Raw genomic sequence first — 71473 nt, 5'->3', positions numbered from 1 at the left:
AAGAATTCAGAGAAGATTCAAATAATATTCATAGATAAGCTGATCATAAATCCATAATTCATCAGATCTCGGTAAACACACCGCCAAAATTATTACATCGAATAGATATCCAAGAACATCAAGGAGAACATGGTATTGAGAATCAAAGAGAGAGAAGAATCCATCTAGCTACTAGCTATGGACCGGTAGGTCTGAGGTAAACTACTCACGCTTCATTGGAAGGGCAATGGTGTTGATGTAGAAGCCCTCCCTGATCGAATCCCCCTCCGGCAGGACGCCGAAAAAGGCCCCTAGATGGGATCTCATGGGTACAGAAGGTTGCGGCAGTGGAAAAGTGTTTTCATGGCTTTTTCGGATGGTTTTGGGGTATAAGAGTATATATAGGTGAAAGAATTAGGTCGGTGGAGTCACGAGGGGCTCACAAGGGTGGGGGCGTGCCATACCCCCCTGGGCGTGCCCTCCATCCTTGTGGCCGCCTCATAGCTTCTATGACTTGCACTCCAAGTCCTTTGGATATCTTCTGGTCCAAGAAAAATCATCGCGAAAGTTTTATTCCGTTTGGACTCTGTTTGGTATTCCTTTTCTGTGATACTCTAAAACAAGGAAAAAACAGAAACTGGCACTGGGCTCTAGGTTAATAGGTTAGTCCCAAAAACCATATAAAATAGCATATTAATGCATATAAACATCCAAAATAGATAATATAATAGCATGGAACAATAAAAAATTATAGATACGTTGGAGATGTATCATGTCACGGTGTTGTCCTCAAGCTCTAGCCGAAGTGGCAAATGCTCATGATCCAATAGAAAGTTCTTGTTTGCACCCTTGGAGTTGATAAGAATCTGAATATGAGGGGCAACCCCACAAGATCTTTTCTGGTCAGCAGTTGTCCTCTTGATGATTTCAACAATGAGATCCATGACTTTGAACTTCTCATGTTGATCAATATAATGCAACATATTAATGGAGTGCCCTCGAATCATCCTCTCATCACCTGACTTGGGCATCAAAGTATGCCTCATGATAGTGTTGCGGATAGCAAGTCTTGCCAATAAGTGATAAATGGAGCCAGACTTGTGAGAGTCTTTGTACTTCTCACAGGTATCTTCATGTACATGTTAGCCATGGAATTGTGGTCCATCTTTGGCTTAGCATACACATCCATGTCATCTTCATGAGCTTCGGGGACACCAAGCAATGTGGCCCACTCAAGCACGCTAGACTGGTACTTCACTCCTTCGGTCATCTAGAGAATTCTTCCATTGGGATAGAAGTGAGTTATCGAGTAAAATTGCATGATCATCTCGTCGTTCCATGCTGTCACCTTCTTCCCAATGAATGCATCAACACCAACAATCATGAAATCCTCATGAACATGGTGGAAGTTGTCCTCATGCAGATCAATGTACTTCTAGTCCACCCACTTCATGTCACTGACTATGGACTCCTTATCAAGCAACACTATCTTATAGAAATCTTGTTGTTCTTTGGTGTGGAAGCGATAATCTATAGCAGTCCTCCTTCTGATGGAATAGGGGTCTTCCTCTCTCCATTTCCTTCGTCCTTTGTCCTTCCTCTCCTTCATGTTTTCAGCAACTGGATGAGCATCATTATGTTCAGGCAATCTGGGTTTGACCTTCATGAGCACTAGGGCATTGTCTTCTTCCTCTTCTCTTTCAGGCACTGGGGCCTTGTTCTTCTCAGCAGCAGAGATGTTTTTGATGGTCTTCGCTCTAGCCCTGGAAGTAGTAGCCTTAGGCTTAGACCTGGAGGGGGTTAAACCCTTCATAGCATCAGCCATGAGCTTTGGTTGCTTGGTAGGAGGTTGATTAGCAACTGGCTCTTCCCCTTCTTCTTCTTCATGCTCATCCATGTCATCTCTCCTCATGGAGGTAGGTTTGAAGGTCACCTGAACTGACTCCTTCCTCACCCTCTTTTTGCCTACTACTTTGGCCATAGATTTCCTAGCTGCTGGCCTATTACTTGCAGCAGTACCATACTCCTTGGCAAGCACAACTTTCTTAGGCTTCTTTGAGGTGGTTTCTTTTTCAACAAACTTCTCATCTTTTTCTTCTTCTTGGCCCTGGTTGCCTTTGGAAAATCTAGAGAACTCCTCTCTCCCTCATAGTAACTTTCTTTAAGACTAGAGCCTACACTTAGAACAACATCATGCTCCCCTGACTTGTTCTGACTATCATTGCCATTTGACACGATGGCACCTGTGAATTAGATTGGATAGACTGGAATGGATGAGCATCACAAAAACACAATATTTTTACAAAAAAATTGAGTAAAAATTGTAGTTTGGGGTTTTCACGGAAATGATTTTGGAAATTCCGAGTAGATAATTTCGGTAGCACCGCAGCGGTAATAGAGACTTGGCCACACAGACTCGGTCGGACCGAGGTGTGTTTCGGTCTCTCCGACAAGCTAGGGTTATACAAAAACCTTAGTCTCGAATTCACCCATCTGTACCACTCGGTGACACCGAGACGTACAATGTGTAATGGCTAGAGGCCAAATTGGTGAGTCCGATTCTCTCCACTTGGTCTGTCCAAGATAATTTCTGCGTAAGCCTAACCCTAAAATTTTCGCTCAAATCTATTTCTATGGAATTTTATGGAACAGAGATCCCAGTCCGTGGGAAATTTGCGGGCACAAGTACTCTAGTGCATAGAATCTAAAGTTTGAAGCACCAGGGGATCGAATCTCACCCTAACTCGGTGTAGATCCTCTACGGCGGGAACAACGACGAAGAATGTCGTTGACAGCGACGGAATCCGGCGGCGAGGGTGTGCTGGAGACGAGAAGATGATCCGGGGATCATGGGCGACGACAATGATGGGGTGCGGGAGACGTAATTGTTGAGAAATTTCAACGTATGGTTCGCACGATATATATATCCGTGAGCTGTCGATGAGACCGAGCAAAACAAATCGGTGGCACCGAGATGAGTAACTGCTATGAGCACATCAAATCAGTGATGCCGAGAATTTTAGATTGGTATCTCCAAGTTAGAAAAACAGATCAGTTCAAGTGTTTTGGGTGAGACCGGATGGTTGTGAATTAGTCTATCCGAAAATCACTTAGGAGGTTTTGGAGGTCAACCCTAGTGAGATCGGTGGCTCCGAGTGCTCCTCACCTAGAGGGTCCAAAATTGACTTGTTCAAGTTTTTGTGATATAGCAAGAAAGAATTTAGACAAGTCGAGATAGATAGCTAGAGAAGGTACTTCGGCATTATTGTACATTCATTTGGCCAAACAAACCAAATGAATCAAACTACAAATGGATGTCCTTGAATGAGAATATGCATACCAACATGCTCACACAATAAGATAGCAAATGAAATATGTGTCAAACATCACAACCAATTCTAGCAACTATCAAGCAATGGGCGATGATATAGTCATCTATATATGAGTATATTGACTGAGGAGCCAAGTGAGAACATTTGATCATAGGTCATACTTATCGTTTAAGCACAAGTGGGGTTACCACTTTTACATAAAGCATTAATGTGTTCACACCATTAGAGTTGCTTTAGCTCAAGTCTTAGAGAAAAGCTCCCCCTAGATGTGATATCCCCCCAAAGAGGGAAGAACTAACCTTGGGTTTTGTCGATGATGACTTCATGTAGATAGTGTAGATGTGGATGCTCAGTGTTGATGTAGTCCATCAAGAGTTGGGAGCAATCCTTGAGTTTTGCACTTTCAATACCTACATGGGTTAGTCCCACAAGGAACATATAAAGATATCCATAGCCATAGAGTGAAGTGCACATATGATGATATCCATGAATACATTGAATACCTTGTCCCTTGTCTTACCAACAAGAGGGTTTGTGACTCCATGAACTAGTGCAAGATGTTGAAGTTGGTTGCACAAGTTCTTGCCAAAATAAATATGAGTGAAATTTGTTGGTAGAGTCACCCTCAGGAACTCTCTAGTTCTTCTTCTTTGGGACCCACATCAATTTTATGGGAATCCTTGGAGTTGTAGTTGAACTTGATGAAGTCTAGGGAACCCACTTGACCATGGCTTGAGGTGTTTCTTCAAATGAGTCAATCTCTTCTTGAAGCTTGTCTTGGCCTTTTAGCTTGTGGTTTTGTGGTGGAAGATCATCTTGAGCTTGTGTTCCCTCAAAAGAAGTGGGGTCATACTTCTCCTATTGAGGAACAAACTTCTTCTTGGGATATTGATCTCCTTCCCATTCAACTTCATTGGCATTGAACTTTCGTTCAAAACCAATACCTTGATTCTTCCGGTGTCTTCCTTGCTTGCGTACAATATCCTCAAATTGCTTACTCCTAGCAATACTCTTGTAAACACCTTTCTCTATAATTCCTTTCAATAAATCACTACTGTAGGATGATGCTAACGCGACACTACAATCAGAGACCCTTCGACGAAACTGTGTGCGATGCAATAATCGCAAACGGTGATGTAAAAAACCATCAAAAATATGCAAAACATTTGCGATGATGGATGCATCAAACACAGTTCAGAATTTAGTTGCGTGTGCGATGAGGGGCATACGATTCAGTTCAATGAACTGTTTACGATGAGGCAGAAGAACAGAAATGGGCAGCCAGATGAAGGTGTGTGCGATATACGGCATACGTTCACTCGGATGAACTATTCATGATTAGGCGGAACAAAAGAAATGGTCAGTCAGATCATGGTGTGTGCAATAGAGGGCAAACAGTTCACTCGAATGAACTGTTTGCATTGAGCCAAGATAACAGAAACGGTTCAATTTAATAAGATGTTTGTGGTACGCGGTAAACAGGTCTGTAATCAGAAATGTGTGCAAAGACCTATAATAACACAGACGATTGCTGCTAATAAGACGTGTGTGTTGTGCATTGGGATTGCATATAGAAAAACAACATATATATAGGGGTGGGCTATTTATAGCCAGGAGGCAATCTGACCTGATTTGTCCGAAATGACCCTGGGTCACTAAGGAACCGACACGTGTCCAACTGTCGGATTTCAAACACACACGACAGCTTGACTTGGGCTACAAGTAAAGCTGACTCATCTAGCTCTGGATAAGATTTGCTCTCATTGTCTTCGCTCGAATACATAGGATTTTGGTTGAGCATCACTTCAGTCACTCTGACTTTGTTCACTTGGACCCCACTTAACAGTACGGTGGTTCCTATGACTCAAAGAAGAAAAGGAACTACGAAACAACTATGTCTTCACACTACATAGGCTTCACATGAATGTCTTCTCATGTCATACTCTTCACTGTGAATGTCTTCACAAACCACCACTGTCTTCACACATTTTTAGGGGTCATCTCTGGTAGGTAAACCGAATCAATCAGGGACTACTACCTATGTTATCCTGTAATTCTCACAAACACATTAGTCCCTCAACCAAGTTTGTCTTCAATACTCTAAAACCAACTAGGGTGGCACTAGATGCACTTATAGTTGGATTAACTTTGTCTACATCATGTCATCTTGCTCAAGGCATTACTCTGTTTTTTATGAACTTAATACTCTAGATGCATGCTGGATAGCGGTCAATGGGTGGAGTAATAGTACTAGATGCAGACAGGAGTCGATCTACTTGTCTCGGACATGATGCCTATATACATGATCATTGTCTTTAATATCATCATAACTATGCGCTTTTCTATCAATTGCCCAACAGTAATTTGTTTACCCACCGTATGATTTTTGTTTGAGAGAGAAGCCTCTAGTGAAAACTATGGCCCTCGGGTCTACTTATATCATATATAAAATCCAAAAATACCTTGCTGCAATTTATTACCATTATTTTATTTTATGTATCTATCACTATGAGATTTGATCCTTGCAAATAACCACCAAGGGGATTGACAACCCCCTTGATCGTGTTGGGTGCAAGTATTTACTCTTTTGCGTGTAGGTGCTATTAACGAGGTTTCGTGCGGTTCCCCTACTGGATTGATAACCTTGTTTCTTAACTGAGGGAAATACTTATCTCTATTGTACTGCATCATCCTCTCATCTTCGAGGAAATCCCAACCCAGCTCACAAGTAGCACTGGGTAAAACATTGTGTCCCTCTTTGTCCTGTTACCATTATGCCAAGATCACCAACTCGGGACCCCCTACTTGAGGTCCATCGGATTCAACTCCGACGCCACCCAACTATGTAGCATATTGATTTCATTGAGCTTCATAATATTGCCCTTCGGTTTGATATTCTGGTGGATGTACTTGACTAGCTGTAGCATTGATAAATAGCCAAGTGACACTGTTATATGTGTTGGAGGGGAATACATGGGAGCACCCACAAGAGAAAAATATTCATCAATGGTAAAACCCAGGGTACGTGCTTGGATATGGCTTCCAATATTTGATGGTGTCAGTCTAAATTGGGAGTGAATAGGAAGATCTTGGTTTCCGACCATGTTTGTGATAATATGTAGGTCAATAATGGAGGTGCAAGTAAAACTTTTGTTACTCAAGGAATGCCAATAAAAGGTACAATACTTTGTAAATCAAATGCAACATTAAGTTTCCTGGTGATTTGAGGAAGAATATGCATGGCAATATTAAATATAGTAATACGGGGTGAAGAGAGAGGTATGGGTATACCGACACACAAAGGAACGGTTCTATGTGGAGCAACTGCCTCAGACTTCTAAACATTGGGTACGGTGTGGTATTCAACATAATTAACTTTAGTGTTTTGAATCTCAACATTCATATCAGACATTTTTTTGTTCAAACTTAGGCATGGTACCCAGCTTAGATCTCTTGTGATTCACTTCGATATACAAGTCCTTGAGCTCAAATAGCTTAGCCAATAGTTTAGACACTTCTCCTTTTAATCTATCCACCGTGATCTGAACCTTGGTGCATGTGTCCGCCATCACATATCATATCGATATGCTTGTCTCTCGCACCAATCTGATCTGTGATGGCGGACACATGCACTAAGGTTCAGATCATGGTGGATAGATTAGAATGAGAAGTGTCTAAACTACTTGCTAAGCTATTTGAGCTCAAGGACTTGCATATCGAAGTGAATCACATGAGATCTAAGATGGTTTAAGTGTACATTACTTTATGAGATCTAAGGTTGGTTATTCATAAAGTAATGTACACTTATTCATAAAGTAATGTACACTTAAACCATTCATAAAGTTTCAAAGCGTATAAACGGATAAAGCCCAGTAAGCCTTTTTCTCTGCAGTCCCTAGCAAAGTGGCCCAGTTGACCGTACGCATAGCACTAAAATAAGCCATTTTAAAAAACATGATTGCCGCCCTCCGGAACCATTGCGGGAACCTCTCCCGAGGTATTATGATTCACCATCAAGGGCTCATTATTTCCCAATTCCACATTATTACTGGATTCCGGATTATTCACCAGACGTGAAAAAAGAGATGGCCGACGTTGATCGCCGGACGCGCTGCCGGCGGCAGATCTTGAGCGCGATCCACTAGTAACCAAAGTCCAGGAAGAACTTCTTCACGATAAAAAAGTTGTTCCTCCCGAATCCAGTTGGGTCCCCCAGCACCCCAAAGACTAAAAACCAATTCAAAGTCCTTTTCCACAACACGGCCTTGGTTGTAGATTTCAAAACCAACTGCCTTAGAGGCAACCGAGAACTTAAAAGATCTATCCTTTAGATGATGAATATGAAAACCTTGGGGATACCCACCAAAACATGATTGAAGAACAATGCTAATAGTGTGACAATCCAACCGAAAGCGAGCACGACGGAAAGAAACCACTAAAGTGAACTCCCATTGGAGAAAACCCGGAGAAAACACCACCGGATGACCAAACTTTTGCCTCATCGAACATTGAAACTCTTTACCTCAAGCAAAGTTGAGCGTGGGTGGATCCATGTGTTGGAAATATGCCCTAGAGGCAATAATAAAATGGTTATTATTATATTTCTTTCTTCATGATAATTGTCTATTGTTCATGCTATAATTGTGTTATCCGAAAATCGTAATACATGTGTGAACACATAGACCACGACACGTCCCTAGTGAGCCTCTAGTTGACTAGCTCGTTGATCAAAAGATAGTCATGGTTTCCTGACTATGGACATTGGATGTCGTTGATAACGGGATCACATCATTAGGAGAATGATGTGATGGACAAGACCCAATCCTAAGCATAGCTCAAAGATCATGTAGTTCGTTTGCTGTAGCTTTTCCGAATGTCAAGTATCATTTCCTTAGACCATGAGATTGTGCAACTCCCGGATACCGTAGGAGTGCTTTGGGTGTGCTAAACGTCACAATGTAACTGGGTGGCTATAAAGGTACACTACAGGTATCTCCGAAAGTGTCTGTTGGGTTGGCACGAATCGAGACTGGGATTTGTCACTCCGCATGACGGAGAGGTATCTCTGGGCCCACTCGGTAATGCATCATCATAATGAGCTCAATGTGACCAAGTGGTTGATCACGGGATAATGCATTACGGTACGAGTAAAGTGACTTGCCGGTAACGAGATTGAACGAGGTATTGGGATACCGACGATCGAGTCTCGAGCAAGTAACGTACTGATTGACAAAGGGAATTGTATACGGATTGATTAAATCATCGACATCGTGGTTCATCCGATGAGATCATCGTGGAGCATGTGGGAGCCAACATGGGTATCCAGATCCCGCTGCTGGTTATTGACTAGAGAGGCGTCTCGGTCATGTCTGCATGTCTCCCGAACCCGTAGGGTCTACACACTTAAGGTTCGGTGACGCTAGGGTTGTAGAGATATTAGTATGCAGTAACCCGAAAGTTGTTCGGAGTCCCGGTTGAGATCCCGGATGTCACGAGGAGTTCCGAAATGATCTGGAGGTAAAGATTTATATATAGGAAGTCCAGTTTCGGCCATCGGGAAGGTTTCGGGGGTCGCCGGTATTGTACCGGGACCACCGGAAGGGTCCCGGGGGTCCACCGGGTGGGGCCACCTATCCCGGAGGGCCCCATGGGCTGAAGTGGGAGGGTACCAGCCCCTGGTGGGCTGGTGCACCCCCCTTGGGCCTCCCCTGCGCCTAGGGTTGGGAAACCCTAGGGGTGGGGCGCCCCCCACTTGTCTTGGGGGGGAAGCCACCCCTTGGCCGCCGCCCCCTTGGAGATTGCATCTCCTAGGGCCGGCGCCCCCCAAGGCCCCTATATAAAGAGGGGGGAGGGAGGGCAACCGCACCCTTGCTCTTGGCGCCTCCCTCTCCCTCTGTAACACCTCTCCTCCCCGCTTGCGCTTGGCGAAGCCCTGCCGGGATCCTGCTGCATCCACCACCACGCCGTCGTGCTGCTCGATCTTCATCAACCTCTCCTTCCCCCTTGCTGGATTAAGAAGGAGGAGACGTCTTCCCAACCATACGTGTGTTGAACACAGAGGTGCTGTCCGTTCGGCACTTGGTCATCGGTGATTTGGATCACGACGAGTATGACTCCATCAACCCCGTTCTCTTGAACGCTTCCGCGCGCGATCTACAAGGGTATGTAGATGCACTCCTCTCTCCCTCGTTGCTAGATGACTCCATAGATTGATCTTGGTGATGCGTAGAAAACTTTAAAATTTTGCTACGTTGCCCAACAATGGTATCAGAGCTAGGTCTATGCGTAGTTTCTATGCACGAGTAGAACACAAAGCAGTTGTGGGCGTGGATATTGTCAATTTGCTTGCCGTTACTAGTCTTATCTTGATTCGGCGGCATCGTGGGATGAAGCAGCCCGGACCGACCTTACACGTACGCTTACGTGAGACTGGTTCCACCGATTGACATGCACTAGTTGCATAAGGTGGATGGCAGGTGTCTGTCTCTCCCACTTTAGTCAGATCGGATTCGATGAAAAGGGTCCTTATGAAGGGTAAATAGAAATTGGCATATCACGTTGTGGTTTTGGCGTAGGTAAGAAACGTTCTTGATAGAAACCTATAGCAGCCACGTAAAAACTTGCAACAACAATTAGAGGACGTCTAACTTGTTTCTGCAGCATGTGCCGTGTGATGTGATATGGCCAAAAGGATGTGATGAATGATATATGTGATGTATGAGATTGATCATGTTCTTGTAATAGGAATAACGACTTGCATGTCGATGAGTATGACAACCGGCAGGAGCCATAGGACTTGTCTTTATTTATTTATGACCTGCGTGTCAACATAAACGTCATGTAATTACTTTACTTTATTGCTAAAGCGTTAGCCATAGTAGTAGAAGTAATAGATGACGAGACAACTTCAAGAAGACACGATGATGGAGATCATGATGATGGAGATCATGGTGTCATGCCGGTGACAACGATGATCATGGAGCCCCGAAGATGGAGATCAAAAGGAGCAAATGATATTGGCCATATCATGTCACTATTTGATTGCATGTGATGTTTATCATGTTTTACATCTTATTTGCTTAGAACGACGGTAGCTTAAATAAGATGATCCCTCGTAATAATTTCAAGAAAGTGTTCCCCCTAACTGTGCACCGTTGCGAAGGTTCGTTGTTTCGAAGCACCACGTGATGATCGGGTGTGATAGATTCTAACGTTCGAATACAATGGGTGTAAGCCAGATTTACACACGCAATACACTTAGGTTGACTTGACGAGCCTAGCATGTACAGACATGGCCTTGGAACATGGAAGACCGAAAGGTTGAGCATGAGTCATATAGAAGATACGATCAACATGAAGATGTTCACCGATGTTGGCTAGTCCGTCTCACGTGATGATCGGACACGGCCTAGTTAACTCGGATCATGTTTCACTTGGATGACTGGAGGGATGTCTATCTGAGTGGGAGTTCATTGAATAATTTGATTAGATGAACTTAATTATCATGAACTTAGTCTAAAATCTTTACAATATGTCTTGTAGATCAAATGGCCCACGTTGTCCTCAATTTCAACGCGTTCCTAGAGAAAACCAAGCTGAAAGATGATGGCAGCAACTATACAAACTGGGTCCGGAACCTGAGGATCATCCTCATAGCTGCCAAGAAACATTATGTCCTAGAAGCACCGCTAGGTGACGCACCCATCCCAGAGAACCAAGACGTTATGAACGCTTGGCAGTCACGTGCTGATGATTACTCCCTCGTTCAGTGCGGCATGCTTTACAGCTTAGAACCGGGGCTCCAAAAGCGTTTTGAGAGACACGGAGCATATGAGATGTTCGAAGAGCTGAAAATGGTTTTCCAAGCTCATGCCCGGGTCGAGAGATATGAAGTCTCCGACAAGTTCTTCAGCTGTAAGATGGAGGAAAATAGTTCTGTCAGTGAGCACATACTCAAAATGTCTGGGTTGCATAACCGCTTGACTCAGCTGGGAGTTAATCTCCCGGATGACGCGGTCATTGACAGAATCCTTCAGTCGCTTCCACCGAGCTACAAGAGCTTTGTGATGAACTTCAATATGCAGGGGATGGAAAAGACCATTCCTGAGGTATATTCAATGCTGAAATCAGCAGAGGTGGAAATCAAAAAGGAACATCAAGTGTTGATGGTGAATAAAACCACTAAGTTCAAGAAAGGCAAGGGTAAGAAGAACTTCAAGAAGGACGGCAAGGGAGTTGCCGCGCCCGGTAAGCAAGCTGCCGGGAAGAAGCCAAAGAATGGACCCAAGCCCGAGACTGAGTGTTTTTATTGCAAGGGAAGTGGTCACTGGAAGCGGAACTGCCCCAAATACTTAGCGGACAAGAAGGCCGGCAACACTAAAGGTATATGTGATATACATGTAATTGATGTGTACCTTACCAGTACTCGTAGTAGCTCCTGGGTATTTGATACCGGTGCGGTTGCTCACATTTGTAACTCAAAGCAGGAGCTGCGGAATAAGCGGAGACTGGCGAAGGACGAGGTGACGATGCGCGTCGGGAATGGTTCCAAGGTCGATGTGATCGCCGTCGGCACGCTGCCTCTACATTTACCTACGGGATTAGTTTTAAACCTCAATAATTGTTATTTAGTGCCAGCTTTGAGCATGAACATTGTATCAGGATCTCGTTTAATTCGAGATGGCTACTCATTTAAATCCGAGAATAATGGTTGTTCTATTTATATGAGAGATATGTTTTATGGTCATGCTCCGCTGGTGAATGGTTTATTCTTAATGAATCTCGAGCGTAATGTTACACATATTCATAGTGTGAATACCAAAAGATGTAAGGTTGATAATGATAGTCCCACATACTTGTGGCACTGCCGCCTTGGTCACATAGGTGTCAAACGCATGAAGAAGCTCCATGCAGATGGACTTTTGGAGTCTCTTGATTACGAATCATTTGACACGTGCGAACCATGCCTCATGGGTAAAATGACCAAGACTCCATTCTCAGGAACAATGGAGCGAGCAACCAACTTATTGGAAATCATACATACTGATGTGTGCGGTCCAATGAGTGTTGAGGCTCGCGGTGGCTATCGTTATGTTCTCACCCTCACTGATGACTTGAGTAGATATGGGTATGTCTACTTAATGAAACACAAGTCTGAGACCTTTGAAAAGTTCAAGGAATTTCAGAGTGAGGTTGAGAATCAACGTGACAGGAAAATCAAGTTCTTGCGATCAGATCGTGGGGGAGAATACTTGAGTCACGAATTTGGCACACACTTAAGAAAATGTGGAATAGTTTCACAACTCACGCCGCCTGGAACACCTCAGCGTAATGGTGTGTCCGAACGTCGTAATCGCACTCTATTGGATATGGTGCGATCTATGATGTCTCTTACCGATTTACCGCTGTCATTTTGGGGCTATGCTTTAGAGACTGCCGCATTCACTTTAAATAGGGCTCCGTCGAAATCCGTTGAGACGACACCGTATGAATTATGGTTTGGGAAGAAACCCAAGCTGTCGTTTCTAAAAGTTTGGGGATGCGATTCTTATGTCAAGAAACTTCAACCTGAAAAGCTCGAACCCAAATCGGAAAAATGCGTCTTCATAGGATACCCTAAAGAAACTATTGGGTATACCTTCTACCTCAGATCCGAAGGCAAGATCTTTGTTGCCAAGAATGGGTCCTTTCTAGAGAAAGAGTTTCTCTTGAAAGAAATAAGTGGGAGGAAAGTAGAACTTGATGAAGTATTACCTCTTGAACCGGTAAGCAGCGCAGCTCAAGAAAATGTTCCTAAGGTGCCTGCACCAACTAGAGAGGAAGTTGATGATGATGATGATCATGAAACTTCAGATCAAGTTGCTACTGAACTTCGTAGGTCCACGAGGACACGTTCCGCACCAGAGTGGTACAACAACCCTGTCTTGGAAATCATGTTGTTAGACAACGGTGAACCTTCGAACTATGAAGAAGCGATGGCGGGCCCGGATTCCGACAAATGGCTGGAAGCCATGAAATCCAAGATAGGATCCATGTATGAAAACGAAGTATGGACTTTGACTGACTTGCCCGATGATCGGCGAGCCATAGAAAATAAATGGATCTTTAAGAAGAAGACAGACGCAGATGGTAATGTAACCATCTATAAAGCTCGGCTTGTCGCTAAGGGTTATCGACAAGTTCAAGGGGTTGACTACGATGAGACTTTTTCACCCGTAGCGAAGCTGAAGTCCGTCTGAATCATGTTAGCAATTGCCGCATTCTATGATTATGAGATATGGCAAATGGACGTCAAAACGGCATTCCTTAATGGTTTCCTTAAGGAAGAATTGTATATGATGCAGCCGGAAGGTTTTGTCGATCCTAAGAATGCTGACAAGGTGTGCAAGCTCCAACGCTCGATTTATGGGCTGGTGCAAGCATCTCGGAGTTGGAACATTCGTTTTGATGAGATGATCAAAGCGTTTGGGTTTACGCAGACTTATGGAGAAGCCTGCATTTACAAGAAAGTGAGTGGGAGCTCTGTAGCATTTCTCATATTGTATGTGGATGACATACTGTTGATGGGAAATGATATAGAATTCTTGGAAAGCATAAAGGCCTACTTGAACAAGTGTTTTTCAATGAAGGATCTTGGAGAAGCTGCTTACATATTAGGCATCAAGATCTATAGAGATAGATCGAGACGCCTCATTGGTCTTTCACAGAGTACGTACCTTGACAAGATATTGAAGAAGTTCAAAATGGATCAGTCAAAGAAGGGGTTCTTGCCTGTATTGCAAGGTACGAGATTGAGCACGGCTCAATGCCCGACCACGGCAGAAGATAGAGAAAAGATGAGTGTCGTCCCCTATGCCTCGGCCATAGGGTCTATCATGTATGCTATGTTGTGTACCAGACCTGATGTAAACCTTGCCGTAAGTTTGGTAGGAAGGTACCAAAGTAATCCCGGCATGGAACACTGGACAGCGGTCAAGAATATCCTGAAGTACCTGAAAAGGACTAAGGATATGTTTCTCGTTTATGGAGGTGACGAAGAGCTCGTCGTAAAGGGTTATGTCGATGCTAGCTTCGACACAGATCTGGATGACTCTAAGTCACAAACCGGATACGTGTATATTTTGAATGGTGGGGCAGTAAGCTGGTGCAGTTGCAAGCAGAGCGTTGTGGCGGGATCTACATGTGAAGCGGAGTACATGGCAGCCTCGGAGGCAGCACAAGAAGCAGTCTGGGTGAAGGAGTTCATTACCGACCTAGGAGTCATACCCAATGCGTCGGGCCCGATGACTCTCTTCTGTGACAACACTGGAGCTATTGCCCTTGCCAAGGAGCCCAGGTTTCACAGGAAGACCAGGCATATCAAGCGTCGCTTCAACTCCATTCGTGAAAGTGTTCAAAATGGAGACATAGAGATTTGTAAAGTACATACGGACCTGAATGTGGCAGATCCATTGACTAAACCTCTCCCTAGAGCAAAACATGATCAACACCAGAACTGCATGGGTGTTCGATTCATCACAATGTAACTAGACTATTGACTCTAGTGCAAGTGGGAGACTGTTGGAAATATGCCCTAGAGGCAATAATAAAATGGTTATTATTATATTTCTTTGTTCATGATAATTGTCTATTGTTCATGCTATAATTGTGTTATCCGGAAATCGTAATACATGTGTGAATACATAGACCACAACACGTCCCTAGTGAGCCTCTAGTTGACTAGCTCGTTGATCAAAAGATAGTCATGGTTTCCTGACTATGGACATTGGATGTCATTGATAACGGGATCACATCATTAGGAGAATGATGTGATGGACAAGACCCAATCCTAAGCATAGCTCAAAGATCGTGTAGTTCGTTTGCTGTAGCTTTTCCGAATGTCAAGTATCATTTCCTTAGACCATGAGATTGTGCAACTCCCGGATACCGTAGGAGTGCTTTGGGTGTGCCAAACGTCACAACATAACTGGGTGACTATAAAGGTACACTACAGGTATCTCCGAAAGTGTCTGTTGGGTTGGCACGAATCAAGACTGGGATTTGTCACTCCGTATGACGGAGAGGTATCTCTGGGCCCACTCGGTAATGCATCATCATAATGAGCTCAATGTGAACCAAGTGGTTGATCACGGGATCATGCATTACGGTACGAGTAAAGTGACTTGCCGGTAACGAGATTGAACGAGGTATTGGGATACCGACGATCGAGTCTCGGGCAAGTAACGTACCGATTGACAAAGGGAATTGTATACGGATTGATTGAATCCTCGACATCGTGGTTCATCCGATGAGATCATCGTGGAGCATGTGGGAGCCAACATGGGTATCCAGATCCCGCTGTTGGTTATTGACCGGAGAGGCGTCTCGGTCATGTCTGCATGTCTCCCGAACCCGTAGGGTCTACACACTTAAGGTTCGGTGACGCTAGGGTTGTAGAGATATTAGTATGCAGTAACCCGAAAGTTGTTCGGAGTCCCGGATGAGATCCCGGACGTCACGAGGAGTTCCGGAATGGTCCGGAGGTAAAGATTTATATATAGGAAGTCCAGTTTCGGCCATCGGGAAGGTTTCGGGGGTCGCCGGTATTGTACCAGGACCACCGGAAGGGTCCGGGGGGCCACCGGGTGGGGCCACCTATCCCCGAGGGCCCCATGGGCTGAAGTGGGAGGGGAACCAGCCCCTGGTGGGCTGGTGCGCCCCCCTTGGGCCTCCCCTGTGCCTAGGGTTGGGAAACCCTAGGGGTGGGGGCGCCCCCACTTGTCTTGGGGGGGAAGCCACCCCTTGGCCGCCGCCCCCTTGGAGATTGCATCTCCTAGGGCTGGCGCCCCCAAGGCCCCTATATAAAGAGGGGGGGAGGGAGGGCAGCCGCACCCTTGCTCTTGGCGCCTCCCTCTCCCTCCGTAACACCTCTCCTCCCCGCTTGCGCTTGGCGAAGCCCTGTCGGGATCCTGCTGCATCCACCACCACGCCGTCGTGCTGCTGGATCTTCATCAACCTCTCCTTCCCCCTTGCTGGATCAAGAAGGAGGAGACGTCTTCCCAACCGTACGTGTGTTGAACGCGGAGGTGCTGTCCGTTCGGCACTTGGTCATCGGTGATTTGGATCATGACGAGTACGACTCCATCAACCCCGTTCTCTTGAACGCTTCCGCGCGCGATCTACAAGGGTATGTAGATGCACTCCTCTCTCCCTCGTTGCTAGATGACTCCATAGATTGATCTTGGTGATGCGTAGAAAATTTTAAAATTCTGCTACGTTCCCCAACACCATGGCCATCCCTGTCGCCCCCTTCCTCCTTGTAAAAGGTGTGGTGGCTGCCACCGTCGGAGTGACAAGTGGCAGGAAGTGGCCGCCGGGTGGCCACCGGCGGTGGGCACCTACGAGCCGACTAGGAGAGAAGAGGATCGGGCCTTTGTTGTCTGATTTTGATGTCGGTATGCCTCCGACGAGGATCAGTTGACGCTCTAAGACCTTTGTGAGTATTGATTTGAGGGAAATCCACCAATCCACACTAAAATCAATAAGAACAAGCGATTTGGGAAGAAATCAAGGCTTTCGATTAAGGAACTCACTCACAGATACCCTATCTTACAAGGAAGGTAGCTAACTCTACTCTAGATAGGGGAATAGTGAATTGCAGCTTAGGTTTTCCCGAATGGGGTCAAGCTATAAGTAGCCGAACCAGAATTACGTCGGTAAAACAATGCGCGGTAATAAACAGTGACTTTGTTTAAACAGAAAGGTAACCGACGGCGAGGTCCATCAGAGACGTAGAATTCCACTTGTGAGTCATTCGTCGATCTGAGCCGTACATTGGCTGAAACATTCTCTTCAGCCATTCGACAGTGGTTTTAGCCTTGGGTGTCTCTATGATTTGGGTCCTGACGTTGTGTTTGCTCCGATGAGTGCAGTTTTAGGGCATGTACAATTGTTCTACCTTAGCAATGCCATGTAGGATAAATGATGAGGTGGAGGAGAGAGAAATCATAAGAAAATGTTTGTCTTCTCTTATTGAAGAGAAGACAAGATGTGATCTCTTAGCACATATACGTATCACCCTGTTTTTAGGAACAACTAGTTATTGGAGATAAGGCTAAGAAATGACCCGTTGTAGACATATTTTTTTGTCATATCTAAATTACATTGTAAGACTTAAATAAGAGTGTCTTATCAACCATTGTACATGCCCTAAGCATTTGAAACATCTTCTTCTTAAGTCAAAAAAAAGTCAACACGCAGCGTAGGAGCTTCGTGGAGAAGCAATCCTTCCCTCCCTCACTCCGGAGCCGTGTCCTCAACTCAAAGACGGACCTAATTTCCAGGGTGCCCGGCGCAAAAAATGAGGGACGAAGCAAACCCAGTTTCGTAGCCTTTTCCATCTCCCCTCCGACCGTTGCCCACCTTCCCCGTTAACTCCCCGCTCTCCTCGCCGCCGGTGACTGCTCCGTCACCGCAGCGCCCACCTCCACCTCCCCCTGCTCTTCGTCAAACCTGGTAAGCTTACAGCGATCGCGCCCCGCTGCCGCCCGAACAGCCCCTGCTCCCCACGCTCAGCCTCGGATCCAGATCCACGCCCTCCACGGCCACCAGCCCCCTGCTCCGCCGCTGCTCGGGACTGCTTCAGCGTCTACTCTAAAAACCTAGATCTCACAGCACCAACTTCTTTGTGCGTGGCTGCAGCTTCCTGGGATGGAGAATGGGGAGATCGAGGCCGCGGAGGATGGGCTGCCGGTGCCAGCGCCGCCCAACGGGCGACGCTACCGACCAGTGGGCTCGGACGACAGCGCCGTCATCCAGATGACCTCCATGGAGCCCAGCCCCGGCTCCACCTCCGTCACTGGCCATGGCGCCGTAACACCCCAGCCGCCTAGGTGATGCATACTTCGTCTCATATATGTGGGTTTCCTTAGCATTTTGTTTCTGTTTGATACACAATCAGAGTTCAAGGGTTTCGGGTTTAGTACGTGTTACACTTCTGCGAGAATCACCAGCTAGCATAGTTGCTGCGAATATCTGTGCATTGTCTTGACAGCGAGTTATTTAGCCAAACGAGGTGTTCAACTGGACAGTTTTATTCGGATGATAGTCTTCGTGAGCAGTACAGACACATGGGAACTACATACTGGCTGTGGACTGTTTGAGACTACAATCTTAGGCTTTTAATAGCCTTTTGGAGTTGCTTCCTTCATTTAGAGCCCAATGCATTATGAGCAGGGTTGTGAAATTCACATTAGTTCTGTTTGTTTGTAGACTGCCTTCAATGTGAGGCCATGACCTCGACTTTTGAAATTTGGTGATCATTTTATATATTGTAATCTACTCGGGTTTGATATATTTGAATGACTGTGCAGTAGGATTTTCCTTTTGGCATATGATATTTTGTGTGTACTCACATATTGATAATTGATGTCGAGCTTCTATTGGTATATATCCATGGTTTAGAGTTCTGTAGTTAGAATGTTAGTCAATGAGTGCCACACCTGTCACTACTTGAGCGGTTAATGTTTCCCTTTCAATATCAGTTCTTGTTATTGATCTTTGTAGTTTGCTTGGGATATTACTTGACACTACTTTACTTATTTGCGTCATGCATATATATTCCTTTCTTGTACCTACTGGCTTCCCTTCTCGATTTTATATTTTGATTTGCATATTCCATGACACATTATCAGGCATAATTTCTGCAGATTTCATTCCATCCGTTTCTTTGAATGGTCATTATAATTAGCAAGATGATTTAGATGACACAAACTGTCAAGTTGCGAATTTATGAACTCAACAAGCTTTCTTTTATGTATACCATAGGAACCTTAAGCCTGGTGGTGCTAATCTAACTATTGATCCAAGCATGCAAGGAGGTTCTGGTGATCATGCTACATCCAGTGGATCTCAAAGGGATTCAAAGCTAGAGCTTTTTGGGTTTGATTCACTTGTAAATATTTTGGGCCTCAAGAGGTACTGTCCATCTTTGTGTTATTTTATTTAGTTTGTCTGAAAACTTGAGATATATCTCCTTCTATTAAGCACACATAGTTTTGACTAATATATTAAGCATGTGCTCTCCAAAGAAATAGCTTGAACTAGTGATTTTACTTTATGACATAAGTATCTGATCGAATCTGAACAGCATGACAGGAGAAGAGGTCCCAGCTCCTTCGAGTCCTAGGGAGGGAGAGGATGTAGCAATTACCATTGGACGGCCGAAGGTTGTCTCCAGTTCCAAAATTTAGGATGAATTCCATCTGTTTGATACTTCATCACACTTTTCCTAGTTAAACGTGAATAACTACGAGTTACTATATTTGGATTTAGTTAACAGGAAAGAGTAGTGCTTGGGCTCAATTATTTGCTGATACTGTCACCTATCGTGTTTGACGGTTTGCTACATCTCTAAATATATTTAGTCAACAATAGTTGCTGATTTGTACATTTGCGTTTTCATGCCGGATCTCCAAAGTTTCTTCACTGTTTCATTGATTTTCATCGACCTGTTTGTTTCTGTTTATTTGGTTTATGTCATTTGGATATATGGATAGTTAGAAAAACTGTATTACTTATTCCATTGCTTTCATTTGGTTAGCAGGAAGCTGGACCTAAGTTTGGTACAATGATGGGTGTCTTTGTACCATGCTTGCAGAATATCTTGGGGATCATTTATTATATCCGTTTTACCTGGTTAGTATTGCCATTATGTGCACTTGTTTTTGCTACTGCATGTCAGCGTTTTGATCTTATTTGTTTTTTTGCAAAATAAATTTGCTATGCTGCCATGCTGGTCACCGTGTTATCATTCTCTGGCAGAGGGCCACCTGTAATATTTCAATTCCTAGTTGTATGAGATTTTCCCATGGTAGAAGTAGAACCAAGTAAGAGTAACTGCAAAGTCTGTAAAGGTATTGTTATCCAGTGTGGGCACATTTGACTAATCTTGCAATATTAATGCCTTTCGTACTGGACACTTTTATACCCTTGTTGGAAGTGGTATTTCAGAAAATGTGATGCATGTACACCTTTTTCAGCTAAAAATTTCTTTTTGGGTTATTCAACTCTGGCTAATATTTTTTTTCCCTTTCTGTAGGATTGTAGGCATGGCAGGCATATGGCAGTCGCTTGTTTTAGTCTCATTCTGTGGTGCTTGTACATTTTTAACCGGCTTATCATTAAGTGCCATTGCAACAAATGGGGCAATGAAGGTATGCTGGACATTTTGCTACTGGTGGTGAGTTCATGTAATAGGGTTGATACCTGATATGCCTTAGTTTTGCTGGTCTATTGTCTTGATTTCGTTTGTTGAACCTGGTGCGCGATATGGTTAAATTCGACGATCTAGATTTATTGCTGGGAATACAGAATACTTCTAGAACTTTCTTGATGTGTGATGCTGCTACCTTGATAAACTTAAATGTGTACGTTAGCTGATGTGCATTTTGTATGATCCATAGGGTGGTGGACCATATTATCTCATTGGCCGTGCGCTTGGTCCTGAAGTTGGAGTTAGTATTGGATTGTGTTTCTTTCTTGGAAATGCGGTTGCTGGGTCCATGTAAGTATACACCGCAATAGCCAAGCACTAGTTTGCCTTTCAAATTTCATTTATCTTTGTTTGCTTGTGGACCGAGTTATGAGGATATTATTATTTCTGCATCTGCTGCTTGGAAGCTGGCATCATATTAGTTCTTCAAGTTAGTATGAGATGAGTGGAATGGTTTATAGTAGAATACGAAGTAGTGAAATTGAAGGGTTTTGTGCTATATTTTGATGTTTGTTGGCCTTGACTGCTACTAATGAATGATTGGTTTGCAGAGGTTCCAAAGGTTGGTTATTTATAAAGTAATGTACACTTAAACCATTATGCTCGAAAGAAAAATGTCTGGATTGTCAATAATGATAGAACACAGCTGAATTAGTAATATAAACTCTTAGCTCTTTGTCCCATTGGAATTTCAGATGATTCAATTTTTAATTTGTTTTGTTAGTTTGATTGACATGTATTCATGCTAACTTACCACTCATTTCAGGTATGTTCTGGGTGCTGTAGAAACCTTTTTGGATGCCATTCCTTCTGCAGGATTGTTTCAAGGTAATTTACAAGTGATACTAGTCAGTAAGTTCTTTTGTATTTGTGATTGCCGAGTCGAAATGTTGAATTATGTACAAGTGACTCCTGTACTTCAAACTTTTATTAGGGCGTAGAGAATGCCCGCATTTTATTTTATTTGCATTGCTAACTTGGTTCATGTTTTGTGAGAAATTGAGAAAAGGAAGTAGAGCCACACTACACAATACTTACTTTTTTCTTAACTTGTAATGTCAATTTCGATTTCTATTTGACTAACTCATAGTTTTTTAATAATGCAGAGAGTGTAACAGTGGTGAACAATACATTATTAAACGGTACAGCAACAGCTGGCACGGCAACTATATCGACACCCAGCTTGCATGACCTTCAAGTATATGGTGTTATTGTGACCATACTGCTCTGTTTTATTGTATTCGGTGGTGTCAAAATCATCAACAAGGTTGCACCTGCCTTCTTAATACCAGTACTCTTTTCACTGTTGTGCATATATCTTGGTGTCTTCATTGCACCAAGACACAATGCTCCAAGTAAGTACCATGTGGCCTATATTTTGGATAATCATCATTATGCATTTATGCATTCAATTGTAATGCTGGCTTTCCTACTTAGAGGGGATCACTGGGTTGAGTCTAACCTCACTCAGAGACAACTGGGGTTCAGAATATCAACGTACAAACAATGCAGGAGTTCCTGATCCAAATGGTTCTATATATTGGGATTTCAAGTAAGCTTCTAACATCTCTAAAAACATGAAAATTCTCTGTCATTCCATGTATATCTATGTTGAATCTCAAGCATACTCTAGTCATTGTACACAATTTTCACTTGACCCTATGAACTTGTACAATCATGGCGACAACCTACTCCCATTATATGTTAATAGGGTCCTTACATGCATGTTCATTCTTTAGTCAGAATTGCAATGTGCCCTGAAGTTTATAGAGTAGATTACACTTTGTACCAGGTTTTGCAAGAGTTTTCACTTTGCACTAGGTCTGCATAATAATGTTGCAATTTGCATCAGGTTTTGTAGAATTTTTTTGATGATAATTCATGCATGTATATTATGGGGCGAAATATATACTTAGAGATTTCAGTTAAAAATATTATTGTGCCGGACCCAATGCAATTTCTTTTTTGGCGAAATCTGGTGCAAAGTGAAATAAGTGGCAATCTACCTGGTGCAAAGTGCGATTTAGTCATATAAACGTTTCATTTAAGTTATTAAACTTCCAGGATATTTGATTGGCTGCAAGTTGGTCTAACTGACCGAATTACTTGATATCAACCGCAACTTCTGTTAACAGGGGTCACATGGTAAACATACATAATTTGTCCCATCCGTAAACACATAACCTGATGGGTGCATTAACATGGACTGTAATACCATTATTGAACCTAGTTCAGACAAACCCAAGCAGCAAATTTCATATCTATTTGATGGGATTGTCTCTAGCCAGAGAAAGGGCATCAGTATCTCTGCCCATCTTTGATGGAACAATGAAACCAACCCTCCACATCAGAAACCTCCGTTAACTCACAGCTTTTGGTACTACTCCCTCCGTTTCTAAATATAAGCCTTTTAGTGACTTAATACGGGCTACATATGGATGTATGTAGACGTATTTTAGAGTGTAGATTCACTCATTTTGCTCCATACGTAGTCTGCATTGGAATCTCTAAAAAACATTATATTTAGGAACGGAGGGAGTATTTGACCAAGGACGACAAGTTTAGGGACTATCCAGACTTATAAGGGCCTATGTAAAACTTCTGTATGAGTTTAGGGACCTGTTGTCTAGCCTTGCGAGACTGAAGGCTGGAGATGAATCAAACTCTATTATTGAATTCATGCAAAAAAAAAACTCTATTATTGGAAACAAAGTTTACGGGCCTGCAAGACTTCTTTGTCTGTGCAAATGCAACTTGCTGACACATTTTTGTATACTTTTCAGTGCTTTGGTAGGTCTCTTTTTCCCAGCAGTCACTGGAATTATGGCTGGCTCAAATCGATCTGCTTCACTGAAAGATACACAACGTTCAATACCAATTGGAACATTATCTGCAACTCTCACAACAACTGCTATGTACTTGTTTTCTGTGCTGCTGTTTGGAGCCTTGTCCACAAGAGAAGAGCTTCTAACTGATAGGTACGTGCTTTTCAGTGCTGAAAGTTATCATTGATCCCACTTTAGAATTTAGGTAATGTGTTCTCTAGGGCATGGAATATTTTGTATGCTAGAGTTCTGCTTTTCTACTGTCGTCAGAGTGTGGTTATTTGCTATATTAGTAGAGAAAATCTCACTGCCACAGCTGTTCTTCTGGCTGTTATGGGCATCGGGCACATAAAGTTCTTCTGGGTAGGTCCTGTTTGAGGGCACAAACCCCATGCTTTCAGTCAGAACGATTTTTGTTTCTTTTTTTTCCATCTTTAGCTAACAAGAAAGTTCTGTCGACTAATCTACTTTACACGGTCAATATTCATGCTTTATATACAACACACATAGTTGTTGAATCTGTTTTTGTCTATATTCTTTTATCGAACAACTACGTTCTGATAGCATGGCTGTAGGCTGCAGTTCTGTCTTAAGTCCCATCAGCTGCTACGTTACTGAGTTATTGTGTGGTTAGCTCATAAACATCCTTAATACTTGCAGGCTTCTTACTGCTACAGTGGCATGGCCTGCTCCAGTAGTGATTTACATTGGTATTATCCTGTCCACTTTAGGTGCAGCACTGCAGAGTTTGACAGGGGCTCCAAGGTTACTAGCAGCAATAGCAAATGATGACATCCTTCCAGTCCTTAATTACTTTAAGGTTTCTGAAGGAGCCGAACCTCACGCAGCAACTTTATTCACAGCATTAATCTGTATTGGATGTGTGATTATTGGGAACTTGGATCTGATTACACCCACTATCACTATGTTCTTTCTGTTGTGCTATGCTGGTGTGAACTTGTCGTGCTTTCTGCTTGACTTACTTGATGCTCCTAGTTGGCGCCCTCGATGGAAACTTCACCACTGGAGTCTTTCACTTGTTGGTGCATTACTTTGCGTTGGTACGCCATTTGACTCTTCACTGTTTTATTTCGTCATCCATGACATTCATCCTGAGCTGCCTGTAATACTTTTACTGAATGCTATTTTATATACTTGAAAATGTATACTGACTTAGGCATTATTGTGAATTTTGACTTAAGAGTTCTATTCACATGTATGATTTTCAATCCAATTTGCTTACCTCATATTTCTTGTGGTCCACAGCTAGTTAAAATGCACCCTCATGTTGTGTTTATAGTTGTGCTTTCCACTTAATAATCTTTCTCTCAAATTTCAGTCATCATGTTTTTGATCTCTTGGTCTTTCACTGTTATCTCCCTTGCCCTTGCAAGCCTCATCTATTACTATGTGAGCTTAAAAGGGAAGGCTGGAGATTGGGGAGATGGGTTCAAGAGTGCATATTTTCAGTTGGCATTGCGGAGTCTCAGGTCGCTAGGAGGTATTACTTTCTGCATGACAAAGAGTAATCTATGCAAACTCATTATTCTAACACTCACCCCACTGTTCTTCTCACAGCAAACCAAGTTCATCCTAAGAATTGGTACCCCATTCCTCTGATATTATGCCGCCCTTGGGGTAAACTTCCAGAAAATGTCCCTTGTCATCCAAAACTTGCTGATTTCGCCAATTGTATGAAGAAGAAGGGCCGTGGTATGTCAATATTTGTCTCGACAATTGACGGTGATTATCATGAACTGGCTGAGGATGCTAAGACTGCCTGTCATCAGCTGGAGGCCTACATTGAGTACAAACGTTGTGAGGGTGTTGCAGAGATAATTGTAGCACCTTCAATGTCTGAGGGCTTCCGTAGCATTGTTCAGACGATGGGCCTTGGTAATTTGAAGCCGAATATTGTTGTGGTGCGGTACCCTGAGATTTGGCGCCGTGAGAATCTGACAGAGATACCATCAACCTTTGTCAGTATAATAAATGATTGCATCACTGCTAACAAGGCAGTTGTTATTGTGAAGGGTCTTGATGAGTGGCCTAATGAGTTCCAGAGACAGTATGGTACTATTGACCTCTACTGGATTGTGAGAGATGGAGGATTGATGCTTCTTCTGTCTCAGCTCCTGCTCACAAAAGCGACCTTCGAAAGCTGCAAGATCCAAGTCTTCTGCATAGCGGAAGAGGACACTGATGCTGAAGAGCTAAAGACTGATGTCAAAAAGTTCTTGTACGATCTTAGGATGCACGCCGAGGTCATTGTTGTGACTATGAAGTCATGGGAATCTCATGTGGAGAGCAGTAGCAGTGGTGCTCAGCCAGATGATTCCCAAGAGGCTTACGCAAGTGCACAGCGCAGGATCAGCACATACCTTTCTGAGATGAAGGAAACCACACAAAGAGAAGGACGGCCGCAAATGGTGGATGGGAAGCAAGTTGTTGTGAACGAGCAAAAGGTCGATAAATTCCTCTATACAATGTTGAAGTTGAACTCGACGATACTCAGGTACTCCAGGATGGCAGCTGTGGTGCTAGTGAGCCTCCCTCCGCCACCGCTGAATCACCCTGCATACTTCTACATGGAGTACATGGATCTGCTTGTAGAGAACGTCCCACGCATGTTGATAGTTAGGGGATACAGAAGAGATGTTGTCACGTTTTTTACCTGATCAAATACATACAGTCTGAGCTCCATTCAGTTGTTGTGCCATTGTAGCAGAATGGATACACAGATGTGTGCAGATTCCACTGCTGAAGTTGGAAGCCCTCACCTTGATGGCTACCTTAGATGGGATGCACTGGGTTTGTTATTGCCATATTAGGTACGTAAACTATAGTATCTTCATTCCTTTCCTGGACACAACATAAGGTCATTACAAATTTTGTAGCCCCATTCTCCAAATCAATTGTAGAAACTTCCATTTTTTTTCACCGAAACAGTAGCAATAGTGTCCCTGTTTTTGCTATTTTCCGTGATCTGTATACGGCTGAGAGACTGCAACCAGTTGTTGGAAGGAGCAATACCGGTGCTATAATTAGAGAATATTCTGTTAACGCTCGATGTTGATGCATCTGTGGATCGTCGGCTGATATGATACGTGGTTGGTTTAACATGACTTGTGTTGATATACTGTCAAGTCTCACCATGCTGTAGCCCTTTGTGCACAGGTGTCACTACTGAGTATTTTGTTGGTATACATGGGATTTCCCCCCTCTTCAGTTATTACACGTATTTTCTGTGGTACTGCGATATGATCCCAGCACGAATATCTCCTTTTACAGTTGTTACTGGTCTAAATGTCTAGGCCTAGCCATGGTCCAGATGATACATTGTTCTGCTATTTAATTTGATCTGGAGGCATTATGACAGTGTTGACATTGCTTATCAGAGTGACGCTCAGTTTCCCAGCCATACGCCTACTGGCTAGACGATTATATGCCTTTAAGTTCTTCATTCTGTTCTTTTTTCAACATTTGATCTTGCGGTTTATGGATTGCAAGCGTTAAAATAGCCACCCTCACAAATCTTCCTTACTCTACATATTATCTGCAAAAAATAGTGGAATGTTTGAATGGAAGTTGGACTCTCAAGATGAAAACCGTCGCTGGATTGACAAAAAAAGAAGAGTTGACAGTCGCTGGATTGATTTGTCGTACAAGGATCGGTCCATAATTATCGTGTGTGGAGCAGTTCTTTCGTATACAAAACGAACACAAAGCATCATATGTGGAGTTGGGGTAATTCCCGCAGTACCAAGCATTGACAAAAGTGCAGTTGACGACCAAATGGTGGTTTGTCACACTCTTGGCACAAAAATGTAACAAAGGTGTAACTAGATTCTTAACTTCATCAGCCAATTTGAGTACAGCTAAAGTGAGAAAGTGATAACCAACGGAGCAACCAATTAAGGGAGTGCAGTCAGGTTTCAGTACCTGAAAATTTCATCTACGACTCAGACACTATTAACAACCACTGGATCTCCATCCAACGATCAAAAATAGATCACATATTGTTCATCTTCCAACCCAGCCCTAGCTGTCTGCATCGGGCTTTGCCGTGCGCCGCCTCGCCCTCCCCTCAACCTCCCCGGTAATCTCTCTAAGCCCCACCCCAATGAACAGCTCCAACTACGACCCTCCCAACCCCTCCCCCCCTCCCCCCTCCCAACCCGCACTCATGAAGTTTCAAACTCTCTCCCGGCAACTATCGCCGACTCCTGCTTATCCACGACTCCTGCTTATCCACGGCTTGGCCTTGGCGTGGCCGCCGCTCCTCATGTTGTCTTCGCCTTCGGCCTCACACATAGCGGAAAGTGAATGACACCAAAAAAATCAAGTACTTGATGTTTAGCAAACCCAAACAATTAATGTCCACTCGTATTCATATGGAAAATGAAAACCATGCATTTCTCATATAGACATTTCATGTTCCAGATGGGCGCTATTTGTAAACATCTTTGATAGTGTACAACATCAACGATCAGATATTAATCATACATCCAGAGCACACATATACTCCTGAGAAGTCGATTCTCATGTGTTTACTTGCCGGGCACAAAGTTGGTGGCGAAGGCCCACGCGTTGTTGTTGACGGGGTCGGCGAGGTGGTCAGCGAGGTTCTCAAGCGGACCCTTACCGGTGACGATGGCCTGCACAAAGTATCCAAACATGGAGAACATTGCAAGGCGGCCGTTCTTGATCTCCTTCACCTTGAGCTCGGCAAACGCCTCTGGATCGTCAGCTAGGCCAAGGGGGTCGAAGCTGCCACCGGGGTAGAGTGGGTCGACGATCTCTCCGAGCGGGCCACCAGCAACGCGGTACCCCTCGACAGCGCCCATGAGCACGACCTGGCAAGCCCAGATGGCAAGGATGCTCTGAGCGTGGACCAAGCTAGGGTTACCGAGGTAGTCGAGGCCGCCCTCGCTGAAGATCTGGGAGCCGGCCTTGAACCAGACGGCCTCGCCGAACTTGACGCCGTTGCGGGCGAGCAGCTCGGGGAAGACGCAGCCGAGCGCGCCGAGCATGGCCCAGCGGCAGTGGATCACCTCGAGCTCGCGGTTCTTGGCGAAGGTCTCCGGGTCGGCGGAGAGGCCCGCGGTGTCCCACCCGTAGTCGCCCGGGAACTCGCCGCTGAGGTAGCTCGGGGGCTCGCCAGAGAGCGGGCCGAGGTAGAGCACGCGGTCGGGGCCGTACCAGGGGCTGTTGGAGGCGGCGGCCTTGGGCGCGGCCTTGCGCATGGTGACGCGGCCGCCGCCGAGCGCGTACGAGGCTCCGGCGAGCTTGATCGCGGGGGAGGAGAGCGCCATTGTGGTGGAGGCCGCCATTGCTGCCGGATGGAACAGAGCAAGCTGCTGATGTGCGGCTGCCGCTGCTACTGATGGCTGCGTGAGGAAGAGAGGGGCAAGGGAGGGAGGTTAAATACCAGGCAGCGCGCGCCAATGGAGTGAGGGAGGGGGCCACGTCCTTATCTCGGAAATCACGGTCTGCGGCGCGATTGGCCCGCGGGCTGGAGTAGGGTGGATGGGGCGGCTGTTGTGGCGCGCGGGGGGCCTGACACCTGGACCCGGACGACCTGAAACGGCCTTCTCTACGGCTAGGACGATCGGCGCGCATGTGGCCGAGGAATGTCGTCGAGTTGCATTCATGACTCCCTCCCCGCCAGGAAGAAGCACATCCAAAACTAGAATACATTCATTTTTCCAGTAACATGCACCCTGGATTGTAGGCTAGTTGTGGTGAGATTTTGGCATATTACAGCACCAAAACACTTCACCAGAAACCGAGCACGGTAGTAAACAGAGTTGAGAACACAGGCATATACAGATTATGCATGACGTGGTATTAATTAGGACATGGATGCTCTGCTGAATCATATACATTACAGCTGTACTAGCTAGCTAGGTGTCACTTACACAAATACAATACGGCTAAGGCAGGCTGATTAATCAATTAGCTTTTGGGCCTGAGTTAGCGGCAGGCACAGCACAGGGTCCTTCCAGACGCAGGTAGTCGTACATGACCCCCTGGAACGGGCTCTGGTTCCTGGGCTGCTTCAGATAGATGGTGTTGATCCCTCGGACAAGCCAGGCTCCACTCACACCCACGTTGAAGAGCCAGTAGAGGCCATGGATCCCGTGCCTCGCGATCGCGTTGTCGCGCCCGATGAGCCCCGTGGTGAAGTGAGGCACAGCCCGTGCCTCGTCGTTGAAACGGACCTGGAAATGCATGCAACAGGATGGCGATGATGACCATGATAAGAAAGAGAACCAACATGAGCATCAGCGAACGAAACGTTGGGGTTGGTTCTGAAAATTCAATTCAGAAACCTGCAGTTCAGCGTTGGCTGAAGACGCGAGCGCCACCCGGAACTTGTACGTGCTGTTGGGAGGGACGGCGTCGAGGCTGAACCTTATCTGCCATGTGGTGGGCTGGTACGTATCCCCATCACTTCTTCTGCAGTTCAGTTGAGACAGGCACGGATCAGGCAAGATGTTAGTGCAAAAACACTTGTATGATATCCCTTTTTTAGGGTAGTTGTATGATATCTGAGTGAGCCAACAACAGACAGACATCACCTGGTAACTTGAGCGTAGAACCAATCAGTGCTGTAGTTGCTTTCGCCGATGGTGTACACCAGATCACGGTCCGGATACAGCTCTGCGTATCTCTCCCAAAGCCCATACTGCCTGAACCTGTATGTAACACCGTATGATTAGAAACAGCTGCATGATTAACTGCTGGACGCAAAGGTTTCTTTCACCTGTCAGGATGATTGATGAAGAGTCTGTTGACATAGTTGGGGTTGGGGTCTGGAACGTAGAACTCGGCAGCAGACCTATCGGGTATTCCGATCTCCCACATGGTAGGGCCGTCTCTCGGTGGCTCGAACACGAGGTCACCCAGATAGATATCGTCCCCTGAACACCATTGCTCAGCAATTTCTTGTCAGGACACCAGTCATTCAAGTTAGAGGCAGGCTGCAACTAGTACTAAGCCAGGCTAACCTGAAGAAATTGTTAGTGTGGCGTCGAATCTGTAGTCCCCGATGAAACCCGGAACCCACGCATATAGGTTGTAGTTTCCAGTTACAATGTTCTTTATGTAGAAGCTACCATCTGCATCTGCTTGACACCAGAATTGGTACCCCTGTAAGTCAGGGAAAAACTCCATTATCCACAATAATACAGGCCATATAAGCATGTCGTAACGCTATACTGTAGCTTATAAGCATGTGGTACGTACCTTGCACTCTCTTTGCCATGATCCAGCCTCTCCTGGTAATGCTAAGCCTACATAGGCTGATGCGGCATAAAGATCCTCATCCTCTATAATATACCTGATCATATATGTGGTAGTAAGATATGCATATGTATGGTGCTTGAACTAGATCTAGGGTAATTGAAAATTCAAATTACTGTGAACCTTATCTAGTCGTACATAACTGGGAGATTATGTACTACCTGTCTCTTACAAGCAATCTACCAGAGATACAACCTCTTTGCTCAGTCTTCTGGAAATCCTCTGAAAGTGCAAAATCATAGGGCCAGCTCTGTTTCTCCATCATCACCTGATTTTCCAAGGCAAACATTAAAGATGACATCAAGTGCCGACCGAGTTACTTATGTACTGCTCATAACAATATACAAAATATAAGTCACTCTGCCATAATTGCTGTCATTTGATAAATTATTATACTAACTTATGGAGTGCTCTCTTGTTGTGTGAAAATTGAATTGTACCCTAAAGTACTACTTATTTGCTGAACTATAATCACCTGAACTTTTGCATCCTCCCATAGTAGACTTGGGTCTGATCCGTCCTGACTGGAGTTAAGGTACATGAACACCGGTCCATGAACCTTTTTCCAATATTCTCCATTCGTGAACTTGGGCGAAAGGTCATCTCCAGCATAATGAGCGCTAAGAAACATCTAAGACCAGATAAAGAGACCTTTCAGAACTTGTTGCATATTAGTATCCAATAAAAATAAAAACAGTAAGGGCTTATTCGGTTTGGAGGATTTATACAGGATTTTTTCCTATGAGCATTAGTTTCATAGGAATAGAGGTGCTAGATTCCTAAGGATTGCGCCTATATTGGCCTAATTCCTACGGATTTTTAGCATTACGTGAGATCTCATGGAAAATTCTTAAGGATTCTTAGCATTAGGTGAGACCTCATGGAAAATTCCTAAGGATTGGAGTGCACATGACTTTTCATATTCCTATGATTTGAAGATCCTGTAAAAAGAATGAGCCCTAAAACAGGGTAAATGTTATTTTTGTTAAGGTCTGAACTTACAGCGAGCATAGTGGGCCCGACATGAGATGTCAAGTTCTGCTTCAGAGGTCCTCCAGTACGGAACTCGTCGCTGGGCGTGATTTGCCAGAAGCCAATCGGAGGATCAGATGACACCCATCCATGGACACTATTGTATCGGTCTTCACACGAGTATTGGTACTTGTCGTCGACCTTGACAGACATATGAGTAATGCAGAGGTTATTCAGAATGAAGTCAAATATTTATCATGGATAATCTTGTTGTGACTCTATTAGCTTACCTCCCCTCTGAGTTTAGGATTAATTGGGTCCACAAGCAGGACAGCCTCAGGGTATGCTAATTGCTGGCCGCGGGGAGGCAACCGGTCATCAGGCATCGGCATTATTCTCTGCCTGTTGTCAGCCATTGCCATGTACTGGAACCTGCAGTAAGTCCACCAACACATAGTTTCAGTGGGAAGAAAAAAATTAAGTGAAGAGCAAAAATTTTCTTTCTTAAAGTTGGGAACGAACTTGTCTTTTCTAAGTTTGAAGGCCACTCTGGTCTCCCCAATGCCAAAATCAGGCCACCCTTCCTTGTGCTCATAGATTCCGTAGGTGTAGAATCCCGAGGAGCCGCGAAGCACGATGAACCTGTACTTGTACATACAGAGATGCTTGCTCAGCTAAACATGATTTTCCCCAGCTCCAAATTTATGCTTGTTCATCAGTCAGTCACCTCTTGTCGATGATGAGCGGAACAGCTTTCCCTTCCTGCGAAGGATCCCATGATCTGGTGAAGGAGACCTCAGCCTGGTTTTCATCATGATGTATGATGCGGAACTCTGTGCCTTTGATCCTGCGTGCAAGCGTTCACTTTCAACCTCCTTTCCGAAACAAAAAAACAAAACAAGAGAAGAAAATAGAAAAACAAAAGAGGGTAAATGAATGAAGTTGAGCTCCTCTTCTTACACATCAAATATTCCAGTTCGCTGTCCTGGTGAATTCCAAACAATGTCCCAGTACCTGACAGAAGATGAAAAGATGCATAGCTTAACTCACATCGCCTCGGATAGTAGTACAAGACAAATCGACAGATATAGCATAACCTATAAGCTGAAGCTCTAACTAGAAAGTATAGATGCAGAGTAAGATTGGTACCCTCGGTTGTCTTCTTTGTTAAGAATCTCCATAAGATTGTCCACACCGTTGTAGCGCACGCCAGTTACAATACCGTCGGGGTTGGACAGCGTCAGCTCGAATACGTCATTTTTAATTATAACCTGCACATACACAGCACACACGAAACATGCATGTTATTGTCGGCACGCGCCAACCCTATAAACATGGCCAGGAAGCACGAGGCACTTACGTATCTGCTGGTGACCTTGAGCTTAACACCGTCCATGGCGTCGCCGGCTTCCCCTTCCCGTGGAGGGCCCAAACAACAGCGCACCAGGCTCCTGCAGCTGGTCCAGGGAGACGAGGCAGCAGCATTACGTTTATATAGAAAAAAAACGGACTGACTGGAGCTAGCGAAGCACAGCAAGCAAAGATTAATGGCGGCTCGGCAGTGCAGCCGTGGCCATGCATGCAGTGGAAGAAGCAGAAGTAGTACCTAAGTTTCGCCATGGTGTGAGAGGGCGACGGACCCCCTCCACTGATCGATCCTTGTGCGTGCCTGGAGAATAATGTGGTGTGTGGTGGCGATGTTTAGATGGATGGGCGGCCAATTATCCCTTGGTTTGGAAAGCAAGCATGCATGCGTGCGTGCGTGGAGTTGAAGCCAAGGAGGAGGGGGAGGAGGTGCGGCAATGGCGTGGTCCGCCCCGCCTCTCTTCAATTCGTTTGGGGGTTGTTGGCCGGTAACAGTTGGCTTGGCGGCTCTCTCAAGTGCGGCCGGCAGCCGAGGAGACGATGGAATATGTACCACATGTCCACAGCGGCCTGCAGCAACAGAGACATGCATGTCATTGTCAAAAGATGCCCACTAATCGATCATCCGTGTCTTTCGAGTAACGAGCATCGCGCGGCTCCTTTAACTACTAGTATAATTTTTTCTTGCGAGAGAACTCGTTGAATTATTGTATAGCATTTGAAGCACGTAACGTGCCTAACCTAACCACAAGGCATATCTCACACTATCACGAAAAATGAAGTCGTTACAGTGGCCGGACGGTGAAGCGCGTACGTACTGATAGATGTGGACCGCCACGTCACGCTCAAACTGGAGATGGATGGACACCTCGCACGCACCGCCCAAGTCACAGCTTGCGGCCGTGAGATAGTAACAAATCAATGACTGAAGGAGCCAAGGAGGGTTTTCTTTCCTGAAACAACAGGAAGAAGAAGGCCATGCACCGACGCATGCATACAGCGTTGAGAAGTTGAGATGGGGCATGTACGGGCACTGCAACTGCAAGCAGTAGCGGAGAAACAGTGATCATGTGATCCGATTCCATCCAAGCATGCGTAGACTTTCCTTGAGCTGCTCCCGCTCACGGTAGAGACCGACCTGGGCTGGCCAATCCATGCAAGCCAAAAGCCTTGTGGCTTTGGAACTTGGGTAGGAAGTAGTAGGAGTAGATACAAGAGGCAAGGACAAGGACGAGCAAGAATCTCCCAGGAAGCTACAGGCGTCCTACATGGATAGCTAGATCACAGGAGAATAGTGTAGTGCTATCTTGGACATGGAGATTGTTGTAGAGGACTTTCCTTGTTTGGTTCAACCTCAATGGCAAAGCAATCCAGGCTGCTCTACAGATTGAAGGAGAAAATACTCGTCGGAGCTGAAATGTTTCATGGCTTGAGCGAGATGGGCGAGCGCGAGAGAGTAGCTTAGGATGCCTTTGGTAGCCTGCATCCAACCTAACTAGACCCGCTGGATGCAGTCTTTTTTTCGTGTTGAACTGTTTGCTTGTATGCAATCATGTTGAGCTTGCATCGCACGCTTCTTAAAACACTGTTTTGGTTGCATCACTAGAAACGCTCAAATCCACCGTTTTCAGGCCTGCTCCATGCACTAGATGGATCTGGCCAGCCATGCATGTACATGGTTAGCATGTATTTTTTTTTAAAAAGGAGGATGACCCCCGGCCTCTGCATATGGACGATGCATACGGTCACTTTATTAATTATTCTCACAAGACCTTACAAAGTAATACAACAGTAAGACTAAAGCCGCCGTCTAAACACCTCTATCCAACTGATGAAGGGGCGCAGATAGCCTGGGCCTAATACCAAACAGACATAGCAGCCAAACCTAACATCTAAGACCTGAGAACCCATCCAGGACGCCTACCGGGTATGGGTCTCACCGGTCCGGCGTGCACTCAGATGCCGCCGCCGCCAACTACCACTGCTCCATCTTTAGAGCTGTACTGATGCATCAACCTTGTTCGGTCTAGCTATCGTCGACACCACCACGGCGCCAAACGACACCTCCTCCCTGCGCGCAAACAGCTGAGCACGTCGCGGTCGCCACTGATACACCTCAGCGCCATGCTGCCAGGTATCACCAGCCGACACATCTTAAAGTCCTTGGATGATCTGTCGTGCGTAGCACCTGCCGACCAGGCATGACAAAGCGTAGCACTTGTCGGTCAGGCATGACTTGACATCACCACCAAAGCTCCGTGCAAGACGAAGCCGCTCCACCTCCTGCCTCTGACATCCAGCCACTACTAGGAAAAGGCTTACTAATGGCGCACCGGTTTTGCCTACTAATGGCGCACCACCGATGCGCCATTAGTATCACGCCACTAGAATTTTTTACTAATGGCGCACCAGGCAGTGCGCCATTAGTTTTGCCCATGGTGCGCCACTAGTGTCTGCTATACTAATGGCGCACCACATGGTAGTGCGCCATTAGTAACATTTTTTTAAATTTTCTTCTTCTTAATCTCAGGTCACTATTTCACCTACGAGATATCCAACACATATATATATACAACAAGCATCCATATAACAATCATAGCCAACACACAAGTTCCATTATATATACATACATAGCCAACACACAAGTTCCATCATATATACATACATAGCCAACACATAGTTCCATCGTTACATATTACAAAAGTTTCAGATTGTTCATCCAACACCGTTATCCATCAATTCACAAAAGTTTCACATTGATACAAAATAAAAACACAAATAGAAAAGAAGCACTCCATCCATGCAAGCTTCCGTGAATTAAATCAAATCTGCAAAATGATAAACAAGAAGTTAGAAGAAGAAAAAGAAGAAGACTAGAAGAATACTAGAAGAAGAAGAACACTAGAAGAAGAATAAGAAGAATTTTGGAAAAGAAGAAGAATTTTGGAAAAGAAGAAGAATAAGAAGAAGACTATAAGCTTATTATGTAAACTTGATCATTTTGTGCTAACATAAGTTATTTTGGAGCTAACCTATAGGAAACTAAGCATATAAGCTCTAAGTTAGTATATTAGAGCCAACTTAGGTAAAATGAAGCTAACCTATGTCATTTTGGAAAAGAAGAAGAATAAGAAAAAGACTATAAGCTTATTATGTAAACTTGATCATTTTGTGCTAACATAAGTTATTTTGGAGCTAACCTATAGGAAACTAAGCATATAAGCTCTAAGTTAGCATATCAGAGCCAACTTAGGTAAAATGAAGCTAACCTATAGGAAACTAAGCATATTAGAGATAACATAGGTAACTAAGTATATATATATATATCATTATGGAGATCTGACACACCTGACAAAGTGTAACGCCTTCGATGCGGCTATATCTCCCACGTGCCGAAGCACGACTTAGAGGCATAACCGCATTGAAAGCAATGTCGCAAGTGAGGTAATCTTCACACAACCCATGTAATACATAAGGGAAAGAGATACATAGTTGGCTTACAATCGCCACTTCACACAATTACATGAATAAAGCATTACATCAACCAGATACAATCAAGGTCCGACTACGGAACCAAAATAAAAGAAGAACCCCAAATGCGACACGGTCCCCGATCGACCCCAACTGGGCTCCACAACTGACAACTAGAATGAAACAACACAAAGGACAAGATCTTCATCGAGCTCCTCCTGAGCTTGGTTGCGTCATCTGCACGGACTCATCGGCACCTGCAAGTTGGGTTTGGAAGTATCTGTGAGTCACGGGGACTCAGCAATCTCGCACCCTCGCGATCAAGACTATTTAAGCTTATGGGTAAGGTAAAGGTAAGAGGTGGAGCTGCAGCAAGCGACTAGCATATATGGTGGCTAACATACGCAAATGAGAGCGAGAAGAGAAGGCAAAGCACAGTCGATAAAAGTATGATCAAGAAGTGATCCTAAAACCACCTACGTTAAGCATAACTCCAACCCCGTGTTCACTTCCCGCACTCCGCCGGAAAGAGACCATCATGGTTACACACGCGGTTGATGCATTTTAATTAAGGTTAACTTCAGGTTTTCTACAACCGGACATTAACAAATTTCCATCTGCCTATAACCGCGGGCACGGCTTTCGAAAGTTCAAATCCCTGCAGGGGTGTCCCAACTTAGCCCATCACAAGCTCTCACGGTCAACGAAGGAATAAACCTCCTCCCGAGACGTTCCGATCAGACTCGGTATCCTGGTTCTTCAAGACATCCTCGACAATGATAAAACAAGTCCAGCAAGACCACCCACTGTGCCGACAAATCCCGATAGGAGCTGCACATATCTCGTTCTCAGGGCACACCGGATAAGCTAAGCGTACAGGAGCTGACGTAACCCAAGTTGCCAAGGGATGGCCCTGCACGGTGCTCTGGGTTGGACCAACACTCAGAGGAGCACTGGCCCGGGGGTTTAAATAAAGATGACCCTTGAGTCTGCAGAACCCAAGGGAAAGAAAAGGCTAGGTGGCAAATGGTAAAACCAATGTTGGGCCTTGCTGGAGGAGTTTTATTCAAGGCGAACTGTCAAGGGGTTCCCATTATAACCCAACCGCGTAAGGAACGCAAAATCCGGGAACATAACACCGATATGACGGAAACTAGGGCGGCAAGAGTGGAACAAAACACCAGGCATAAGGCCGAGCCTTCCACCCTTTACCAAGTATATAGATGCATTAATTAAAATAAGAGATATTGTGATATCCCAACAAAATATCCATGTTCCAAACATGGAACAAGCTCCAATCTTCACCTGCAACTAACAATGCTATAAGAGGGGCTGAGCAAAGCGGTAACATAGCCAAACAACGGTTTGCTAGGACAAGGTGGGTTAGAGGCTTGGTTCAACAATATGGGAGGCATGATAAGCAAGTGGTAGGTATCGCAGCATAGGCATAGCAAAAGAGCGAGCAACTAGCAAGCAAAGATAGAAGTGATTTCGAGGGTATGATCATCTTGCCTGAGATCCCGCAAGGAAGAAGAACGAGTCCATGAAGAAAACAAACGAACGTAGTCGAACGAATCCTCACAACACGACGTTATCGGAACCAACCCGAAGAAGCAACACCGGAAAGAAGCAAACAACATGGTAAACAACCATCACATAAACATGACATGATGCACAACCAAGAATGATGCATGTCCAGTTTAAATATGCATGGCATGGCAAAAAGCACAAACAACTCTACAAGTTAAGTGGAGCTCAATATGCAACGAGTTGCATATTGACGACACACCACATCAAATATTTAGTTCTCTCTCGGTTAGATACTCAACAATTTAAATGTTGGTTAACATGGCAAGAGGTGAAGCATAAGTAAACTAAACATTTAGGCAAGTTTAAATAAGGCCGGAAATAACAAACAACAAATCCGGTAAATCCCCATATGCAATTACCAATTTGGTGCAACAACAATTTTTAAACATTTAAATGTTATTATCATGATGTGAATGACATGTGCAAGTTTATGCAATTTTTTATTAAAAGTTGACAAGAGCATTATGAAGCATTTGTCACCGTGGTGCAAAGGAAAGGGGTGCCACGGCAACGATAACAAAAACGGTGCCATGGCAGCGTTCCAGTTCCGGTACTCGATTGAGATACCGACGCAAAGGGAAAGTGTGCGGAACATGACAAGCAAGGATCGTGGGGTGATCTCGGATACCAAGTTCCCACATGTCGTTGGCAAGGCAAAAAGAGGGGCGACATGCAAACGCAATCGTCTCATATCACATAATATGCATTCGGTCCACGGACGGTCGTGTCGATGGTTATACCTTTCGAAGCGTGCCTTATCGGAACAGATCAAGTTCGTAGAGGGAAGTAGGCGTTCTCGGGACGGCGGTAGTGGAAGTAGTTGTTCACGCGATGGTAGTCGGACTTGACGATACCGTTACACGGGTCTTCGGCAATGGTAGTGGTACCCATTTTGTAGTCGTGCACATTCCGTAGATGTTCGAGGTCACGGCGAGGATCTTGACATCCACGGAGTCTTCAAGGGTCGACGGTAGTGGTACTCGGGTCATCGGCGACGGTAGTCGTTCTATGCATCGGGCGTCAAGGTACTTGGCGAGGTACTTGCCGTTCTTAGCGGTTCCGAAAACGGCGGTAGATGAACAAGATGCGTCGTCGTGGTACTTGGCAAAAATCTCAAAGAAAATGTCTGACGGTCCACGTACGGGTCTTGGCGACATTCTTGCCCATCCAAAACGAAACAAGACATAAGGGCCTCTGGTGGACAACGGGCGAGCAGCGGCAGAAGATGTCGAGCCATAGCTGCTCATGCCCAACAATGAAACAACCAAATCGGCCATGACTTGGTGCTGGAGCAGAGCATCAGGAGGCAGGGCGTTGCAGGAGAACGGGGTCGGAGATGGAGGGCGGCAGCACAGGAACAGCGGCTTCCTGAGGAGCCTCGGACGGCCATGGCGGCGCTGGTCGCCGGCATCAGGCTGCATGGCCTGTGGGCAGGCAGCGAGGGCGAGGAGGCAGGGCTTGCCGACGGACCTGCTGCACCGGCTGACGGCGACGAAGGCAGTGGTGGGGAACGGCTTGGTCGTGGCGTGAGCGAAGGAAGGAGACGCGCGGAGGAGGCTCGCGGGCAGGCAGCAGCCATGCTGCATAGGGCTCCGGCTTGGGGAAGGCTTGGCGCAGGGTGACGGCGCCATGGGAGGTGCGCTGTAGAGGGAGAGAGGGAGGCGCACGGGATCGAGAAGGAGAGGTCGAGGGATCGGGCAGAGGGGAGAGGTCGAGGGATCTCTCGATCCCTCTGGCGGCGCTAGGAAACGAGGAGGAGAGGGAGATGGGATCGAGCGAAGGCGGCGCTCGGGGAAAGGACAAGGGGAATCGAGGGGATGGGGTCTCCTGGCGCTAGGTTAGGATTAGATGGGCCTGGAGGCCGGCCCAGTAGAGAGGGAGGGGCTGCCCTAGAGAGGCCGGCGGCTGGACCTTAGGCGGGCTTCTGCTAGGAGGCCCAAGTGGCCAAATGCCTGGCTGGGCTCCTCTCTCCTTCTTAATTCTTCTCTTAACAAAAATAGAGAAAAATAAGAGAACGGAAAAGAGAGAAGAGAAGGTTAGAGGAAGAATTTGGGCACGGGAAATAAATTTCCCGGACTCGCAAAAATGCGCATGTTCCAAGAAAAATGGAGTGGGCATTTTTTTAAAGTTTTAAATTCAAACTCATTTGATTTAAAATCAAATGGTGTGAATAGGAAGTGAGGGTTAGGAAGGTCCAAAAATGTTCAGATTTTTGTTGGAGCTCCGGAAAATGACGAAAGAATTTATGGGCAAAGTTTGGAGATCAAGAATTGAGATAATAAAGGCATGGGATATTTGCAAGTGTGTTATGGTTAATTCCAAATAAATGGAATAATTACTATAGCTCTCTAAATATCGAGAGGATATGTTGTAAAGAGAATCACCATGTGAATTCCCTCGGTTTAAATGGATCGAAGATCCATACGGTTTATTTAGTTGAGTTAAGAAAAAAAATGACATGATGGCATGATGACATGATGTAATGCACACGATGCAAAGATGAATGCAACAGACGAAACAAAACACACAACAAAACCCGAAAACCCTGGAAGGCATCTGAAGCTCCGGTCTTGGGGCGTTACACAAAGTTCAGTTCTCATGCATTGTTCTTCTCCTTCTCCTTCCTCAGCCTGATGCGCCAAGAGCGGCGAGGCGGTGGAGGCAGTGGGATGTAGTCTTCTACCTCAATTGGTGTGGTCATGTCGCCCAGCTGTGGGATCACCGGCGCCACCACCGGTGCGTGGTCATTGTCAGGCACCACCACCATCGCGAGGCCACCTTCAAGCACGACCATCGCTAGGTCATCCTTAGCCACCTCCATCTCTTGCTCATGGTCAGCCACCACCATCTCTTGCCCATGGTCAGCCACCACCATCTCTTGCCCTTGGTCAGCTACCACCAGCGCTAGGTCATCCTCAGCCTGATGCCCATCGTCATCCTGCAGCTCCTCATCCCCACTCTGCTCCTCTTCTCCCGCACTCTAGTCCGGATCATCCTTCTTGTTGTCTATGCTGCTGCCAGAATTGCTGCTGCTTTCGCTACAGCCAGAATCACTGCTGCTTTCGCTACAGCCATAGTCGATGCTGCTTTGGCTGTAGCCATTGTCGCTGCTGCTGCTCCCATTACCTGTCCAAATGCAACAATGACCGTTAACAATCGATGTGATACAAAGCCAAATGTAGAGGAATAAGAAGAGGCAGAACGTACCAGCATCATCATCATCAGCATGTGACACATAGTCGTGTTGAACACCTGCACGATGAGCATGAGGGCGTCGTCGTCGTACCTGAAGAGAAGGAAGTACCCCAGCCGCAGGTCATAGGCACGGTAGAACTTCTTCCACCCACGAGACAAGTACATGTGGCCCTCCTTGATCACCAACTCCACATCCCACTGCCTGCGAAACCCGCTACCGGCCTGTCGCAGCTTCACATTATTTGGCGGATCTTCACCCATCAGCATGTTCATAAAACTGTCAGGCAGCCTCTGCAGTTTGGGACAATGAGTGATGTAGCAAACAATAGATATCATAATGAGATGGGTGAAGGGGAGATCTCTCGTTTTATATACCTACGTCATGGATGATACTGAAGTCCCAAGTATGATAGTGAAGAACTCGGAAGCATCCAACTCATACTGCGGTGTCGCAGAGCGGCGGTGGCTGCTTCCCGCCATCTCTGATAAGCAGCAAAAGAGACCAATTAGTACCCTTACAATAGATCATAAAACATGCATGATAACGGGCATTAGTCGCAAATACCCCATATGTCCTATTTTTAGCAAAGTCATGCTAAAATTCACGGAAAATTTCAGCATGACCTTTGCTGAAAATAGGACATATGGAGTACCCAAATTTGCCGGAACGGAAGTTAATCGACATTCCGGCAAACTCAAGGGCCTCTCGGGGTACCTGCAAAATCATTATCCCCGCGTAATGAAGTCGCCAATGGGTCATTTCAGAAGATCACAAGTAGCATCATCACAAGTACAACATCATCACAAATACAGCAGCAGGGATATTTTTATGATACAAGAAGAAAGCAGCCACAACTACAGTAAAAACAAGCAACTACACACACAGGAGTTGTAAAATATCCCTGCTATTCTTTTTTACATAAACATGTAGTTAGTCAAGACAACTTCTCTCATATTTTTAAACTTCCATTTATTTTAATCTATGGTAGAGACATGACATCATCACCCTCCAGAAAAAACCAACAAATATGGCATCAGAAACATATGTGCCACCTGTCAGAAAATATAGAAAAGAAAGCACATAGTTATAAAGATTAGTATTCGAGACTTTGTAGCGAGCTCTGGTTTCTCTTAATGGCAATTTGGGTGAACCTTTCCATGCAAAAAAAATTAAACTGTTATACAGATTTTGGACCCCATCATATGCTAAGCAGGTGTGATGGTTCAGGCTTAATATGAAGCAAGCAGTAGATGAGGTGCAAACAAACATTTTTTTAAACAAATTGTGGTGGGATATTTCAAGACATTGCGGTTCGAGTGCTTCAGAATGGCTGTGAGATGAGAACTACAGACAATCAGATCCTCTTGACTATAGTACAACATAAACTGAAGGATAAAAAGGGTGTTTGGATTCAGTTAACTGAATATGCTACTCTAGTTCCTGGAGTTGGTTACTTAATTTTGTCTATTCCCATTGGTCTGGCTGACCTTTGGGTAATAGCTACTTATACTTGTTGTTACAGGTTACTGCTGTTATATATACTTACAGCAGCACTGCTAATGATACTAGCCCAAGTGCTTGTGGGTGTGGTGTCCTATTTGCAGAAAAATACCATGTGTAAGTGGAGTGCAGTGTTCTGCAGAAGCAGATGTTCAGTTGGGTGCTACCCTGTCTATTTCTTCTATGCTATCCTTATACTCTGCTTAAGAATAGATGCTACTTGTCTTGGCTATATTCTGCTTTCTTGTCTATTTTTCCATCCCTCTCTCTTCTATTAAACTAATAAGAACAGATCTTGCCTGATATTATTGCCTATGATGTTGGTCTGAGGCCTCTCTGGGTTCTAAAGTTATTTTTGCGGCTCCAAGAACTCCTACAAATCCTGTGATGCATGACACAACCTTTCCGTGTGAATTTTTCTGTAACTGTACCTAACAGAAAAATTTACTTGAGAATCAACAACAATTTACAAGCCATGGCCATGGTCTCCACTCCCAAACCCTAACCCTATTTACAAGCCATTTTCTATAACTGTACCTAACTGTCACCTGCGTGGTGGTGCCCTGCACAGCGGTCGTTGAGCTCACGCGGTGTGGTGAGCTCGCCGGAGATGGACGGGCCCTGCATAGCGGTCGAGACTCAGAGCAGAGGTTGAGGGCAAGAGGAAGAAGAAGAAGAAGGAAGTGGAGGGGAGGGGCTCACCTGCAGTCGAGGGAGTACATGGCGCCGGCCTAGCTGAGCTAAGGTAGGGCAGAGCAGCGCGCGGACGGCGGCGTCGCATGGCCTGGCTGAGCTGGCGGTCGTCGTCTCCTCCTCCTTGTCGTCTCCTCCTCGTCGTCGTCCTCCTCCTGGTCCTCCTCCTCCGGCTCGGGGCGCGGGGGCGCGGGGGCGGCGGCGCGGGGGAGCTACAGTGGTGGGGGGCGTGGGGGCATGGGGGCGGCGGTGCAGGGGAGCTGCAGTGGTAGGGGGCGCGGGGGTGTGGGGGCGGCGGCGCGGGGGAGCTGCAGTGGTGGGGGCGTGAGGGCGGGGGTCGGGGCGGCGGCGGCAGGGGACGGAGGGGACGGAGGGGGCGTGCAGGCGCGGCGGCGGCGTATGGTTGGGGCGGAGGGGGCAAATTAGGTCGAGTGGGGAGGAAGGGAGGGAGGGGAATAGGTGGAGTGGGGGGGAGCTTACTAATGGCGCACCCAGCAGCGGTGCGCCATTAGAATGTTTTTTTATTACAGTTCAAGCCCTCAAGTTATATTCCACCTAACCCAATCTACATCAGAACCCACCCACTAGCCCGACTGGTCAGCACGCAGCACACACACTGGAGGTCTTGGGTTCGATTCCCAGGCTCCCCAATTTTTATTTTTATGCATTTAAAATGTTGTTTGATATTTATTTGTGTTTAAATATGTTCAAACTTGTTTAAATCATAACAGTAATATTTTTTATAAAAACAGTAATAATTTTTTAAAACAATATGTTCAAATTTGTTATTTGAAAATATTTATGAATATGAAAAAGGTGGAGTGAAGGGTGCGGTGGGTCATCGGCGACGGTGGAGTGGGGGAGGGTGCGGGCCGGGGGTCGGCGGCGGCGGCCGGTGGAGCGGGGGAGGGTGCGGTTGATCGTCGGCGGCGGTGGAGCGGGGAGGGTGCGGTTGATCGTCGGCGGCGAGGGGGACGTCGATGTCCCATGAACACGGTTTTCGAAGACCCAAGATCTCTATCTAGCTGGCGATACATTGTGTCATCCATGCACCTTACGCATCCAGAAAATCCATGGACTACCTGCCCCGCGAGATAACCGTAACCGAGATAGTCGTGTAGTAGTGCATTTAAAATGCTGTTTGATATTTATTTGTGTTTAAATATGTTCAAACTTGTTTAAATCATAATAGTAATATTTTTTTATAAAAACAGTAATAATTTTTTTAAAAAAATATGTTCAAATTTGTTATTTGAAAATATTTATGAATATGAAAAAGGTGGAGTGGAGGATGCGGTGGGTCATCGGCGATGGTGGAGTGGGGGAGGGTGCGGGCCGGGGGTCGGTGGCGGCGGCCGGTGGAGCAAGGGAGGGTGCGGTTGATCGTCGGCGGCGGTGGAGCGGGGGAGGGTGCGGTTGATCGTCGGCGGCGAGGGGGACGTCGATGTCCCATGAACACGGTTTTCGAAGACCCGGGATCTCTATCTAGCTGGCGATACGTTGTGTCATCCATGCACCTTACGCATCCAGAAAATCCGTGGACTACCTGCCCCGTGAGATAACCGTAACCGAGATAGTCGTGTAGTAGTGAAAAAAAATATATACTAATGGCGCACCGCGTAGTAGTGCGCCATTACTAGTTTAAACTAGTAATGGCGCACTTTGACACGGTGCGCCATTAGTTGTTTTGCAAAAAAAGAATAAAAAAATTTCAGTACTGGCGCACTCCTTGTCCGGTGCGCCATTACTAGTTAGAACTAGTAATGGCGCACTTCGGTCGGATGCGCCATTAGTATGTATGTAAAAATGAAAAAAAATCACTAGTGGCGCACCTTTTGTCCGGTGCGCCATTAGTGTCTTCCACACTAATGGCGCATCACCAACAGGTGCGTCATTAGTATATAGTAGTGGCGCACTACTTCCCTGGTGCGCCATTAGTGTCAATCCTATCTATATCCCTTTTCCTAGTAGTGAGCGCTGCTCCGCAAATGATGCTCCCAAGAGAGAAACGACACCACAGTGCCGCCATCGTCCGATCTGGAACACCAGATCCTAGGGTTTCCTCCGGAGCAGCACGAGTGGGTCGACAATAGTTACACAATGATGCCTTCATCAAGGTAACGGCGAGAACGCCGCCATCGCCTGCCGTCGGCTCGGTTTTCACCGGCAACCATGTCTCCCCTACTCGTAGCCGGGACAAGATGATGGATCTCGAGATCCGATCACCAAGCCTCTGGTCGGCCATCTCGGGAAGAAGATGACCACCACGTCCACCAGTGTCACCACGCCTGGCACGCGTCGTCGCCCGCACCCCCATGGCGCCTAGAGGCCGACAAGCCCCGACGAAACCCCTGCCACGCCAGCTGCCATGGCCCAGATCCCGGCACCACCAGATCCAGATCAGATCGGGGTCCAGGGCCCCAAGCCGCAACCGCCGTGGAGGCAGCACCACTGGACGGTGCCTAGCCCTTCAACCCGCCGCTAAGTCATAGCCGGAGCTCTGCCGTGCCACGCCGCCAAGCCGCCGCCGGGATACCTCGCGCAGCCGCACGTTGGAGAGGCCTGAAGCCGCAGCTGCACCGCCGCCAGGCAGGGGCGCCGCCACCCAGTACGCCCTCCGCCGCGCTGCTGGGCCCCGCCCAGCCCAGCGCCGTCCCACGCGGGATGCCAACCGCGAGGAGAGGGGCAAGATCCCGCCGCCACCAACGCCGGCCGGTCTTTGCCCGGCGGCGCTGTGCGGTGGCGGCGGGGGGAGAGAGATCGATGAGGAAGGACGAGGGGCGGCGGCTAGGGTTTCCCCCGAGGACGCTCGCGGGAGCGGCTCGTCATTCACTCACTCACTCGAGCCAGTCCTCTGACACTCAACGCAGAGCCAGCCCCCCATTAATGCGGCTGCCGGCCGCAGAAGATGCTCGACATGGCCGGCGATACGGTTACCCCGGTGACGTCCTCTTAAAAATTTGGGGAGAATTTCACTTCCCCGGCCTCTGCACCAACCAGGGATGCATCCGGCCTTTTATGTATGAGTACTAGGATTTTTAATCTGGTCCTCAAGAATAAAGAGGAACCGAAATTCGCCTCCGTGAGGATTCAAACCCAGGTGTTGGGTTTGTACATCCACTCCCCAAACCAGTTGAGCTAGGCTCACTGTGACGCCCCCAGACCGATGTGCCAGGTGTCTTTTAGTTATTCGCTGTTGTTGCCATGTCATTCGTTTGCGTTTTGCATCTTGTCATGTCATCATGTGCATTGCATCATCATGTTTTCAAAACTTGCATCTGTCCCGGCCTCCTCGTTCTCTCCGTTGTCCGTTCTGAGCCCAGACACACTTGCATGCGCCCGCGGCATGTCCGAAATAGTATTTTATAAGTGGCCGGAAAATGTTCTCGGAATAGGATGAGAGTTGACGTGTGTTCTTATTATAGTGTAGATAGACCGCCTGTCAAGTTTCATCGCATTCGGAAATCGTTTGATGCCCCAACAGATAACTATAGCGGCAGTATAGCCGGTCTAACGTCGGACGTTTTCGGTCTCCGGAAACCGTGCCGGGCTGCATCTCTCCCCTCTTCTCTCAAACCAACCCGCTCTTCACAATCCGCCAGACCCAACCTAACCTCTCTCGTCAGCTCGCGGCCCTCCTCGCGCGCGCGTCCGAGAGTTGTCCCGGACCCGAACCGGACTTTCGTCACCGTTGGATCCGGATCATCCCCAAACATCTACAAAATGTCTCCGTTTTCTTATTTGGGCTCCCTAGCCTATTTTTCCCGACCGTCCATTTATGATCGGAGGGTTCCGTTAGCCCCTAACCTAACCCACCAGTGTATATAATGGGCAACCCTAGGAATTAGGGATCCTGTCCCATCCATCCTCCTCTCCGCCGCCACTAGCTCCACCTGGTCTCCCCCTTCCTCAGGATCCCCGATCCAATCCATCCACCCCACCCGGCCGAACCAACCACCTCCTCGTTTTGCATCCCCGACCAACCAAGCAGCCCAGCCCCTCGCGCGCCTCCTTCCTTGAGCAGGAGCTCGACCTGCTGCCGGCGACCACCACCGGCGACAAGAACAAGACCGCTACCCAGTTCCCCTTCCCCTTTTTTTCCCTCTCTGGGTTCCTCTCCCTCTGCTCATCCCTCTGCTCATTTCCTTTGGACAGGGGGCCTCCATGGACGAACGCCAAGGCTGCCAAGAGGATCCGGATGCCGCCGGCTTGCCTCTGCTCCGCCTCCCCTCGCCAAATCTGCTCCGTTCCCGGCGCCCTCTGCCTCGCTTGCCGCGGGAGCTCCAAGCAGACGCCTTCCAGGAGCCTCCCGTCCGCATGGGACCTCCAACCAACGCCTTGGTCCCCTTCTGACCGCCGACGCCCCTTCCTCATCACGGTCCTGCAGCCGCTGAACTCGTCGGTGAGCATTCAGGTCACCCCGTCAGGCCTTTGCCATCCCACGGCGTCTCTCTCTCCTTCCCTTCCCATGTTTCTCTCTGAACTCTCTGTCTTTTCTTCAGGCAACAACAGCCTCCTTCAAGCTCGTCGCCTCAAGCCCCTGCTTCGTCTCTTCCTACGTGGATCCGTGCGCCCTCGCTTTGTTCCCGCGGGTTCAGGCGCGATCCGGCCGGGAAGAGCCCCGCCGCTGCGACCTCCTGCCTCCTGTCGCCATGGCGCCACTGCCGTTCTTCTTCAACGAGATGCAGCAGTGCTGCATCAAGCACACGGCCACCACGCGCGTGAGTCACCTGCTGGACTCCAGATCTGGCCCAGCCAGCGGCCTCCTCTGCTTCCAGTCGGGCCTCAGCCCATGGGTGAGCGAACACCCGAGCCCCTGTGCACTGTTGGGCCAGCCAAATTTGGCCCGTATCATGTTTTTTCCCTGTTCTACGAATTTGCTATTTATCCAGAGAGTGCAGTTTTACAGAAAAAGTCCCTAGAGTTCATGCATTTAATAACTCATGAACCGTGCTTCGGATTAAAATGGTTTAAATATGTAAAATGCTTAGAATTTCGTATAGTTTCATAATATGTAATTTTCATCCATGTTTAAAATATTTAAAATGATGTTTGGTTAAATTTGCTCCTGTGCCATGCTAAAATGATTTAATTCATAACTAAATAACCATAGCTCCAAACCTAATAAACTTTATATGTAAATGGGGTAGAAAAATGCCTAGTTTAACATGGTGACTTTACTTTGCATGTTTAACAACTCTAAAATATTTTTTAGGGCAGAACAGTACCAAATCTATAATATGCTCATGAGGAGTTTTCCGGAATTGTGTTCGTTGCTTCCGGCCTCATTTAAACTTGCCTAGATAGGTAGTTTTCTTTGCTTCACCCTCTTGCCATGTTAACATTTAATCTTGTTGGGTACATAAATGAGATCGAACTAAATAAGTCACGTGGTGTTTCGTCAATACGCAACGGAGTTGCATATTGAGCTCCACTTAATTTGTAGGTTTGCTTGTGCACTTTGCCATGCCATGCCTCATTAAACTGGACATGCATCATACTTGATTGTGCATCATGCCATGATTATGTGTTGGTTGTTTACTATGTTGTGTGCTTCTTTCCGGTGTTGCTTCTTCGGTTTGGTTCAGAGAACGTCGTGTTTGTGAGGATCCGTTCGACTACGTCCGTTTGTCTTCTTCATGGACTCCTTCTTCTTCCTTGCGGGATTTCAGGCAAGATGACCATATCCTCGAAATCACTTCTATCTTTGCTTGCTAGTTGCTCGCTCTTTGCAATGCCTATGCTATGATACCTACCACTTGCTTATCATGCCTCCTATATTGTGAACCAAGCCTCTAACCCACCTTGTCCTAGCAAACCGTTGATTGGCTATGTTACCGCTTCGCTCAGCCCCTCTTATAGTGTTGTTAGTTGCAGGTGAAGATTGAAGTTTGTTCCTTGTTGGAACATGGAGATGTTGTTCCTTGTTGAAACATGTTTACTTGTTGGGATATCACAATATATCTTATTTAATTAATGCATCTATATACTTGGTAAAGGGTGGAAGGCTTGGCCTTATGCCTGGTGTTTTGTTCCACTCTTGCCGCCCTAGTTTCCGTCATATCGGTGTTATGTTCCCGGATTTTGTGTTCCTTACACGGTTGGGCTATTATGGGAACCCCTTGACAGTTCGCCTTGAGTAAAACTCCTCCAGCAATGCCCAACATTGGTTTTACCATTCGCCACCTAGCCCTTTTCTTTCCCTTGGGTTCTGCAGACTCAAGGGTCATCATTATTTTAACCCCCTCGGGCCAGTGCTCCTCTGAGTGTTGGTCCACCTGTCAGCTGCCGGTGGCCACCAGGGGCAACTCTGGGCTGGCCTACCCGTACCTAGGACAATCTGAGTGTGCCCTGAGAAAGAGATATGTGCAGCTCCTATCGGGATTTGTCGGCACATTTGGGCGGTGTTGCTGGTTTAGTTTTGCCTTGTCGAAATGTCTTGTAACCGGGATTCCGAGTCTGATCGGGTCTTCCCGCTAGAAGGAATATCCTTCGTTGACCGTGAGAGCTTGTGATGGGCTAAGTTGGGACTCCCCTTCAGGGATTTGAACTTTCGAAAGCCGTGCCCGCGGTTATGGGCAGATGGGAATTTGTTAATGTCCGGTTGTAGAAAACCTGAAGTTGACCTTAATTAAAATACATCAACCGCGTGTGTAACCGTGATGGTCTCTTCTCGGCGGGGTCCGGGAAGTGAACACGGTGTTGGAGTTATGCTTGACGTAGGTTGTTCTAGGATCACTTCTTGATCATAGTTTTTATCGACCGTGCCTTGCCTTCTCTTCTCGCTCTCATTTGCGTATGTTAGCCACCATATATGCTAGTCGCTTGTTGTAGCTCCACCTCATACCTTTTACCTTACCCATAAGCTTAAATAGTCTTGATCGCGAGGGTGTGAGATTGCTGAGTCCCCGTGACTCACAGTTACTTCCAAAACCAGCTTGCAGGTGCCGATGAGTCCGTGCAGATGACGCAACCAAGCTCAGGAGGAGCTCGATGAAGATCTTGTCCTTTGTGTTGTTTCGTTCTAGTTGATCAGTAGTGGAGCCCAGTTGGGTTCGATCGGGGACCTTGTCGCATTTGGGGTTCTTCTTTTATTTTGGTTCCGTAGTCGGACCTTGATTGTATTTGGATGATGTAATGTTTTATTCATGTATTGTGTGAGGTGGCGATTGTAAGCCAACTATGTATCTTTTCCCTTATTGTATTACATGGGTTGTTTGCGAAGATTACCTCACTTGCGACATTGCTTTCAATGCGGTTATGCCTCTAAGTCGTGCTTCGACACGTGGGAGATATAGCCGCATCGAGGGCGTTACAAGTTGGTAATCAGAGCCTTCCCCGACCTTAGGAGCCCCCACTGCTTGATCGGATTAGCAGCCGTTGTTGAGTCTAGAAAAATGTTTTGAGTCATTTAGGAATTATATATCGGAGTGTTCAGGAATTCTTTTTACTCCCCAGTCCCTTCATCGCTCTGGTAAGGCATCCTGACGTAGAGTTTTGACTCTTCTCTTCTCAAATTTTCACAAAAAAAAATTTAGGTTCACGCGGGTATCTTGGAATCGTTCCGATGGTTTTGTGATGAGAACATTGTTCTTGGTGCCTCCTGACATTTAGGGGTTGTGGCAGTGTCCCGGGGAGTTGAGCTCCGAGGTGTTGTCGTCACAATTTTATCGTTGCAGTTCTGGAATACCTGAGTTTAGTTTCGCCAACATCGAAAATCTCTTTTATGCAGTTGTTGGTGAGATAACCTCGACGCGACCCAGTACTGGGGCGGGAGTTCGGGAGTATTGCCATAACTTGTATAACGGATGCTTTTTGAGGGTTGAGGTAGACGATTTCCGAAGGTTTCTTGGTTATGTGTTGAAGGATGGATACAGCTGGATGTAGGATTTGTTAGTTTTGGGTGAGATATTATGCTTCCCTTGTATCTCCCACACCTGATTGCATAACCGGAAAATTTCGGGAGTTTATAAGTGGGAATTCAAGTAGCTCTTAGGATATCTTTCCGACAGATGTATGATACAAAATTGGGGTTCGACGTCTAGTGGTCCGCCTATTCACGGTTGGTTTTAAAGTGGTCTCGTTGTGTCTTAAAGAGTCCTTGGCTATGCCGACTCGGAGACGCTTCGTATGTCATGTGCACTGCCTTGTACATGATGGTGCTGTACGATCGAGCCCGTGTAGGCCCCACCACAAGAACTTCGGACGAAATCTCTATCATATGTTTGTTCCAGCCTATTCTGCAAGCCAATCCTTTGTTTTTTGTTTTGAGTTGTGGTATTCGAGTTGCTTCAATGTCAAATATTGATTCCATACCTTCTCTAAACGGTGTTCTCATACTCCAATGTGAATACCAATCCTCATGATAATCGAGATTGTCATGTCAATTCTTTTCAACCGGTGTGTTTCTCTTCAAGTGGATCCGATCATTTCAACAACCGCAAGATCAAGTATCAGTTCTTCTCAACGGTGTTTGTTTCATCCATCTCCAAGTTGCCTTTGTTTTCCCGCCCTCCCTCCCTTATTTTCTTCAAGGGCTCATATATCTTAATCGAGTATCCATTTTATTCATGTGAAGACTCTTCATTCTTGTCTTTGAATGTTCTTATCCGGTGATGCTCATGAAGATACTAACGGAGCCTCAAGTTCATCATTATTCATTCTTTTCTTCTCCGGTGGATTTAAATCAAGCTTTGGTGTTGATCATATCCTTTTTCATCATTTCAAATGCTTTTCTCGTGCCGGTGCACCTCATAACCATTCATTTCTCGCTATTCATTTGTTCCGGAGTGCTCAAGATATCTCGAAGATTCGTGTTTTCCACTCTGCATTCGTTCAAGATCTTTCCAGGTTGTTATCTCATTCAAGTCATTTAATTCAACCGGTGCAACCTCTCTTTTAATCATTTCAACGGTGTTTCTTTTGAGTGGGCCCTAACCCACAGGTTTTTTCCCAGGATCTTACCCGACTCTTCTTATTTTTCCGGAGTTATAATCAAATTCTTTTCAAAGTTTGACGTAAGAATGATTCAGCATTAGTCATATGTATTTCTCCAAGATCTTTCAAATTCTTTTCATCGTTGGTTCAACCTTTCCATTTTTCATCCCGGAGTACCTCAACAATTTGGTGGTGTTTCTCATCGTCATTCTTAGATATTGAAGACCGAAGAAGAGTTTCTCTTTAATCTTGCTCCATTCTCTTCAAGATTCATGGTGCTAGCTTGTTGCCATCCTCTCATAATTATTTTTGATTGTGAGAATCCTTTTCACCCATCAGGAGATATTCAAGGGTATTTTTCAGTTCGATTATCCGGAGCCCATCATTTCAGAAGACTTGTTCATTCTCAGTTTTCAGCTCTCGTTCCCCAAATCTCACCGGTGCATCATTCAATATTCTTTAATCAGCACGTGATCTCTTCGTTTCAGTTGTATCTGAATTCTCTCAAGTATCTTCATTCTTTTTATAATTCTTCCCAATGTTTCTTTATCTTCTCTTCGTTCATTTTTAATTCTTACGGTGGTTCGTTGTTTTCAATCCTTCCGGTGGTTCGTTGAAGACCTTCTCAAGTTTGCTCCATATCTATCTTAATCCTTTCTACGAGAATTAGTATGCCAAATCCATTGCTTGTCATCAATCTAAATTGGTGAAGGATACGCATAACATAATTCTTATTCTTGTTTTCATCGAGTAAATTTAATTCCTTATTCCGGAGCCTCATCAAAATTCTTGATCTCAATTATTCATCTTTTATCGGAGTTCCAAGCTCTCTCAACTATATCGTCACGGAGATCCATCTAAATCATTGCCAGGCTCCAATCTTATTCTTTTCATCTTTATTTTCGTTTGATCATCCTTTTGCTACCGGAGTTTTTCATAGATGTTCTACATGATGGTTCATAAAGGATTTAATTCCTTTTCGGAGTGTTCATCAAGATTCTTTTCAGAGGAGTTCAAGCATTCTCCATCTTGCAATCCGAAGTGCAATTCTTTCTATTGTATCACTGGGGGTGGTATTATGTCATTCTTGATAATTTGAGTTCATGTTTCATGATTCACAGGTTGTTAAGAATGGGGTATCTTAAATCCATTAATCTCTTCATTGGAGTTATCTTGGGTTATTTCTTTCACCTTAAGCTTTCCCTAAGGATTGTTGCTATTTATGGTGCTTATAAAGGACCCAAGCTCTTCTTTATCCTCCCTATGAAATATTTTCTCATCTCCTTGTTCATATCAATCCAATTCTTTTTCCCATGAGTGGCAGGTTGTCACCTCATAATTTGAGATGTATTTCTTAAGACCATATCAAGCGTATTCGTTTCATTGTTGGTTTTCCAACAACTCAGTTCAACCCTTCTCCTAAAGATGCCTTTTCAAGCTCTTTTGTAGCAGAAGTTGGCATTTTCTCCTCCATTCTTTTATTTCAATTATCTATCTTCTATTTCTTCCGTCCGGAGGCATTGTGTTGTTGCTCTCTTCAACCTTTCTTCTTGTTCTTGTCAGGATCATGTTCTTTTCATGCTTATCCTTTTAACCGGAGTGTTGTGTCCCTTTTTCTCAAGCTCTTTCATTTTATCAAGTTTGTCATCTCTTTTAAACCGGAGTGTTGTCCGAGATCTTTCTTACCCCTTGTTCCATCCATTCAATAGTTACGGAGGCAGTGTATTGCGATTTCATCAAGTATCTTCTCATCTTATCAAGTTCTTATTCAATTCCTTTTCTTTACAATCGGAGTGCTGCCTGAAGTTGTTCTCCCTTGTTCCTCTTTTCTAACGGAGTGTTTTCAGCTTCGTCATCTCCGTTGTATGCTTCTCTCGATTGGCTTAACCTTTTCAAGGTTCTTTGGTCTCACTCGTTTGTCAAAGAAGCAACTTAATTTTACCTTTCTCTTTCTCTTCCGTTTGCCCTCCGGTGCCATTCTAGATCTCGAGACGAGATCCTCTCGTAGTGGTGGAGTGTTGTGACGCCCCGAGACCGATGTGCCACGTGTCTTTCAGTTATTCGCTATTGTTGCCATGTCATTCACTTGCGTGTTGCATCTTGTCATGTCATCATGTGCATTGCATCATCATGTTTTCAAAACTTGCATCCGTCCCGGCCTCCTCGTTCTCTTTGTTGTCCGTTCTGAGCCCGGACACACTTGCATGCGCCCGCGGCATGTCCGAAATAGTATTTTATAAGTGGCCGGAAAATGTTCTCGGAATAGGATGAGAGTTGACGTGTGTTCTTATTATAGTGTAGATAGACCGCATGTCAAGTTTCATCGCATTCAGAGATCGTTTGATGCCCCAACGGATAACTATAGCGGCAGTATAGCCGGTCTAACGTCGGACGTTTTCGGTCTCCAGAAACCGTGCCGGGCTGCATCTCTCCCCTCTTCTCTCAGACCAACCCGCTCTTCACAATCCGCCAGACCCAACCTAACCTCTCTCGTCAGCCCGCGGCCCTCCTCGCGCGTGCGTCCGAGAGTTGTCCCGGACCCGAACCAGACTTTCGTCACCGTTGGATCCGGATCATCCCCAAACATCTACAAAACGTCTCCGTTTTCTTATTTGGGCTCCCTAGCCTATTTTTCCCGACCGTCCGTTTACGATCGGAGGGTTCCGTTAGCCCCTAACCTAACCCACCAGTGTATATAATGGGCAACCCTAGGAATTAGGGATCCTGTCCCATCCATCCTCCTCTCCGCCGCCACTAGCTCCACCTGGTCTCCCCCTTCCTCGGGATCCCCGATCCAATCCATCCACCCCACCCGGCCGAACCAACCACCTCCTCGTTTTGCATCCCCGACCAACCAAGCAGCCCAGCCCCTCGCGCGCCTCCTTCCTTGAGCAGGAGCTCGACCTGCTGCCGGCGACCACCACCGACGACAAGAACAAGACCGCTACCCAGTTCCCCTTCCCCTTCTTTTCCCTCTCTGGGTTCCTCTCCCTCTTCTCATCCCTCTGCTCGTTTCCTTTGGACAGGGGACCTCCATGGACGAACGCCAAGGCTGCCAAGAGGATCCGGACGCCGCCGGCTTGCCTCTGCTCCGCCTCCCCTCGCCAAATCTGCTCCGTTCCCGGTGCCCTCCGCCTTGCTTGCCGCGGGAGCTCCAAGCAGACGCCTTCCAGGAGCCTCCCGTCCGCATGGGACCTCCAACCAACGCCTCAGGCCCCTTCTGACTGCTGGCGCCCCTTCCTCATCACGATCCTGCAGCCGCTGACCTCGTCGGTGAGCATTCAGGTCGCCCCGTCAGGCCTTTGCCATCCCACGGCGTCTCTCTCTCCTTCCCTTCCCCTGTTTCTCTCTGAACTCTCTGTCTTTTCTTCAGGCAACAGCAGCCTCCTTCAAGCTCGTCGCCTCAAGCCCCTGCTTCGTCTCCTCCTACGTGGATCCGTGCGCCCTCGCTTTGTTCCCGCAGGTTCAGGCGCGATCCGGCCGGGAAGAGCCCCGCCGCTGCGACCTCCTGCCTCCTGACGCCATGGCGCCACTGCCGTTCTTCTTCAACGAGATGCAGCAGTGCTGCATCAAGCACACGGCCACCACGCGCGTGAGTCACCTGCTGGACTCCAGATCTGGCCCAGCCAGCGGCCTCCTCTGCTTCCAGTCGGGCCTCAGCCCATGGGTGAGCAAACACCCGAGCCCCTGTGCACTGTTGGGCCAGCCAGATTTGGCCTGTATCATGTTTTTCCCTGTTCTGCGAATTTGCTATTTATCCAGAGAGTGCAGTTTTACAAAAAAAAAGTCCATAGAGTTCATGCATTTAATAACTCATGAACCGTGCTTCGGATTAAAATGGTTTAAATATGTAAAATGCTTAGAATTTCGTATAGTTTCATAATATGTCATTTTCATCCATGTTTAAAATATTTAAAATGATGTTTGGTTAAATTTGCTCCTGTGCCATGCTAAAATGATTTAATTCATAACTAAATAACCGTAGCTCTAAACCTAATAAACTTTATATGTAAATGGGGTAGAAAAATGCCTAGTTTAACATGGTGACTTTACTTTGCATGTTTAACAACTCTAAAATATTTTTTAGGGCAGAACAGTACCAAATCTATAATATGCTCATGAGGAGTTTTCCGGAATTGTGTTCGTTGCTTCCGGCCTCATTTAAACTTGCCTAGATAGGTAGTTTTCTTTGCTTCACCCTCTTGCCATGTTAACATTTAATCTTGTTGGGTACATAAACAAGATCGAACTAAATAAGTCATGTGGTGTTTCGTCAATACGCAACGGAGTTGCATATTGAGCTCCACTTAATTTGTAGGTTTGCTTGTGCACTTTGCCATGCCATGCCTCATTAAACTGGACATGCATCATACTTGATTGTGCATCATGCCATGATTATGTGTTGGTTGTTTACTATGTTGTGTGCTTCTTTCCGGTGTTGCTTCTTCGGTTTGGTTCAGAGAACGTCGCGTTTGTGAGGACCCGTTCGACTACGTCCGTTTGTCTTCTTCATGGACTCCTTCTTCTTCCTTGCGGGATTTCAGGCAAGATGACCATACCCTCGAAATCACTTCTATCTTTGCTTACTAGTTGCTCGCTCTTTGCAATGCCTATGCTATGATACCTACCACTTGCTTATCATGCCTCCCATATTGTGAACCAAGCCTCTAACCCACCTTGTCCTAGCAAACCGTTGATTGGCTATGTTACCGCTTCGCTCAGCCCCTCTTATAGCGTTGTTAGTTGCAGGTGAAGATTGAAGTTTGTTCCTTGTTGGAACATGGAGATGTTGTTCCTTGTTGCAACATGTTTACTTGTTGGGATATCACAATATATCTTATTTAATTAATGCATCTATATACTTGGTAAAGGGTGGAAGGCTCGGCCTTATGCCTGGTGTTTTGTTCCACTCTTGCCGCCCTAGTTTCCGTCATATCGGTGTTATGTTCCCGGATTTTGTGTTCCTTACGCGGTTGGGCTATTATGGGAACCCCTTGACAGTTCGCCTTGAGTAAAACTCCTCCAGCAATGCCCAACATTGGTTTACCATTCACCACCTAGCCCTTTTCTTTCCCTTGGGTTCTGCAGACTCAAGGGTCATCATCATTTTAACCCCCCCGGGCCAGTGCTCCTCTGAGTGTTGGTCCACCTGTCAGCTGCCGGTGGCCACTAGGGGCAACTCTGGGCTGGCCTACCCGTACCTAGGACAATCTGAGTGTGCCCTGAGAAAGAGATATGTGCAGCTCCTATCGGGATTTGTCGGCACATTCGGGCGGTATTGCTGGTTTAGTTTTGCCTTTTCAAAATGTCTTGTAACCGGGATTCCGAGTCTGATCGGGCCTTCCCGCTAGAAGGAATATCCTTCATTGACCGTGAGAGCTTGTGATGGGCTAAGTTGGGACTCCCCTTCAGGGATTTGAACTTTCGAAAGCCGTGCCCACGGTTATGGGCAGATGGGAATTTGTTAATGTCCGGTTGTAGAAAACCTGAAGTTAACCTTAATTAAAATACATCAACCGCGTGTGTAACCATGATGGTCTCTTCTCGGCGGGGTCCGGGAAGTGAACATGGTGTTGGAGTTATGCTTGACGTAGGTTGTTCTAGGATCACTTCTTGATCATAGTTTTTATCGACCGTGCCTTGCCTTCTCTTCTCACTCTCATTTGCGTATGTTAGGCACCATATATGCTAGTCGCTTGCTGCAGCTCCACCTCATACCTTTTACCTTACCCATAAGCTTAAATAGTCTTGATCGCGAGGGTGTGAGATTGCTGAGTCCCCGTGACTCACAGTTACTTCCAAAACCAGCTTGCAGGTGCAGATGAGTCCGTGCAGATGACGCAACCAAGCTCAGGAGGAGCTCGATGAAGATCTTGTCCTTTGTGTTGTTTCGTTCTAATTGATCAGTAGTGGAGCCCAGTTGGGGTCGATCGGGGACCTTGTCGCATTTGGGGTTCTTCTTTTATTTTGGTTCCGTAGTCGGACCTTGATTGTATTTGGATGATGTAATGTTTTATTCATGTATTGTGTGAGGTGGCGATTGTAAGCCAACTATGTATCTTTTCCCTTATTGTATTACATGGGTTGTTTGCGAAGATTACCTCACTTGTGACATTGCTTTCAATGCGGTTATGCCTCTAAGTCGTGCTTCGACACGTGGGAGATATAGCCGCATCAAGGGTGTTACACTCACTCCCTGTTAATCTTCTTCATCCCTTCTACACTCTAAGCACCTCGTTAATCTTCTTCATCCCTTCTACACAACCGTGATTCGATTCGCGATAAGTTGTACACGAAAAATATGCACCTCGATGTTCTGATTCCATTCAAGCGATTAGATCGTAGTTTAGTTCACTCTATATGTTGAATTTCGTGTTCATATTTGAAGCTTTCGCCGCGGTTCATCGCCGGCCTTGGGCACGAGAAGGACGTCGTCGCTGCACACCTAGACACCGGCGTCGCGGCAACGCCGTCGCCGCCCGCGTCGAGCACCTTGCCGCCACCCGTCCCCGTCCTCGCTTCGCTAGGCGCGGGCCACCCTCGCCGACCACGACACGCCATGGGCCACTCCCTCCCTGGCCGCTGTCCTCGCCCTGCTGGGCGCTGGCCGTCCTCGCCGACCGCGACACATCGTGGGCAACTCCCTCCCCTGGCCGACGTCCTCGCTCCGCCAGACGTGGCCCGACCTCGCCGACCGCGACGGCGGCGCCGGGGCCACTCCCTTTCCTGCACTGCCAGCGCTCCCTTCCATCCCGTCCGTCGACCTGCCCCGCATCGGCCGTGGACAACAGCTCACCGCCGCCACGTGCTTCGTCCTTGCCGCCAACTCTGTCTATCGTCGGGAGGAGGAGGCCGGCGAGGAGACACGATGGACGGTGTTGGAGCTCCACGGAGCCGGTGGAGAAGGAGTCGGTGAACATTCTAGCCGGTGAACATTCTATTTTAACCTCTCTGCTCAGTATAGTTGTTAACTTCTAATCGTGATGCATGTATAGAACCAAACACCGGGTAAAGTCTTCCACGATACAACAACCTATATGCAGATAACCAATCAACAAGCAAATGTCGTATTTTGGCATGTATCTACTCAACTAGGCTCTACTCAGTCTGGCCTTTTTTTCATGCACACTCAAAAAATGATGTAGGTAACCAAACAAGCTATTTATATTATCTCATTATTTTTGATGATTATTCTTACTATGTGTGGACATTTCCTTTACGATGAAAGTCGGATGCATTCTTCACTTTGACGGTTTTTTACTCCTATGTCAGCATGCACTTTGGGCATCTCATCCTTACTCTTCAGACCGACAATGGAAAAGAGTTCGACAACCTTGCTTTCCGCACTTCTCTGTTGCACCACGGCACGGTCTTTCGTCTCACATGCCCGTATACTTCACAGCAGAACGGTCGAGCCGAACACGTCCTTCGCACTCTAAATGACTGCGTTCGCACGCTCCCGTTCCATGCTAATGTGCCGCCCGTTTCTGGCCGGACGCACTCGCTACTGCTTCACTTTTTCATAACCTTCGCCTCTGCCACCCATGGTGGCACTATGCACCTCACCATCTTTTCTTTGATACGCCACCATCTTATGATGGCTTGCGTATTTTTGGGTGCCTTTGCTATCCTAGTACCGCCGACTCCGCTCCTCACAAACTCGCATCTCGTTCTGTCGCTTGCATCTTTATCGGCTACCCCTCTAACTCTAAGGGATATCGGTGCTACGACCCCGTCTCCCACCATGTGTTCACTTCCCGGCACGTTTACTTCGATGAGCACGTGTTTCCGTTTCAGCAGGTACCCCCGGCTATTCCTCCCGCCACCGATGACGCGGGCTCCTCGATGCCTCACCCAGGACGCTCGCGCGCCTCTCTTGGCTCGCCCCCTGGCTTTGAGGCGTGATCCCCGCATGCGGCGCCTCCTACAGCCACAACGATGGTGCCCCCATCGCCCCTGACGTCGGCGCCCGCGGCCCCGACGGTCCCCCCGATGCCCGTGGCCCTCTCGGCGCCCCCGGCGCCCGCGGCCCCCTCAGCGCCCAAGGCGCCCCCGGCACCCCTGGCCGGTCTGGTGACCCGCGCCCGTACGGGCATTTTTCGCCCGAGCTCGCGCTATGCTGCGGATGACTACGTTCATGCGGCGTCCACCTCTGAGCCGTCGCCGTTGCCGTTGAAAGATCGTGGATGTCGCCTAGAGGGGGGTGAATAGGCGCTTTAAAATAATTACGGTTTAGGCTTGAACAAATGCGGAATAAATCTAGCGGTTAATTTGCCAAGCATAAAACCTAAAACAACTAGGTTCACCTATGTGCACCAACAACTTATGCTAAGCAAGAAGCAACTATGAGATAGCAAGATATATGACACATAACTATATGGCTATCACAAAGTAAAGTGCATAAGTAACGGGCTCGGGTAAGAGATAACCGAGGCACGCGAAGACGACGATGTATCCCGAAGTTCACACCCTTGCGGGTGCTAATCTCCGTTTGGAGCGGTGTGGAGGCACAATGCTCCCCAAGAAGCCACTAGGGCCACCGTAATCTCCTCACGCTCTCGCACAATGCAAGATGCCGTGATTCCACTAAGGGACCCTTGAGGGAGGTCACCGAACCCGTACAAATGGCAACCCTTGGGGGCAGTTGTTGGGGAACGTTGCAGAAAATTAAAATTTTTCCTACGGTTTCACCAAGATCCATCTATGAGTTCATCTAAGCAACGAGTCAAGGGAGAGAGTTTGCATCTACATACCACTTGTAGATCGCGTGCGGAAGCTTGCAAGGTGATGATGTAGTCGTACTCGACGTGATTCGAATCACCGATGACCAAGTGCTGAACGGACAGCACCTCCGCGTTCAACACACGTACGGGACGGGAGACGTCTCCTCCTTCTTGATCCAGCAAGGGGGAAGGAGAGGTTGAGGAAGACAGCTCCACCGGCAGCACGACGGCGTGGTGATGGTGGAGAGGCAGTACTCCGACAGGGCTTCGCCAAGCACACAATGGAGGAGGAGAGGTGTTGGGGAGGGGAGGGCTGCGCCTTGGAGGATGGTGCGGCTGCCCTCCCCTCACCCCTCTATTTATAGGGGGAAGGGAGAAGGGGGCCGGCCCCCTAGAACCCATCTAGGGGGGGTGCGGCGGCCAAGGGGAGAGGGGGAGAGGGTGGCTTGCTCCCCCTCTAGGGTTCCCCCTCAACCCTAGGCGCATGGGCCCAAGGGAGGGGGGTGCGGCCAGCCCACCAAGGGCTGGCTCCCTGCCCCACGCAGCCCATGTGGCCCCCCGGGAGGGGTGGCCCCTCCGGGTGGACCCCCGGAACCCTTCCGGTGGCCCCGGTACAATACCGGTATGACCCCGAATCTTCCCGGTGTCCGTTTGACAACTTCCCATATATAAATCTTTACCTCCGGACCCTTCCGGATCTCCTCGTGACGTCCAGGATCCCATCCGGGACTCCGAACAACATTCGGTAGTCACATACTAGTCTTCCTAATAACCCTAGCGTCACCGAACCTTAAGTGTGTAGACCCTACGGGTTCGGGAGACATGCAGACATGACCGAGACGCTCTCAGGCCAATAACCAACAGCGGGATCTGGATACCCATGATGGCTCCCACATGCTCCTCGATGTTGTCATCGGATGAACCACTATGTCGAGGATTCGATCAAACCCTGTATACAATTCCCTTTGTCAGTCGGTACGTTACTTGCCCGAGACTCGATCGTCGGTATCCCAATACCTTGTTCAGTCTCGTTACCGGCAAGTCACTTTACTCGTACCGCAATGCATGATCCCGTGTCCAACACCTTGGTCACATTGAGCTCATAATGATGATGCATTACCGAGTGGGCCCAGTGATACCTCTCCGTCATACAGAGTGACAAATCCCAGTCTCGATCCGTGTCAACCCAACAGCTACTTTCGGAGATACCTGTAATGCACCTTTATAGTCACCCAGTTACGTTGTGACGTTTGATACACCCAAGGCACTCTTACGGTATCCGGGAGTTACACGATCTCATGGTCTAAGGAAGAGATACTTGACATTGGCAAAGCTCTAGCAAAACGAACTACACGATCTTTTATGCTATGCTTAGGATTGGGTCTTGTCCATCACATCATTCTCCTAATGATGTGATCCCGTTATCAACGACATCCAATGTCCATAGTCAGGAAACCATGACTATCTGTTGATCACAATGAGCTGGTCAACTAGAGGCTCACCAGGGACATATTGTGGTCTAAGTATTCACACGTGTATTACGATTTCCGGATAATACAGTTATAGCATGAATAAAAGACTTTTATCATGAACATTGAAATATAATAATACTTTTATTATTGCCTCTAGGGCATATTTCCAACAGTCTCCCACTTGCACTAGAGTCACCAATCTAGTTACATTGTGATGAATCGAACACCCATAGAGTTCTGGTGTTGATCATGTTTTGCACGCGAGAGAGGTTTAGTCAGCGGATCTGCGACATTCAGATCCGTGTGCACTTTGCAAATCTCTATGTCTCCATCTTGAACATTTTCACTGATGGAGTTGAAACGACGCTTGATGTGCCTGGTCTTCTTGTGAAATCTGGGCTCCTTGGCAAGGGCAATAGCTCCAGTGTTGTCACAGAAGAGTTTGATCGGCCCCGACGCATTGGGTATGACTCCAAGGTCGGTGATGAACTCCTTCACCCAAATCGCTTCATGCGCTGCCTCCGAGGCTGCCATGTACTCCGCTTCACATGTAGATCCCGCCACAACGCTCTGCTTGCAGCTGCACCAGCTTACTGCTCCACCATTCAACATATACACGTATCCGGTTTGTGACTTAGAGTCATCCAGATCTGAGTCGAAGCTAGCGTCGACGTAACCCTTTACGACGAGCTCTTCGTCTCCTCCATAAACGAGAAACATGTCCTTCGTCCTTTTCAGGTACTTCAGGATATTCTTGACCGCTGTCCAGTGTTCCTTGCCGGGATTACTTTGGTATCTTGCTACCAAACTTACGGCAAGGTTTACATCGGGTCTGGTACACAGCATGGCATACATAATAGATCCTATGGCTGAAGCATAGGGGATGACACTCATCTCTTCTTTATCTTTTGCCATGGTCGGTGACTGAGCCGAGCTCAGTCTCACACCTTGTAACATAGGCAAGAACCCCTTCTTGGACTGATCCATTTTGAATTTCTTCAAAACCTTGTCAAGGTATGTGCTTTGTGAAAGACCTATGAGGCGTCTCGATCTATCTCTATAGATCTTGATGCCTAATATATAAGCAGCTTCTCCAAGGTCCTTCATTGAAAAACACTTATTCAAGTAGGCCTTAATGCTGTCCAGAAATTCTATATTATTTCCCATCAAGAGTATGTCATCTACATATAATATGAGAAATGCTACAGAGCTCCCACTCACTTTCTTGTAAACGCAGGCTTCTCCATAAGTCTGCATAAACCCAAACGCTTTGATCATCTCATCAAAGCGAATGTTCCAACTCCGAGATGCTTGCACCAGTCCATAAATGGATCGCTGGAGCTTGCACACTTTGTTAGCGTTCTTAGGATCGACAAAACCTTCCGGCTGCATCATATACAGCTCTTCCTTAAGATGCCCGTTAAGGAATGCCGTTTTGACGTCCATCTGCCATATCTCATAATCATAGTATGCGGCAATTGCTAACATGATTCGGACGGACTTTAGCTTCGCTACGGGAGAGAATGTCTCGTCGTAGTCAATCCCTTGAACTTGTCGATAACCCTTAGCGACAAGTCGAGCTTTATAGATGGTGACATTACCATCCGCGTCCGTCTTCTTCTTAAAGATCCATTTGTTTTCTATCGCTCGCCGATCATCGGGCAAGTCTGTCAAAGTCCATACTTTGTTTTCGTACATGGATTCTATCTCGGATTTCATGGCTTCAAGCCATTTGTTGGAATCTGGGCCCGCCATCGCTTCTTCATAGTTCGAAGGTTCACCGTTGTCTAACAACATGATTTCCAGGACAGGGTTGCTGTACCACTCTGGTGCGGAACGTGTCCTTGTAGACCTACGAAGTTCAGCAGTAACTTGATCCGAAGTACCTTGATCATCATCATTGTTTTCCTCTTCAGTTGGAGTGGGCATCACAGGAACGGTTTCCTGCGCTGCGCCACTTTCCCGCTCAAGAGGCAGTACTTCATCGAGTTCTACTTTCCTCCCACTTACTTCTTTCGAGAGAAACTCTTTTTCCAGAAAGCATCCGTTCTTGGCAACAAAGATCTTGCCTTCGGATCTTAAGTAGAAGGTATACCCGACAGTTTCCTTAGGGTATCCTATGAAGACGCATTTTTCCGACTTGGGTTCGAGCTTTTCAGGTTGAAGTTTCTTGACATAAGCATCGCATCCCCAAACTTTTAGAAACGACAGCTTAGGTTTCTTTCCAAACCATAATTCATACGGTGTCGTCTCAACGGATTTAGACGGTGCCCTATTTAAAGTGAATGTAGCTGTCTCTAGAGTGTATCCCCAAAATGATAGCGGTAAATCGGTAAGAGACATCATAGACCGCACCATATCCAATAGAGTGCGATTACGACGTTCGGACACACCGTTTCGTTGAGGTGTTCCAGGCGGCGTGGGTTGTGAAACGATTCCACATTTCCTTAAGTGTGTGCCAAATTCGTGACTTAAATATTCTCCTCCACGATCTGATCGTAGGAACTTTATCTTTCGGTCACGTTGATTCTCCACCTCATTCTGAAATTCCTTGAACTTTTCAAAGGTCTCAGACTTGTGTTTCATTAAGTAGACATACCCATATCTACTTAAGTCATCAGTGAGAGTGAGAACATAACGATATCCTCCGCGAGCCTCAACGCTCATTGGACCGCACACATCGGTATGTATGATTTCCAACAAGTTGGTTGCTCGCTCCATTGTTCCGGAGAACGGAGTCTTGGTCATCTTGCCCAAAAGGCATGGTTCGCATGTGTCAAATGATTCATAATCAAGAGACTCCAAAAGTCCATCGGCATGGAGCTTCTTCATGCGCTTGACACCAATGTGACCAAGGCGGCAGTGCCACAAGTATGTGGGACTATCGTTATCAACTTTAAATCTTTTGGCATCTACACTATGAACATGTGTAATATTACGCTCGAGATTCATTAAGAATAAACCATTGACCATCGGAGCATGACCATAAAACATATCTCTCATATAAATCGAACAACCATTATTCTTAGACTTAAATGAGTAGCCATCTCGTATTAAACGAGATCCAGATACAATGTTCATGCTCAAACTTGGCACTAAATAACAATTATTAAGGTTCAAAACTAATCCCGTAGGTAAATGTAGAGGCAGCGTGCCGACGGCGATCACATCGACTCTGGAACCATTCCCGACGCGCATCGTCACCTCATCCTTCGCCAGTCTCCGTTTATTCCGCAGCTCTTGCTGTGAGTTACAAATATGAGCAACGGCACCGGTATCAAATACCCAGGAGTTACTACGAGTACTGGTAAGGTACACATCAATCACATGTATATCAAATATACCTTTGGTGTTGCCGGCCTTCTTATCTGCTAAGTGTTTGGGGCAGTTCCGCTTCCAGTGACCCTTCCCCTTGCAATAAAAGCACTCAGTCTCAGGCTTGGGTCCATTCTTTGACTTCTTCCCGGTAACTGGTTTACCAGGCGCGGCAACATCTTTGCCGTCCTTCTTGAAGTTCTTCTTACCCTTGCCCTTCTTGAACTTAGTGGTCTTATTGACCATCAACACTTGATGTTCTTTCTTGATTTCAGCCTCTGCTGACTTCAGCATCGAGAACACTTCAGGAATGGTCTTTTCCATCCCCTGCATGTTGTAGTTCATCACAAAGCTCTTGTAGCTTGGTGGGAGCGACTGGAGGATTCTGTCAATGACCGCCTCATCTGGGAGGTTAATGTTCAGCTGGGTCATACGGTTGTGGAACCCAGACATCTTCAGGATGTGCTCACTGACAGAACTGTTTTCCTCCATCTTACAACTGTAGAACTTGTCGGAGACATCATATCTCTCGACCCGGGCATGAGCTTGAAAAACTAGTTTCAGCTCTTCGAACATCTCATATGCTCCGTGGTGCTCAAAACGTTTTTGGAGCCCCGGTTCTAATCTATAAAGCATGCCGCACTGAACGAGGGAGTAATCATCAGCGCGAGCTTGCCAAGCATTCATAATGTCTTGGTTCTCTGGGACGGGAGCGTCACCTAGCGGTCCTTCTAGGACATATTGTTTCCTGGCAGCTATGAGGATGATCCTCAGGTTCCGGACCCAGTCCGTATAGTTGCTGCCATCATCTTTCAGCTTGGTTTTCTCTAGGAACGCATTGAAGTTCATGTTGACATTAGCGTTGGCCATTGATCTACAAGACATATTTGCAAAGGTTTTAGACTAAGTTCATGATAATAAAGTTCTAATCAAATTATGAACTCCCACTTAGATTAGACATCCCTCTAGTCATCTAAGTGTTACACGATCCGAGTCGACTAGCCCGTGTCCGATCATCACGTGAGACGGACTAGTCATCGTCGGTGAACATTCTCATGTTGATCGTATCTTCTATACGATTCGTGTTCGACCTTTCGGTCTCCGTGTTCCGAGGCCATGTCTGCACATGCTAGGCTCGTCAAGTTAACCCTAAGTGTTTTCGCAGTGTAAAACTGTCTTACACCCGTTGTATGTGAACGTAAGAATCCATCACACCCGATCATCACGTGGTGCTTAGAAGCGACGAACTGTAGCAACGGTGCACAGTTAGGGGAGAACACTTCTTGAAATTTTGTAAGGGATCATCTTATTTACTACCGTCGTCCTAAGTAAACAAGATGCATAAACATAATAAACATCACATGCAATTATATGGTTGTGACATGATATGGCCAATATCATATAGCTCCATTGATCTTCATCTTCGGGGCTCCATGATCATCTTGTCACCGGCTTGACACCATGATCTCCATCATCATGATCTCCATCATCGTGTCTTCATGAAGTTGTCACGCCAACGACTACTTCTACTTCTATGACTAACGTTTAGCAATAAAGTAAAGTAGTTTACATGGCGTTGTTCAATGACACGCAGGTCATACAAAAAATAAAGACAACTCCTATGGCTCCTGCCGGTTGTCATACTCATCGACATGCAAGTCGTGAATCCTATTACAAAGAACATGATCTCATACATCACAATTCATCATTCATCACAACTTCTGGCCATATCACATCACATGATCAATCGCTGCAAAAACAAGTTAGACGTCCTCTAATTGTTGTTGCATCTTTTACGTGGCTGCAATTGGGTTCTAGCAAGAACGTTTTCTTACCTACGAATCACCACAACGTGATTTTGTCAACTTCTATTTACCCTTCATAAGGGCCCTGTTCATCGATTCCGCTCCAACTAAAGTGGGAGAGACAGACACCCGCCAGCCACCTTATGCAACTAGTGCATGTCAGTCGGTGGAACCGGTCTCACGTAAGCGTACGTGTAAGGTTGGTCCGGGCCGCTTCATCCCACAATACCGTTGAGCAAGAAAAGACTAGTAGAGGCAAGTAAGATGACAAAATCCACGCCCACAACAAAATTGTGTTCTACTCGTGCATAGAGAACTACGCATAGACCTAGCTCATGATGCCACTGTTGGGGAACGTTGCAGAAAATTAAAATTTTTCCTACGGTTTCACCAAGATCCATCTATGAGTTCATCTAAGCAACGAGTCAAGGGAGAGAGTTTGCATCTACATACCACTTGTAGATCGCGTGCGGAAGCTTGCAAGGTGATGATGTAGTCGTACTCGACGTGATTCGAATCACCGATGACCAAGTGCTGAACGGACAGCACCTCCGCGTTCAACACACGTACGGGACGGGAGACGTCTCCTCCTTCTTGATCCAGCAAGGGGGAAGGAGAGGTTGAGGAAGACAGCTCCACCGGCAGCACGACGGCGTGGTGATGGTGGAGAGGCAGTACTCCGACAGGGCTTCGCCAAGCACACAACGGAGGAGGAGAGGTGTTGGGGAGGGGAGGGCTGCGCCTTGGAGGGTGGTGCGGCTGCCCTCCCCTCACCCCTCTATTTATAGGGGGAAGGGAGAAGGGGGCCGGCCCCCTAGAACCCATCTAGGGGGGTGCGGCGGCCAAGGGGAGAGGGGAGAGGGTGGCTTGCCCCCCAAGCCAAGGGGGGCGCCCCCTCTAGGGTTCCCCCTCAACCCTAGGCGCATGGGCCCAAGGGAGGGGGGTGCGGCCAGCCCACCAGGGGCTGGCTCCCTGCCCCACGCAGCCCATGTGGCCCCCCGGGAGGGGTGGCCCCTCCGGTGGACCCCCGGAACCCTTCCGGTGGCCCCGGTACAATACCGGTATGACCCCGAAACTTCCCGGTGTCCGTTTGACAACTTCCCATATATAAATCTTTACCTCCGGACCCTTCCGGATCTCCTCGTGACGTCCAGGATCCCATCCGGGACTCCGAACAACATTCGGTAGTCACATACTAGTCTTCCTAATAACCCTAGCGTCACCGAACCTTAAGTGTGTAGACCCTACGGGTTCGGGAGACATGCAGACATGACCGAGACGCTCTCAGGTCAATAACCAACAGCGGGATCTGGATACCCATGATGGCTCCCACATGCTCCTCGATGTTGTCATCGGATGAACCACTATGTCGAGGATTCGATCAAACCCTGTATGCAATTCCCTTTGTCAATCGGTACGTTACTTGCCCGAGACTCGATCGTCGGTATCCCAATACCTTGTTCAGTCTCGTTACCGGCAAGTCACTTTACTCGTACCGTAATGCATGATCCCGTGTCCAACACCTTGGTCACATTGAGCTCATAATGATGATGCATTACCGAGTGGGCCCAGAGATACCTCTCCGTCATACGGAGTGACAAATCCCAGTCTCGATCCGTGTCAACCCAACAGCTACTTTCGGAGATACCTGTAATGCACCTTTATAGTCACCCAGTTACGTTGTGACGTTTGATACACCCAAGGCACTCTTACGGTATCCGGGAGTTACACGATCTCATGGTCTAAGGAAGAGATACTTGACATTGGCAAAGCTCTAGCAAAACGAACTACACGATCTTTTATGCTATGCTTAGGATTGGGTCTTGTCCATCACATCATTCTCCTAATGATGTGATCCCGTTATCAACGACATCCAATGTCCATAGTCAGGAAACCATGACTATCTGTTGATCACAATGAGCTGGTCAACTAGAGGCTCACCAGGGACATATTGTGGTCTAAGTATTCACACGTGTATTACGATTTCCGGATAATACAGTTATAGCATGAATAAAAGACTTTTATCATGAACATTGAAATATAATAATACTTTTATTATTGCCTCTAGGGCATATTTCCAACAGCAGTCACCGAACCCGTACACTTTGGCAACCCTTGGGGGCGGTCACCGGTGCCCGTCAAATTGCTCGGGGCGATCTCCACAACCTAATTGGAGACCCCGACGCTTGCCCGGAGTTTTGCACCACAATGATTGAGCTCCGAACACCAACAACTGTCTAGGGCGCCCAAGCACCCAAGAGGAACAAGCTCAAGGGTACCAAGCACCCAAGAGTAATAAGCTTCTCAACTTGTAACTTCCATGTATCACGTGGAGAACTCAAACCGATGCACCAAATGCAATGGCAAGGGCACACGGAGTGCCCAAGTCCTTCTCTCTCAAATCCCACTGAAGCAACTAATGCTAGGGAGGAAAATGAGAGGAAGAACAAGAAAGAGAACACCAAGAACTCCAAGATCTAGATCCAAGGGGTTCCCCTCACATAGAGGAGAAAGTGATTGGTGGAAATGTGGATCTAGATCTCCTCTCTCTTCTCCCTCAAAAACTAGCAAGAATCCATGTAGGGATTGAGAGTTAGCAAGCTCGAAGAAGGTCAACAATGGGGGAAGAACACGAGCTCAAAGGATGAGGTTCATTGGGGAAGAAGACCCCCTTTTATAGGTGGGGAAAAATCCAACCGTTACCCACCAACCAGCCCGCGGCCAGCGGTACTACCGCGCCTGGCCAACGGTACTACCGCAAGGCCGCGCGGTACTACTGCTTGCATCCAAGCAGTACTACCGCACGGCGGTGCGGCACTACCGTACCGACCCACGGTACTGCCGCAACCCCAGCACAGAACCGATAAACAGACGCACAGAAGCTGGGGGCGGAACTTCCGCACGCGCGGTACTACCGCGCCCCCCATGCGGTACTACCGCGAGGCAAAAGTCCCAGCCAGGGGAAAAGGGAAACTTCCGTGCCTACTTCCGCAAAGAAACGGAAGTAGCAAAAACCCGACACAGTAGTACTGCCGAGGGGCGGTACTACTGCCTGACCGCATAGCGCGGTACTACCGCGCGGCGAAAGCGGTACTACCGCGGTAGGTGCGGATGTAAAAAATTACATCCGCTCCTACTACCTCAAAGAGGCGGCACTAGCCTGGTGGGCAGCGGTAGTGCGGCTCTAGGGGAGCGGTACTACCGTGGGCACCTGCGGTACTACCGCTGATGCCTACGGTACTACCGCTTTCCTGGGAGCAGTACTACCGCAACCAACAACGGCAGCCACACAAGGGAGGCAAGAAAACGGAGGAAGCTCCAAGGAAGAAGGAGGGGAAAAGAAGGAGACGTGTACGTGAAGAAACCACCCAAACCTTTCCAACGCGGACCCTGACAAAACCACACTCAAGAGAACAAGAACTGCCATAACTTCAGCATACGAGCTCCGAATTGAGCAAACTCAAGCTTGTTGGTTATAGAAAGGAGAGGCAGGGGAGGTATGCCAACAAATAGAGGAGTGAAACCTCCAACCAAGAAGAACCGGCAAAACCTCCAACAACGAAAACATCATAGAGTATGCAAGCGAACTCCGTTTTCGATGAACTCAAGCTTGTCATCAAGATGACCAAAAGCTCTAAGACTCTCAAAGAGAACCAAACAAGAACCAAGAAAGATGATGCAAGGATGCAATGGTTTGAGCTCTCAGCGAACGATACGATCAAGCTACTCATCGAGAGCC

At 46.8% G+C, this 71473-nt stretch overlaps 3 protein-coding genes across 6 annotated transcripts; 1 reads left to right on the top strand and 2 right to left on the bottom strand.

Annotated features, from left to right (window-relative positions):
* Positions 1-17585: 17585 nt before the first annotated feature.
* Positions 17586-26450, top strand: LOC123152636 (cation-chloride cotransporter 1). Of its 4 annotated transcripts, none has more exons than XM_044572135.1 (14): positions 17586-17804; positions 17991-18181; positions 19116-19265; positions 19438-19516; positions 19894-19985; positions 20389-20503; positions 20753-20853; positions 21329-21390; positions 21669-21917; positions 22000-22114; positions 23346-23540; positions 24048-24448; positions 24727-24888; positions 24966-26450. In XM_044572135.1, exons 2-14 carry the CDS (start codon positions 18000-18002, stop codon positions 26063-26065), a joined length of 3003 nt encoding a protein of 1000 aa, XP_044428070.1. In that variant the 5' UTR covers positions 17586-17804; positions 17991-17999; the 3' UTR covers positions 26066-26450. The 4 variants fall into 4 exon arrangements, with proteins under 4 accessions (XP_044428070.1, XP_044428069.1, XP_044428071.1 ...); XM_044572134.1 differs by having other exon boundaries at positions 19891-19985; XM_044572136.1 differs by lacking the exons at positions 17586-17804; positions 17991-18181 and having other exon boundaries at positions 20389-20529.
* Positions 26451-27755: 1305 nt separating this feature from the next.
* On the bottom strand, positions 27756-28804 carry LOC123152634 (chlorophyll a-b binding protein of LHCII type 1). The gene has a single exon (XM_044572133.1). The coding sequence runs from the start codon at positions 28718-28720 to the stop codon at positions 27938-27940; it is 783 nt and encodes a 260-aa protein (XP_044428068.1). The 5' UTR covers positions 28721-28804; the 3' UTR covers positions 27756-27937.
* A 295-nt stretch (positions 28805-29099) lies between these two features.
* On the bottom strand, positions 29100-33567 carry LOC123149816 (probable rhamnogalacturonate lyase B). Its single transcript, XM_044569554.1, has 16 exons — positions 33274-33567; positions 33028-33124; positions 32817-32938; positions 32628-32681; positions 32395-32514; positions 32190-32309; positions 31958-32099; positions 31698-31868; positions 31171-31326; positions 30857-30963; positions 30639-30732; positions 30401-30542; positions 30157-30313; positions 29972-30088; positions 29723-29849; positions 29100-29611 (listed from the first exon to the last, which is right to left on the bottom strand). The coding sequence occupies exons 1-16, from the start codon at positions 33285-33287 to the stop codon at positions 29342-29344; spliced, it is 2010 nt and encodes a 669-aa protein (XP_044425489.1). The 5' UTR covers positions 33288-33567; the 3' UTR covers positions 29100-29341.
* Between the last annotated feature and the right edge of the window lie 37906 nt (positions 33568-71473).

This window comes from Triticum aestivum, chromosome 7A (assembly GCF_018294505.1).
Source record: "Triticum aestivum cultivar Chinese Spring chromosome 7A, IWGSC CS RefSeq v2.1, whole genome shotgun sequence".
Taxonomy (NCBI): domain Eukaryota; kingdom Viridiplantae; phylum Streptophyta; class Magnoliopsida; order Poales; family Poaceae; genus Triticum; species Triticum aestivum.
The sequence above is the reverse complement of the archived record's forward strand: the minus strand, read 5'-3'. Positions and strand labels throughout refer to the sequence as shown.

What these genes read in the sequence shown, in the direction of transcription:
- LOC123152634 (XM_044572133.1), bottom strand. Translation starts at nt 28,720, where the DNA reads ATGGCGGCCTCCACCACAATGGCGCTCTCCTCCCCCGCGATCAAGCTC.
- LOC123152636 (XM_044572134.1), top strand. Translation starts at nt 18,000, where the DNA reads ATGGAGAATGGGGAGATCGAGGCCGCGGAGGATGGGCTGCCGGTGCCA. An exon ending in TATTATATCCGTTTTACCTG is followed by an intron (nt 19,986 to 20,388) that starts GTTAGTATTGCC and finishes CCCTTTCTGTAG; the next exon opens with GATTGTAGGCATGGCAGGCA. An exon ending in GAAGAGCTTCTAACTGATAG is followed by an intron (nt 23,541 to 24,047) that starts GTACGTGCTTTT and finishes TAATACTTGCAG; the next exon opens with GCTTCTTACTGCTACAGTGG.
- LOC123149816 (XM_044569554.1), bottom strand. An exon ending in CGAACTGGAATATTTGATGT is followed by an intron (nt 32,515 to 32,627) that starts GTAAGAAGAGGA and finishes GCTTGCACGCAG; the next exon opens with GATCAAAGGCACAGAGTTCC. An exon ending in AGATTGCTTGTAAGAGACAG is followed by an intron (nt 30,733 to 30,856) that starts GTAGTACATAAT and finishes ATATATGATCAG; the next exon opens with GTATATTATAGAGGATGAGG.